Genomic DNA, 72,089 nt, shown 5'->3' with positions numbered 1-72,089 from the left:
GAGCTACGTGTGGGCGCACGGCACCCCAAGGGTGAGGAGGGTCTTCTTGGAGCGGAGTAGGGAGAGTGGAGGGCTGGCATTACCCAACCTTTCGGGGTATTACTGGGCGGCTAATGTGTCGATGGTGCGCAAGTGGATGATGGAAGGGGAGGGGGCAGCTTGGAAACGAATGGAGAGGGCGTCCTGTGGCAACATATGCCTGGGGGCCCTAGTAACGGCGCCATGGCCGCTCCCTCCCACGAGGTACACCACGAGCCCGGTGGTGGCGGCCACCCTCAAGATCTGGGGGCAGTGGAGGCGACACAGGGGGGAAGTGGGAGGTCTGATGGAGGCACCGTTAAGAGGGAACCATAGATTCATCCCGGGGAACATGGACGGGGGATTTCAGAGCTGGCACAGGGTGGGCATCAGGCAGCTGAAGGATCTGTTTGTAGATGGGAGGTTTGCGAGCCTGAGAGAGCTGGAGGAGAAATTCGGGCTCCCCCCGGGAAACGTGTTTCGACATTTGCAGGTGAAGGCATTTGCTAGCCGCCAGGTGAAAGGGTTCCCCTTGCTCCCCAGCAGGGGGGCGAGCGATAGGGTGCTCTCGGGGGTCTGGGTCGGAGGGGGGAGGATATCGGACATATACAAAGTAATGCAGGAGGCTGAGGAGGCATCAGTAGAGGAGTTGAAAGCCAAGTGGGAGGGTAGCTGGGAGAGCAGATAGAGGATGGGACATGGGCTGATGCCCTGGAGAGGGTTAATTCTTCCTCCTCGTGTGCGAGGCTTAGCCTCATTCAATTTAAGGTGCTACATAGAGCCCATATGACGGGGACAAGGATGAGTCGGTTCTTTGGGGGTGAGGACAGATGTGTCAGGTGTTCGGGAAGTCCAGCGAACCATGTCCATATGTTTTGGGCATGTCCGGCACTGGAGGAGTTCTGGAAGGGGGTGGCAAAGGACGGTGTCGAGGGTGGTGGGATCCAGGGTCAAACCAGGGTGGGGACTAGCGATCTTTGGGGTTGGGGTGGAGCCGGGGGTACAGGAGGCGAGAGAGGCCGGAATACTGGCCTTTGCGTCCCTAGTTGCACGAAGAAGGATACTGATACAGTGGAAGGACGCGAGGCCTCCAAGCGTGGAAACTTGGATTAATGACATGGCAAGCTTTATCCAGTTGGAAAGGGTCAAATTCGCCCTGAGAGGGTCGGTACAAGGGTTCTTCAGGCGGTGGCAGCCTTTCCTCGACTTTTTGGCTCAAAGATAGGGTGCAGAGGTCGCAGCAGCAGCAACCCGGGGGGGGGGGGGGGGGGGGGGAGGCAACAACGGGGGTGGTGGGTTATTTAAGGTTGTAATGTGGACAAATTTGTTCGCAGTTCATGTTTGATGTTAATTGTTGCTTTGTTTGTTTTTTGGGGGGGGGAGGGACAGCGCGCGCGGGGGGTCGGGCGGGGGGGGGGGGGTTATCTGTTAAGAGGGAATATTGTGTAATAGTCTATGGTTAGGGGGGGTAAGTATTTTCATGTAAAAAATCTCTTCAATAAAAATTATTTAAAAAAAAAAGAAAATGACTTTAAAGCTTTTCCATAGAATTTACAGTGCAGAAGGAGGTCATTTGAGCCTTCGAGTCTGCACTGGCCCTTGGAAAGAGCACCCTACTTAAGCCCATGCCTCCACCCTATCCCCGTAATCCCACCTAACCTTTTTGGACACTAAGGGCTATTTATCATGGCCAATCCACCTAACCTGCAAATCTTTGGACTGTGGGAGGAAACCGGAGCACCCGGAGGAAACCCATACAGACACGGGGAGAACATGCAGACAGTGGCCCAAGCCGGGAATTGAACCTGGGACCCTGGAGCTGTGAAGCAACTGTGCTAACCACTGTGCTACCGTGCTGCCCACGGTTGTGATGGCAGAGAGGGCATGGTGAGAAAGCATGATTTAAACATTTTAAAAAGCTTAAAAGTGACCAACTTTAGAGTGGACCTGATTGTTATCTTTGCTTAGTGCAAAGAAACTTTGGCAGCAAGCGCTGGTCATTTTTGTAGTTTAAGATTGCTGAGTAAAAATTGTTATACTTGTATATGTGTTCACTTTCCCAACTCTAAATTATTAAATCCTAAATGATTGTATGAATTCTAGCTTTTTATTCATTAGCATCCTTCTGTGACATGAACACCCAGGTTTCTTTGTACATCATCCTTTCTAATTTCTTACCATTTAAGAAATACTCGCACTTCTGTTCCTTCCACCTGTCACGAAGCACGTTGATGTTAACTTTGAGGGTATCCGAACTTGGAGCAGCAGTTTGTGGGGTGCATAATTTTGTTTTGCTTTGGTGTGAAGAGGCAAGTGAAACCACAGTGATATTAAATAGCCTAGTAATTTGTAACAATTATTAAAGATATTGAAGTAAGTAAAAGTCAAATACACACAAACTGGACGACTGTACTCTCAGACAATAAGAAGTCTTACAACACCAGGTTAAAGTTCAACAGGTTTGTTTCAAATCACTAGCTTTCGGAGCACTGGAAAGAGCAGTGCTCCGAAAGCTCGTGATTTGAAACAAACCTGTTGGACTTTAACCTGATGTTATAAGACTTCTTACTGTGCTCACCCCAGTCCAACGCCGGCACCTCCCCACATCATGGTTCTCAGACAATGACAGTATATGAATTACTAAACACATACACAGTTTGTGTAAAATGTACCCCTTATTCCAAAATATATTTACGATACCTGAACTCTGTAAAATTGCCACTGTTCCCCAAACAAAATCCAAATTAAATAATCAGCTTAAAGTTACCACTCAATATAAGGATGATACTCAAGTCTGGGTTACGTCTTTTCCTGGTCCAGTGAAGATGTTTAAAACTCCCATTACAAAGTTTTTCTGTACTGACTTGACTCTAAGACTTCAAGACTGTTAGCGGTAAAGCCTTCAGGCTTGATGGTTGGAAACTGGCCTTTCTGCTTTCTAAGGCTGCTAAGTGTTACCTGCCCGCCAGGCTAATGATTGTCTGGCCAATTATACCTTTGTTCCTCTTTGATTATGCCTTCTATGTATTCAGCTGTCTGCCCCCATTAACTTCCTTGAGTACATATTAACATATGTATACCTCACTGATTTTCGCAAATATCTATGAGCTGTTTCTCCTCATAAGCCATTCACATTTGATTCTTATCTAAACTGCTTTTTAAACTCATTACGGGAGAGCATAAATGCATATCACTGGAGACTTTTGAATCCTGTATACTGCTGTCTTTGGCAGACTATTGCCTGTTGCTGGACATCTCACATCCTATAATGTTTTGTTAAACTTTGTTTTATTGCTGTTACTAGGTAAATTCAAGACATACCAGAGTCGATTACCTCACATTTTTAGACATTATATTCCATCTGCCATTACCTTGCCCAGTCATTAAGTCTGTTCAAATTTGCCTGTAGTCACTTGACATCTTCCTTACAATGCACATTCCCGCCTACCTTTCTATCATCACAGGTTTGACAATATTACATTTGGTCCCCACCTCCAAATAATTGATAATAATTGTGAACAGCTGGGGCCCAAGTACTGATCCTTGCAGTTAGTCATGGCCAGCCAATGCGAGAATGATTTCTTTATTCCTACTCTCCATTTACTGCCAATCCTGAATCCATGCCAGTAGATTACCTCCCAGCTCATGTGCTTTTATTTTGCTTATCAACCTCCTTTCTAGGGATTTTATCAAAAGCCTCCTGAAAATCCAGATATACTGGGAGAGTCTCCATCCTGCCGCACCCGCTTTCAGGTGCAGCACCTCCCCACCGGCAGCGGTATCCTCCGTCCCGCCAGCCGGCCAGTGGGGTTTCTCATTGTGGGCAGCTCCACGCCGTCGGGAAATCCGCGGGCATGAGTGTGCTGCCGGTAATGCGGAGGATCCTGCCAATGGAGAATCCAGCGCACTATGTTCAATTTTTGTCAATTTTGTTTGCAAAGTCTCTAGAAACTCCAACAAGTTAATCAAACATGACTTCCCATTCATAAACCCATGCGGGCTATGCACAATTACATCATGATCATCCAAGTGCCAATTTATCACATCCTTTATAATAGATTATAAAATTTTCCCTGAAACTGGGGCGGCACGGTGGTTCGCACTGCTGCCTCACGGGGTCGATGACCCAGGTTCGATCCTGGCCTAGGGTCACTGCCAATGTGGAGTTTGCACATTCTCCCCTTGTCTGCAAGGGCGTCACCCCCACAACCCAAAGATGTGCAAGGTTTGTGGGTTGGCCACGCTAAATTGCCCCTCAATTTGAAAAAACATTGGGTACTCTAAATTAAAAAAAAAACATTTTCCCTGAAACTGATGTAAGGCAAACAGGTCTGCAGTTCCCTGTTTTCTCTCTCATTCCCTTCTTAGATAATGGGGTGACATTTGCTACCTTCCAGTCTTCAGGAATCATTTCAGAATCTATAGATTTTGGAAGATGATCACCAATACATCCACTGTCACTTGAACACTTTTTCAACACTCTGGGATGCACATTATCAGGCCCCAGGGTCCATTCAGCATCATTAATTTCTCCAATACGGTCTTCTTAATTATACTAATTTCATTCAACTCCTCATCCTGCCTAATCACTTGGATCTCCATATAGAACATAGAACAGTAGAACAGTACAGCACAGAACAGGCCCTTCGGCCCTCAATGTTGTGCCGAGCCATGATCACCCTACTCAAACCCACGTATCCACCCTATACCCGTAACCCAACAACCCCCCCCCCCTTAACCTTACTTTTATTAGGACACTACGGGCAATTTAGCATAGCCAATCCACCTAACCCGCACATCTTTGGACTGGGAAATTATCTGGGAAATTTCCTGTATCTTCCTTTGTGACAACAGACACAAAATAATAATTTTTTTGACAAAGAGTCATCGGACTCGAAACGTTGGCTCTTTTCTCTCCCTACAGATGCTGCCAGACTTGCTGAGATTTTCCAGCATTTTCCCTTTCGTTTCAGATTCCAGCATCCGCAGTAATTTGCTTTTATTACAAAATAATAATTTATCTTCTTTTCCATTTCTCTATTCCCCATTATGAATTCTCTTGACTCTGCATGCAATGGACCCATATTTCTCTTAGACAAACGCTTTCTTTTTACATTACTATAGAATACTTTCCAATCCATTTTCATGTTTTTTTGCTAGATTGCATTCAAAGTCTCTCACTCTGCTGTTTTCTGGCTCTCATATCGCACACTCTATCTGCTGATTTTTGGTCAAGATGTCTCGTGCTTCTTGCTGTTTGACGGTCCTGACGACCCGCATTTTCCATTGTTTCTTACTCCAAAATCTTGCACTCTCTGCTGTTCCCTGCCTGGAGGTCTCTCAGGCTCTGCTGTTTTCTGGTCCTGAGGTATTACATGTTCTGCTGTTCCTGTCCCAAAGTCTCGCATTTTCCACTATCTCCTGCACGGAAGTCTTGTTGTCTCTACACTTATCCACATTAAATTCCATCTGCCAAATTTTGGTCCAATCTCCTAGCCTATATATATCCACCTGTAAAATCTTTACGTCCTCTTCACTGCCTGCTTTCCCACCTATTTTAGTATCACCTGCAAAGTTTGCTATGTTCCATGCTGTCCCTGCTGGCAAATCATTTGCATAGATTTGTATCATTTGTTTAGATTGTAAACAGTTGAGGTCCAAGGACTGACCCCTTCAGCACTCCGCTAGTTACAGTTCACCAGCCAGAGAAACACCCATTTATCCCGATCCTCCGCTTTCTGTCAAGTCAGCCAATCCTCAATCCAATCTAGTAATCTCTTACTCTACCTCCAATCACCTGTGATCTCACCTTCTGGATCAGTCTTTTATGTGGCACTTTGTCAAACCCTTGTCTAACCCTGTAGTCTCACAATCTCTGCTGATTTCTGGCTCTAAAGGCTCTCACTTTCCGCTGTATTCTGGTCCTGAGGTACTGCACGTTCTGCTGTTCCTGGTCGCAAAGACTCCACACTCTGCAACCTCCTGTCCAAAACATCTCGCGCTCTCCATTGTATTCTGCGCCAAAGTCTCGCTCCACCTGCTGCTTTCCACTCCAAAGTCTTGCACTCTGTTGTTTATTGCGCAGAAGTATCTCAGTCTCTGATGTTTCCTGTCACAAAGTCTCACACTCTCCGCCATCTCCTGCTCCCAAGGTTCACCATTCTCTGCTGCTTCCAGGCCCTGAGGGCCCACACTCTCTACTGTTTTATAGTCCTCGGGTCTCCCCCCTCTCTGCTGTTTTCTGTTTTTAAAGTCACACATTCTGCTGTGTTCTGGTACTGAAGTCTTGCACTTTCTACTGTTTCTCGCCTTGGTGGCTTACACCCTCTGCTATTTTCTGGTCCTGCTGTCTCGCAGTTTCTGCTATTTCTGACCCCAAAGTCTCCCACTCTGCTGTGTTCAGGCCTTGAAGACTCCCACTCTCGGCTGTGTTCTGGTCTTGAAGTCTCTCACTCTCTCCTGTTTTCTGGTCTTAACATCTTTCTGTTTTCTGTTCCAAAGTCTTGCACTCAGTTGTTTTCTGCCCAAAGTATCTCACTCCCTGCTGTTTCCTGCACCCAAGGCTTACTCTTCGCTGTTTCCTGCACAGAAGACTTGCACTCTCTGCTGTTTCCTGGTCCTGAGGTCTCGCACACTCTGCTGTTTCCTGCCCCAAAGTCTCTCACTCTCCACTGTTTCCTGCTACAATGTCTCCCACTCCCCACTGTTTCTTTCTGCTGTTTTCGTGTCTGCACTCCCTGTTGTACCATTTCTGAAGCCTTGCACTCTGCCAAAATGTCTCACACACTTCACCATCTCTTTCTCCTCCAAAATCTCCCAGTCTCCATTGTCTCCTGTCCCAATGAATTTCACTTTCCACTGTTTCTGACCTTGAGGGCTTGTACTTTATGTTGTTTTCTGGTCCAGTACTCTTGCACTCCCCACCGTTTCTGGGCCTGAAGACTCAAAGTTTACTTTGTATCTGACATGAAAGTATCGTAATGTCTGCTGTTTCTGGTTCTGATGTCTCCTGCTCTCTGCAGTTATTTGGTCCAGATCTCTCTGTCTCTTTCATGTTTTCTGGTTCTGAAGTCCCTTACTCTGCTGATTTCTGGTCCTGACGTCTCATACTCTGCTGGTTTCTTGTCCTGAGATTTTGCACTTTCTGCTGTTTCTGGCCTTGGAATCTCACATTCACTTCTGCTTCCTGCTCCTAACAACCTGCTCTTGTTTTCTATGCATATATTCTCACACTTTTTACTGTCTTCTGGTCCTTCGTTCTTGCTCCCTACTGTTTTTGGGTTCCGAAATCTTGCACTCTGATGTTTTCTAGTCCTGAGGTTATTCACCCTCTGCTGTTTTCAGGTCCTAAAGTCTTGCAGTCTACAGTTTTTGCATCCTAATGTCTCACACTCTGCTGACGTCTGCTCCAGAGCTCTCACATTCTCTGTCTGGTGCTAAAGGGTCTCACTCTTTGTGGTTTTCTGCTGCTGACGTCTCTGACTCTCCACGATTTGTTGGTCTCACACCTTTTGCTGTTTTCTTGCTCTCAAGTCTCACAATCTCTGCTGTTTTCTGGGAATAAAATGTCACACTCTCTTGTTTTTATCTTTTCTGCAACTCCTGCACTCCTGTTGTATTCTGGTCCTAAATTCTCAAACTTTCCGCTGTTTCTGACCCCTAAGTCTCGCATTCTCTCCTGTTTACTGCACCCCAAGTTTCTCATTCTCTGCTGTTCCCTGCCCCAACATCTCACACTCTCCACCGTTTCTAGCACTAACGCCTCGACTTTCTGTACTGTTTTCTAATCCTGAATTGTCGCACTATCTGCTGTTTTCTGGTCATAAATTCCCACACACTGTTCTGTTTCTGGTCCTGATGTCTCCCGCTCAACACTGTTTCCCGCTCCTAAAGTCTCACTATTTGCTGTTCCGATCCTAAAGGCTCCGACTCTACTGTTTTCTGGTCCTGCAGTCTTGCACTCTGCTGTTGTCTCACCATTCAATGCAATCATGGTTGATTGGACATTTCAATGCCTTTGACTCACACTATCCCGATAACTCTATACATTTTTGTTCACCAGTGTTACTACATCCTGGGCTAGGGCACGACCAATTCCAGCCCCCCCTCGATCCGGATTCGCAACACAATTCAATTAACTAATAATTCTTGGAAAAATACCCAAAGTCTTTTGCACTTGGCTGCCCAGTGATTGCCGTCACCAAGTTTGTAAATTTAAACATAATTACTTTTGATTTATAAGAATGATCATGAAATATTCAGCAAATACAATTGGTTAGCTATCGTCTATTTCCTAACGCCCCACTTTACCATGCCCCTATCCTCTACACACACATACACACACAAGACAAAAACTGAGGGGAAGTGGGGGACGCAAATAATAAGTAAAAGTAGAAGATAAGTCTTTGTTTCAGTTGGTTGTTTCTCGCACGCTGTCCTTTAAACCAAGCTTTCAGATCGAGATTTCTGCTTTCCAGTCTGTAATGATTTTCACTGCAGATTCATTCAAGTCTTTGCAGTTTCAAAAACTCACAGCCTTTCTGGTGAGAGACAGAGAGAGAGAAAGAGAGCAAGCACTCACAGTTTATTCTTCTGTACCATCTTGGACTCAACACAGAGCTGCTTGGGTCTGTGAAAATCATTCCACTGCGGTATGATCCAATCACCACCTGTTACTGGGCAGATTACAGCCATTTGGCTGACCTCACTGGCCACCAGCCAACCAATCGAACCGTGTCCAACCCCATCTCTCGGGTCCCACAAAGTCTGGGTTCTCCTGTTCGAACCCTAGCAGCAAATACTATGTTGTAACTTCTTGAATTTCTTATTTTCCCTGCTGCTTGACTTAAAGATACACGTCCAACAAGCATCCATGGATCAAAAACGATAATGGCCAGGGCGGCATGTGGCGCAGTAGATAGCACTGGGACTACGGTGCTGAGGACCTGGATTTGAATCCCAACCCTGGGTCGCTGTCCGTGTGGAGTTTGCACATTCTCCCTGTGCCTGCGTGGGTTTCACCACCACAACCCAAAGATGTGCAGGTTAGGTGGATTGGCCACGCTAAAATTGCCCCTTAATTGAAAAACAAAAATAATAAATGGGTATTCTAAATTTTTAAAAAAACAATATTGGCAAAAATAAAGGAGAAATAAGGGAATCAAAAGGAAGGACCCTTACAATCAGAAGTCAATCAACTTCTGCCTTAATCATAGTCAATGACTGAACTTCCACTCCTCCCAAAGATTCGCAACCCTCTCCGCAAAGACATTTCTCCTCACCTCAGTCTTAAATCCACTGCCCTTATTTTGAAATTGTGCCTCCTGATTCCAGACTAATCAACTAAGGGAAACATCTCAGCTGCATCTACCTTGTCCATTCCCTAAAGTATTTTGCATGCCAATAGCAGGTTGGTTAGCTCAGTTGGCTGGACTGCTGCTTTGTAATGCAAAGAGATGCCAACAGCACAGGTTAAATTCTCGTATCAGTTGAGGTTACTGTGAAGGCCCTGCCTTCTGAACTTTGTCCCTTGCTTGAGGTGTGGTAACACTAAAGTTAAATCATCACCAATCAGCTCTCTCTCTCCGGTGCTGAGGTCTTGCCTCAGCAAGAAACAGCCTCTGCTGTTTCTTACCACAAATCTCTCACTCTCCATTGACTCCTGCAGCTAAGGCTCATGCATTCCGCTGTTCCCTGCACAGAAGACTTGCACTCTGCAGGTCCTGAGGTATCACACCCTTGGCTGTTTTCTGGTCCTGAAGTCTCGCACTCTGCTGTTTATTGGCCCTGAAATCTCACTCTCCAATTTTCTGGTCCTGACTTCTCACACTCTCTGCTGTTTTCTGGTCCTAAAGACTTGCACACCCTGTTTTCTGGTTGTAAGGTCTCTCCCTCTTCCCTGTTCTTTGGTCCTGACAATGTACACTCTCTACTGTCTCTGAAGTCTCCCTGCTGTCTCGTGTCGCAAGGTCACAACTTTCCATTATCTCCTGTATCCTAATCATACACTCTCCTATTTTTCCTGCACTGAAGACTAGCAGTCTCTTTTGTTTTCTAGTCTGAATCTTGCACACTTCCCACTGTTTTCTAGGCCTGAAGTCTCGCACATTCTGATGTTATCTCTTTCTGCAGTATCGCGCTCCCTGCTGTTCTCTGGCTCTGAAGTGTCCCCTTTTTGCTGTTATGACCCTGCAGACTTGCACTATCTGCTGTTCTCTGGTCCTGATGTTTTACATTCTCTGCTGTTCTCTGGTTCTGGAGTCTCACACTCCTGACTGCATTCTGGCCCTGAAATCACTCACTATCTGCTGTTTTCTGGTCCTGAAGAGATGTACTGTCCTGTTTTATGGTCCTAAAATATTTCACTCTGCTGTTTTCTCGTCCGAAACTCCTGCACATTCTTCTGTTTCATAATCCTAAAGTCTTGCACTCTGCAGTTTCCTGCCCTGAAGTTTCTCACCCTCCACTGTTTCCTGCTGCAAAGTCTCATACTCCCTGCTGTTTCTTGCACAAAAGATTTGTACTCTGCTGTTTTCTGGTCCTGAAATCTCTCACTCTCTGCTGATTTCTGGTCCTGAAATCTTTTCACTCTCTGCTGATTCCTGGTCCTGAACTCTTGCATTTTGGGCAGCACGGTAGCCTTGTGGATAGCACAATGGCTTCACAGCTCCAGGATCCCAGGTTCGATTCCGGCTTGGGTCACTGTCTGTGCGGAGTCTGCACATCCTCCCCGTGTGTGCGTGGGTTTCCTCCAGGTGCTCCGGTTTCCTCCCACAGTCCAAAGATGTGCGGGTCAGGTGGATTGGCCATGATAAATTGCCCTTAGTGTCCAAAATTGCCCTTAGTGTTGGGTGGGGTTACTGGGTAATGGGGATAGGGTGGAGGTGTTGACCTTGGATAGGGGGTAGGGTGCTCTTTCCAAGAGCCGGTGCAGACTCGATGGGCCGAATGGCCTCCTTCTGCACTGTAAATTCTATGTAATTTCCTGTTGTATTCATTCCTGAAGCCTCGCACTCTGCTGTTTTCAAGCCCTGTAGTCTCTCACTCTCTGCTGTTTCTTCCAAAAAGTCTCCCACTCTCCGTTATCTCCTGCCCCAAAATCTCCCGGTCTCCATTATCTCCTGCCCCAATGCCTCGCACTCTCCACTGTCTCCTGCCCCAAGCAAGCTCACTCTCTGCTGTCTACCCTCATACTTTTGCACACCTCAATCAGGTTCCCCATCAGCTTCCCTGCTCTGAGGAAAACAATCCCACTCTTACCAGCCTCTCTTCATAGCTGAAACGCTCCAGCCCAGGCAGCATCCTGTTTAATCTCCTTTGCACCCAATCTAGTGCAATCACATTTTTTATGTAGTGATGACGATCAGAACTGCACACCGTACACCAGCTGTGGCCTAACGAGCATTTTACACGGCTCCATCATAACTTCTCTGCTCTTGGGCAGAACGGTGGTGCAGTGGTTAGCACTGCTGCCTCACACCACCGAGGTCCCAGATGCGATCCCGGCTCTGGGTCACTGTCCGTGTGGAGTTTGCACATTCTCCCCGTGTTTGCGTGGGGCGGCCCAAAGATGTGCAAGGTAGGTGGATTGGCCACTCTAAATTGCCCGTTAATTGTGTACTCTAAATTTATTTTTAAAAAGAAAGAAAATAACTTCTCTGCTCTTATATTGTAAGCCTCGGCGAATAAAAGCAAGTATCTCATATGCTTTCTTAACCACCTTATCTACCCATCCTGTTGCCTTCGGTGATCTATGGATATGCCCTCTAACGGCCCTGTGGTCCTCTGTATTTCCTCGCATCCTACCGTTCATTGTGTATGCCTTTGCCTTGTTCATCCTCCCAAAATACATCACCTCACACTTTTCAGGGTTAAATTCCATTTGTCACAGTTCTGCCCATCTGACCTGCCTGTCTATATCATCCAGTAAACTAAGGCTTTCCTCCTTGCCATTTACCACATCAAAGATTTTCATGCCATCTACGGACTTACTTATCATACCTCCTACTTTCTAGGCCATTAATGCATAATACAAACAGCAAGGGACCCAGCACCAATCCCTCCGGTACACTACTGAACAGATTTCCAGTCACAAAAACAACCTTCAACCATCACACCCTGGCTCCTGCTGCAAAGTCAATTTCGGATCCAATTTGCCAAATTGCTCTGGATCCATGGGCCCTTACTTTCTTGATCAGTCTCCCTTGTGGACATTGGTAAAAGCCGTACTGAATTCCATGTAGACTACATCAGCTGCACTGCCCTCCTGTACACACTTAGTCACCTCCTCAAAAAATTCAATCAAATTTGTGAGACATGATGTCCCCCTAACAAAGCTATGCTGGCTATCCTTGATTAATCCTTGATTAATCCTTGATTAATTCTGCCCCTCAGAATTTCTTTCAATAATTTCCCTACCACCTAGGTTCGACTCACTGGTCTGTAAATAGTTGAATTATCCCTACTTTTCTTTTTGAATAATGGTATCACATTAGCTGTCCTCCAGTCCTCTGACACCTCTCCTGTGGCCAGAGAGGATTTGAAAATTATTATTATTTTTAGGGGGGAAAATATTTTACTGAGACATTTATAATTTAAACAATTTTAAACATCAGGTTTCAACAAGAACAAAACAACCCCCCCCCCCCCCCCTGTGACCAACCCCAGCCAACATGGCTCACACAAAGAGTACCATCTTCCACAAACAGTACCATTGGTTCTCCTGCCCTTTCCTGTCCCCCCCCCCCCCCCCCGTGCTGACAGCCTAATATTTCTCGAAGAAGGCGACGAAAGGCTGCCACCTCCGGGAAAATCCCTGCAGCGATCCACTCAAGGCAAATTTAATTTTCTTGAGTCTGAGAAACCCCGCCATGTCACTAACCCACACCCCCGACTTATCCTGTAGCCCTCGGTGTATCAGGTGCGGGAAGGTCGAAACCTGCCTCCGCCCAAAATCCCTCACTTGCAGATACCGGAACACTTTCCCATCTGGCAACTCAAACTCCTCCTTCAACACCTCTAAGCTCGGGAAGCCCCTATCAATAAAAAGATCTCCAAATCTCTTGATCTTGCTTCCACCTCCGGAAATCCTCATCCAGCGCCTCCCAGAGCGAACTAGTAATTACCACATATTGGTGCCCACACCGACTCACTCTCCAACCCCATATGCTGTCTCCACTGTCCCCATACCCTCAGGACTGCCACTACTACTGGGCTTGTGAAGTAGCTGGCCGGCCAGAATGGCAGAGGTGCTGTTAACAGTGTCCCCAAACTTGTGTTTTTACATGAGGCTGCCTCCACCCACTCCCATACCGACCCCTCCCCGTCACCCACTTCCTGATCATCGCAATATTCGCCGCCCAATAATACTTTATAAAATTTGGAAGATCCGGTCCCCACCGCCCCCCCAACACCCCCTTTCCAGCAGCACCTTCCTCACCCACGGGGTTTTACCTGCCCAAACAAATCCCGAGATCACCGCATTTACTTATTTAAAGAACGCCTCGAGGATAAAAATTGAAAGGCTCTGAAAGACAAACAAAAACCTCTGGAGGACCGTCATTTTCACGGTCTATACCCGCCCCGCCAGTGACAACGGGAGTGCATCCCACCTCCAATAGTCCCTCTCATCTGTTCTACCAACTGACCCAGATTCAGTTTATGAAGCTGCTCCCACACGCGTGCCACCTGGATACCCAAATACCGAAAGCTCCACGCCACCACCTTGAACGGCATCTCACCCAAACCCTTCTCCGGCCCCCTCGCCTGAATCACAAAGATTTCACTCTTACCCATTTTCAGTTTATATCCCGAAAACCGACCAAATTCCTCTAATATCCCCATAATCCCTCCAAATCCCCCCAGCCGGTCCGATACATACAAAAGCAAATTGTCCGCATAAAGCGAGACCCTGTGCTACAAAGGCCCCCCCCCCCCCCCCCCCCCCCCGGTACTTACCCTGCCAGACCCTCGACGTTCTCAGTGCCATTGCCGACGGCTCTATAGCCAGGCAAACAGCAGTGGGGAAAATGCGCACCCCTGTCTTGTCCCCCGGTGTAATCTAAAATAATCTGATCTCACCCGGTTCATCCGCACATTCACAATCGGTGCCTGATACAACAGCCGGATCCAGTCCACAAATCCCTGCCTAAACCGGCCCAGGTCCTCCCATAGGTATTCCCACTTCACTCGATCAAAGGTCTTCTCTGTGTTCATGAGAACCACCACCTCGCATCCCTCTGGAGGCATCATGATCACATTAAATAACCTCCTGATGTTCGCCGCCAGATGCCTCCCCTTCACAACCCCGTCTGGTCTTCCCCTATTATCCCTGGGACACAGTCTTTGATCCTCGTCAGTAGTTTGGCAATTTACATTTGGCAGGGAAATAGGCCTATATGACCCACATTGTTCCGGATCCTTATCTCGATTTTGAATGAGGGAGATCGACGTCTGTGACAGTCGGGGGAGTACTCGCAGCTCCTTTGCCTCATTGAAAGCCCTTTGCAACAACAGCCCCAATACCCCTGAGAACTTCTTGTCGAATGCCATCGGGTACCGGTCCGGACCTGGGCCCTACCTGACTGCATCACCTCCAGCCCCTCCACTACTTCTACCAGTCCAATCGGGGCCTCCAGGCCGTCCACCAACTGCTCATCCTTCGGGAACTCCAACCTTTCAAGAAACCACCTCATCCCCTCCACCCCGGCTGGGGGTTCCGATTTGTATAACTTACTGTAGAAGTCCCTAAACACCCCGTTCACCCCCGCTGGGTCCAAGACCGTCCTTCACTTTACGAATCTCCCTCGCCGTCTCCTGCTTCCGCAACTAGTGCGCTAGCATCCTGCTTGCCTTCTGTCCATACTCATATACCGTCCCTCTCACCCTTCTCAACTGCCCCATCGCCTTACCCATAGATAATAGCCCAAACTCCATCTGCAGCCTCTGTTGTTCCTTCAGCAGCCCTGCCTTCGTGGCCTCCGCATATCTCCTTGTCCACCTGCAGGATTTCCTCCACTAGCCTCTCTCCGCCAACTCCGCCTTCGCCTTATGTGCCCAAATCAAAATAAATTCCTCCCTGACCACTGCCTTCAGTGCCTCCCAAACTGTATCTGCTGAAACCTCCCCCATTTCATTAATCTCCACATATCCCTGGATGGCTTGCTCACCTCTTCCTCTGCCAACAGTCCCACATCTAGCCTCCATTGTGGGCGCTGGGCCCCTCCCTTTGCTCACTCGTAGGAGCACCCAGGGAGGGGCATGGTCCGACAACATTATTGCCAAATACTCAATATCAACCACCCCTGCCAATAACGTCTTGTCAAACACAAAAATGTCTATTTGGGAGTACACCTAGTGTACATGGGAGTACAATGAAAATTATTTTGCCGTCGGTCTCCCAAATCTCCACGGCTCCCCCCCCCTCCCATGTTTTCCATGAACCCCTGGAGCTCCTTAACTGTTGCCGTCACCCTCCCTGACCTCGAGCTTGACCGGTCCAGCCTCAGATCCAGGACCGTATTGAAGCGCCCCCCCCCCCCCCCCCCCCAATAATTACCGATGAGAGTCCAGGTCAGGGCTCCTCCCCAGCACCCGCTTCATAAATTCAACATCGTCCCAGTTCGGGCATAAATGTTCACTAACATCACCAGCATCCCTTCCAGTTTCCCGCTCACCGTAACATACCTTCCCCCACAGTCCGCCACTATACTTCCCACTTCATACGGCACCCGCTTATTGATCACAATCGCCACCCCCATCATGTTAGAGTCCAATCCTGAACAAAATACTTGCCCAAACCATACCTTCCTCAGTCTAGTCTGGGAAGTGCAGTGGAGGGGTTAGCAGAAGGTTATTGGGGGGATGGGGTAAGGTTTGTTGTTGGGGGACTGGGTGGGGGGAGGAGACGTACTACTGACAGGGATAGGGATTTTAAAATGTAGTGGGAGGAAGATCGATGACGATGGGTGCCCGAGGGCGGGCCCCCACCTTCTAGTCTGGCCCCCACCTTCAGGTGAGTCTCCTGTAGCATGGCCATATCCACCTTTAATCTTTTTAAATGTGCAAACACACATTGACCGGCCCATTCAACCCATCCCACGTGATCAGTCCCCTCCCCTCTTTCCCCCGCCGATCAACCATAGTCCCTTTTGGACCAGCCTCCAGTCTGCGTACCACACCTCCTCAGGCCCGCCCTCGGGGCACCCATCATCATCGATCTTCCTCCCACTACATTTTAAAATCCCTATCCCTGTCAGTAGTACGTCTCCTCCCCCCACCCAGTCCCCCAACAACAAACCTTACCCCCATCCCCCCAATAACCTTCTGCTAACCCCTCCACTGCACTTCCCTGAACTAGCCCGTCCAGCTAGCCTGATAGCTCCGGCCCATGGCGCCTAGCATCCTTCCCACCCACTGATTCCCCTCCCCCCCGCTCAATCATCCTGCCAGTGCATACAGAAACAACCCCTCCACAAGCCGAATCGAAGATATCAACCCCCCATCTTCCAACAAGGAACAAAACCAAACCTGAAGGTGAACAATGGCCCCAAACACAAACTAAACGCAGCGCCAAAGCATTGCCACCAAAGTTCAAAGTCCACCTTTTCCTCCCAGTCTCTGATAAATTCTATTGCCTCCTCCGCCGTCCCAAAGTACAGTTCCCGGCCTTCGTAGGTCAACCACAGACGTGCTGGCGGGTACAACATCCCAAACTTCACCGTCTCCTTGTAAAGGGCCATCTTGGCCTTATTAAAACTCGCTCTCCTCTTGGCCAGCTCAGCACCCAGGTCTTGATATATTTGAAGTTCACTGCCCTCCCAGGTGCAGCGCCTAGTCTGCCTGGCCCACCTCATGATCAGCTCCTTGTCCAGGAAATAGTGCAATCACACCACCATCGCCCTCAGTGGCTCGTTCCCCTGGGGCTTCCTCATTAACGCCCTATGCGCTCGATCCACCTCCAAAGGCCAAGCGAATGCTCCCTCTCCCAACAGCTTCTCCAACATCCTCCCCAGCGTCGGCTCATTCACTTCCCTCCACCAGGCCCACAATCCTAATTTTCTGCCTGCGTGATCGGTTCTCCAGGTCCTCAACTTTCTCTTGGAGCCGCCTCTGCTGATCCCGCATCAGCCCCATCTCTGCTGCCGTCGAGGTGAACTGCTGCTCATGTTCCCCTGCCACCTCCTCTATCTTCTGGATCGACTGTTCCTGGGCCTCCAGCTTCGTCTCCACGCAGTCGATTACCGCCTTAATTGAATCCACTGCCCGGGCCAGGTTTTCCAGATTCTCCTTGCGTTGCTGGGTGAAATTCTTGTTCAGGAAGCCCACCAGTTACTCTGTTGACCACTGAGTTGGCAGGGCCGCTCCCAGACCCTCCGCCATCTCCACGTGCGGCAGGCACCGCACCAACATTTGCAGTGTGCTGCCCCCTTTTGTGACCGCTTCTGGCCCTCAGCTCCATACACCAGTGGGTCAATCTCTTTTACTTACTCTCCTGCACCATTTTGCCTCCTCACATCCACTTGTTAACCGGGGAAGAGGTCTGAAAAAAACGCCACGAGCGGGAGCCACGAAATGTGCGACTACTCACACCATGGCCGCCACCGGAAGTCAGGATTTAAAAATTATTGTCAGAGCCCCTGCAATCTCTCTCCCTTGCCGTCTACAACAGCCTGTGATACATCACATATAGGCCTGGGGATTTATCCAGTTAAGCCCACTAAAATTGCAAATACTTTCTCCCTCCCAATACTAATTTGTTCCATTATATCACAGTCCCCCTCCCTGATTTTTATACCTACATCATCCTTCTTGGATACAGATGCAAAAAAACTCATTTAAAACCTCAGCTACGTCTTTCGGCTCCACACAAACATTCCCACTTTTGTCCCTAATGGGCCCTACTGTTGCCCTGATTACCTCCTTGCCCATAAAACATTTTGGGATTTTCCATTATTTTGTCTCCCAGTATTTTTTCATGCCCCTTCTTTGTTCTCCTAAATTCTTTTTTAAGTACGCTCTATACTTTCCATACACCTCTAGGGTTTCCATTGTTTTGAGCCCCTCCAATGTTGGTTTTTCTACAAGTAGCTGCTTCCAGGCCATTTTGGCTATTTGTCTTATCATATCAAAATCAGCCGTCCCCCAATTCAGAAACTTTACTTCAGATACATCTTTGTCCTTTTCCATAACTACCTTAAATCTTTTTTTAATTTAGAGTACCCAACTTTTTTTTCAATTAAGGGGCAATTTAGCATGGCCAATGCACCCATCCATCACGTCTTTGGGTTGTGGGTGCAGGACCCATGCAGACACAGGGAGAATGTGCAAACTCCACACGGACAGTGACCTGGGGCCGGGATCCAACATGGGTTCTCGGTGCCATAAGGCAGCAGTGCTAACCACTGCGCCGCCATGCCCCCCTCAAATAGCTTGAATCTTACTCAGTTCTGATCACTAGCACCAAAACGCTCCCCAACTGACACTTCTACCACCTGCCTGGCTTCATTCGCTAAAATTAGGCCCCGTTCCCACCCTCACTTGGAGGACTTTCTGCGTACTGGCTCAAAAAGCTCTCCTGGATGCACTTTAGGAATTCCGCCCCTTCTGAGCTTTTCACACTTTGACGATTCCAATTAATATTGGAGAACTTAGAGTCATAGGAATTAGGTGCAGAAGTAGTCAATTCAGCCGTTCGGGCCTGCTCCGCCTTTTAATCAGATCATGGCTGATCGCTTCCTGGTCTCAAATCCACTTCCCGACCTGTTCCCTTTAGCCCGAAAATAGTGGTAACATGTCTATCTTTGCTCTGCCTTCCAGACTGACTTGACTTTGATTATTTGGCGTTGCATCACTCCCTACTGTGCCTCTACTCTGTATTCCATTCTCCTGCCAAATTAGTTTAACCCCCCCCCCCCCCCCCCCAAAGCACTAACCCCAAGGAGGGAACACACCAATCTGGCATCATACCTCTCCTACCACTATTGGTCTTCCAGTCTTAATCCTCCCAGCGCGTGTAGCTGAACCACACACAGAGCTGTCAATTTGGCTCTGGCTGCACTCTCAGGGGAACCGGCACTCTCACCATTTTCCAACACAGAAAAATGAGTTCTTAAATGAGATGCACTCCGACTACCTGCCTGCCCCCCCCCCCCCCCCCCCACTTCTTCTGACTGGTGGTCACCCATTCCCTCTCTGGCTGCACTTCCTCAACTGCGGGATGACCACGTCTAGAAACGTGCCCTCTACTAACTTCTCAGTCTGCTGCTGCTCCGAAGCCCGGCGCTCAAGCTGGTCAAACCGCTGACACTTCCAGCACATGTGGTCATCCAGACTTCAAGGATTGTCGAGGAATGCTGCAAGTAACGGGACTGAGCTCCCCAGTCATATTTTCAACTTCAAACACTAGAACCTTCAATTTATGCCAGATAGAAAATTATTTAAATTATTTTTAAAATAATCTAGAACTCATCTTATCTTAATGTTGCTCTAAAATGGAGAAAGCAGCCTACCCACTGCATCCCAATCAGCCCTCGCCCTTGTGCTGACCTTACTTGTCAAAGCCAGTCTGTCGAATTCCGGCCCCGCTGACTGTCTGGAATCTGGAGCGCTCTGTTCCGCGCCGAGGCTCCCTCACGGGTCAGCTCCCCAGTGCAGCTCACTCCCAGCAGCTGAAATGCTCACCAAATAACTAGCCTCTACTGTGACAGAGCAAGACCACTTTTTTGAAGATGATGAAGTTAGAAAGCAAAAAGGCAAAGGAGCAGCTCCCCCCCCCCCCCCCCCCCCCACCCACCCAGAAAATTTCCACTTCGTTCAAAATTCCCAAATGCACTCATTTGGAGTGCGTCTCACTTGGGATGCGCTCCGGAAAAATTGCACGTGCCCCTGCTGATGCTCCTGAACGCGAGCTCTCTCTGCTGTCTCCTGGTCCTGAAGTCTCACACTGTTGTTTACTGGCCGGAAGGCTCGCACTGTATGCTGTTTGGTGGCCATAAGTTTAACACTCTCTACCCAGGCGCCTCTTGCCACGTTCTCCCTCACTCTCTTTTGCCAAAGGGTCACCTGGACTCGAAACGTTAGCTTTTTTCCCTCCCTACAGATGCGGGAGAGTGGGACTTCAGGACCAGAAAGGAAGGGGGAGACTTCGATGTCAGAAGCAGCCGAAAGTGCGGGACGTCAGGACCAGAAAGCAGCAGAGAGTGAGGGAGAACCAAAAAGAAAACGCTGGAAATTCTCAGCAGGTCGCGCTCCTGTTTTCCTGGTCCTGAAGTCCCTCCTTCTCCATTGCCCCCCCCCCCCCCCCGGTCCAAAGAGTCGCATTCTCCGCCTTTCCCTGCTCTCACTCTCTGCTGTCTCCTGCCGAAACGCCTCAGACGACACCGGCTCCTACCCCTAACTCTCACAAGCTCTACTGTTTTCGGGTCCCATTTTCGGCTGCTCTCTGGCCCTAATGTCGTGTACTCTCTTCTGTTTTCTGGCCCTGAAGCCTCCCACTCTCCGCCGCTGCCTTGTACTCCCAAAGCTCACAATCTCCGTTGTTTGGTTCAGGTTGTGACTTCTCGCACTTTCCACTCTTCCTGCCCCGAAGTCTTTCATTCTCCGCTGTTTGCTGCACCGATTTGCCCTCTCCGCTGCTTCCAACTCTCGCACACTTTGCTGTTTTCCGGTCAAATCTCTCCGCCGTATTCTAGCTCCAAGGTCTATCACATTTTTCCCTTTTATTCCAGCCCCTAAGTCCCTCACAACTTTAACCGTTCCTCATCCCAAAGTCTGTCACGTTTTTCGTCGATCCTGATCCCCAAGGTTCAAAGCGCCCACTGGTTTCTGATCCCAAAGATCCCAAAAAGCGCCTCCCGCTGTTTTCTGGCCCCAAATTTCCAGCACTTTCCGCTATTCCTCATACCAAAGGCTCTCACACCTTCCTGCTCTTTTACGGTCAGATCTCTTAGTTTCCATTGTTTCTGGTCCCAAAGTCTCCCACATTTCCCGCAGTTCCACATCGCAAATCCTCTCACAAATCCCGCTTTTTTTCTCGCCCCAAAGTTTCTGTTTTCCTGTCAAATCTCTCGCACCGTCTGCTTTTTTCAAGCCCCAGATTCTCACATTCCCCGTTGTTCCTCTTCCCACAGCCTCCCAAATATCCCGCTTTTTTTTCTAGCCCCGAAGTCTCTCATACTTTCCGCTGCTTTCTTATCCCAAAGTCTCTCAATTGTTTCGCTGTTCCTCATCCCAATGTCCCTCACATTCCCTGTTTTGTTTTTATCCCCCGGGTATGAGAGATACTTACTGCTCTTTTCTAGCTCCAAAACCTCAGGTGACCCCTTTTTTTCAAGCACCAATGTCTCTTAATATTTCCGCTGTCTCCCAGATCCTTCACTGTTCCTCATCCCAGTCTCACACTATCCGATGTCCCTCACCCAAAGGTCTCTCACAGTTTCCGCTATTTTCAGGTCCCACAGTGTCTCACACATTTCGGTGTTCCTCATCCCAAAGGCCCTCACACATTCCTGCTGTTTTCCGGTCAGACCTATCACACTTTCCTCTTTTCTGGTCCCAGTCCCTCACATTTCCCGCCGTTCCTCATCCCAAAGTCTCTCACACTTTCCGCTGTGTTCTCGCCCTAAAGTCTCTCAGTTTCCACTGTTCCTGGTCCCAAAACCTCTCACAATTTCCTGTTGCTTTCTCGATCCAAAGTCCCTCACACGACCCTCTGTTTTCCGGTCAGATCTCCCATGATTTCCGCTGTTTTCTTTTCCCAAAGCCTCTCACATTTCCCTCAGCTCTTCTTCCGAAAGCATCTCACATTTCCCGCTTTTGTCCACCCCCAAGGTCTTTCATACTTACCGTTGATTTCTGGACCTAAAGCCTCGCAACATTTCCGCTGTTCCTCATCCCAAAGTCTCTCACACTTTTCGCTATTTTCAGTCCCAAAGTTACTTACAATTTCCGCTGTTCGCTGGTCCCGAAATCTCACATTTCCCGCCGTTCCCCAACCAAAGCCTTTCTCGCTTTTTTTCTAACCCCAAAGTATTTCACACGCACCCCGGCTTTCTGGGCCGAAAGTGTCTCAACGTTTCCGCTGTTCAAAGCCCCACAAAATGTTCGCTGTGACTCTTCCCGAAGTCTCTCAGTTCCCGCTGTCCCTCTTCCCAATTTTTCACGCTTTCCGCTATTTCTGGTCTCAATGTCTCCCACATTTCCCGCTCTTTTCGAGCCCACAACGTCTCTTTCGTTTTCCGCTCCTCTCTGGTCCGAGATTCTCTGTCACTTTCCGCAATTCCTTATTCCTAAATCGCTTTTTTCTAGTGCCATAGACACTCACATTTTCCTACTGTTTCTCGATCAAATCTCTCAGAATTGTCTCTGCTTTCTGGTCCCAAAGCTTCTCACATTTTTAGCTGTTCCTGGTCCCCAGTTCTCCCACATTTCCCGCTCTCTTCCAGAACATAGTACAGGTACAGCGCAGAAGACCATTCGGCCCATCGAGTCTGCACCGACCCATTTAAGCCCTCACTTCCATCCTATCCCCGTGACCCAATAACCCCATCTAACCTTTTTTGTCACTAAGGCCAATTTTTCATGGGCAATCCACCTAACCTGCACACCTTTCTCGCCCCAACGTCTCTCGGTTTCCCGTGTTTTCTGGTCCCCAATTCCCTCACACTTTCCGCAATTTGTCATCCCAAAGTCTTTCACACTTTCTGTTCTTTTCTTGCTCCAACGTCTCTCGCATTTCCCGCTGCTGCCAATCCCAAAGCCCAACACATCTCCCGCCTTTTTCTAGCCCCAAATCGCCCACAGCCTCCGCTGTTCCTCATACATAGATAGATAATTAGGAACATCCCAAAGACGCTCACACTTTCCGCTATGTCCTAGCCACGAGGTCTCACATTGTCCGCCGCTTGCGGGTCCCAAAGTCAACATTTCCGCTGCTCTCTTGCCCCGATGTCTCCCAAATTCTTCACTGTTCCTCATTCCAACTCTCTCACACATTCCCCGCTGTTTCTCATCCCAAAGTCTCTCACATTTCCTGCAGTTCCACATCCCAAAACTCTCACATTTCCCGCTGTTTCTCATTCCAACTCTCTCTCATTCCCCGCTGTTCCTCATCCCACCATCTCTCGCACTTTCCACTATTTCCTCGCCCCAATGTCTCTCAGATTTCTCATAGATCATCATCCCGAAGTCTCTAACACTTTCCTCTGTTCCTCATCCCAAATTCTCACATTTACCGCAGTTCCACATCCCAAAATCGCTCACGTTTACTGCGAACCTCATCCCAAAGTCTCTCACATTCCCACAGTTCCTCATCCCAATGTCTCTCACAGTTTCCGCTATTTTCAGGTCCCAGAGACCCTCACACATTGCTGCTGTTTTCCGTTCAGATCTCTCACAATTTCTGCTGTTTTCTGGTCACAAAGTCGATCATATTTCACGTAATTCCTCATCCCAAAGATTCTCACACTTACCGCATTTTTTCTCGACCCAAAGCCTCTCACACTTTCCTCTGTTCGTCATCCCAAAGCCTCTCACATTTCCCGTTTATTTTGTCGCGATCCCTTACACTTTCTGCTCTTTTCGAGGCTCAAAGTTTTCTCTCACACTTTCCGCTGTCGCTTGACCCGGCTTACCGCTGTTTGTTTGGAAACTGGATTGTTGTTTGGACCTGGAGGGGACGACAGAGGTCGGCAGGGGCGAGTGATTTTAAAAGGATGAGGATCATTTGAAAATCGAGTCTTTACCTGATGGGGAGCCAATGTCACTAAATTGGCTGGCTGCGGGTGGTAGGTGAACGGGACTTGGTGTGAGGCTCTTAGCATCTCTGCCCAATGAAATGTTGCCTCAAAATAGGCAAGAACGTCCCGACAAATGCCTCAGCCTTAACATTAAATGCTACGGTTACGACATAGGTACTGAATTTAAGTTCCTATATGTGCTCCACAAGGCAAGAAATAATAATTGGAGCAAATGATAGGCAGGCGTTTTTTTTGGTTACAAAAGTATTGATTGCCTATATCACTAATTTGCTCAAAATCGTCTCAACAAATGTTTTGTGGCGGAAGAGGAGCTTTAGAGGCGACTGCTGCGGGCGCTGAGCAAGGTGGGGCGAACACTGAATAGAGCGGGGGCGTGGCCCGCGTCGCGCATGCGCTGAAGCGCCGGCGCCCAGCGGTGCGCAGGCGCGGCGTCGGCGGCGGGGGATGAGCCTTGCGCAAGCGCGGTGGTGGTGACGTACGCTTTCCGGTCGGCTCAGGCGCCCTCCATGCGTTGAAAAGAAAAGAAACGGAAGGAGACGCGCTGTTAACGGACGTGCTGTTGTCGTTAATGTTATAGATCGAAATTAATCTTTTTGCTGAGGTTTCCCGGAGCCTGTATTGTCTCCTCTCTGGTGAGTAGTTTCGCTCTGGGTTTGTTTTCGGGGTCTCCTTTCCGAAAGCGAGTGCGCGGTCTGTCAGCGCGTGCGCGCGGCCTGGGCCTCGCCGCCCAGGCCTCATTTTCCCGGGTGCGCCTCGGCCTTTTGTTTTCCTCCTTTTAATCGACGGCTTCCCTCCGCCGGCGCCTGTTTGCGGGTCGACATCGTGGGCTGTGCTGCCCCTGGAATATATTTTCGCCTACTTCTGGTAAACTGCGGATGCCGCTGGGTGCCGCGTTGAGGCCTAATTCGCCGCTCCTCTCCCCCCCCCCCCCCCCCCCCCCCCCTCCCCGCCGCCTGTTTCCTCCCGGGGTTTCCACAAAGCCGACATTTGCCCGGTTTTGTATTTCCCCTACGCGACCAGTTTAAAAGTGAAGTACAGTGGCCTGATCGTGAGGAGGTGTACGACAAGCGATTGAAGGCGACGGTATGTTTTCTGTTTTATATTCAATGACAATGTGCGGTTGTGTAGTGGTTGGATTTCCCTACTGCGAAAGTCGATGGGAAATAATTGGCTGAAGCCTGAACAACAACTGAGGTAGCAATAGACAAACCTAATCATTTTGGTGAGTAAATGGTGACTAAACAGAATGAATCCTGAATGGGTACTTCCACGTCTAAAAGCTACACTCAGGTGATGTTTACGTTGCAAGCCATTTTAGAAGTCACTTACCTGTTTCAACATATGCATTTACGAGATTTAAGAGATTTTAAGAGTTTGGGAGATTTTTTTAAAGCCAGAGGATTTTCTATGTACTTAAGATGTCTTTGGTAACTGGAAATCATATTTTAAAATTGTCCAAGGCAAACTTTTGAAAATGTAATGTTACAAACTCTTCGGAGATACGATTATGAAACTGCTCTTCGGAGGCCTGCGTCACATATAGGCAGTATTCAGTTATTGGAAATTTATTTTAAAGATAACATTTTTTTGAAATAAAATGTTTATTCATTGGACCAGCTGTGACCTGAAATGTGGTTTTATGCAGGATTGTACTGTTCAGAACCATCTAAGCAGGACAGTTGAGGTCTCTACAGCAGAGATTTGGCACTTGCTTGGTTAATGATCATATACCTTCACATCTCCCCTGAAAATACCTATTTTTGCAATAAAATCTTATCTTTTCCTCTGCTTTTCCTTCCCCAAGTCAATTTGAGGTTTGAGCTCGCCTTGTAATATCACTAACTGGTCAGCCAACTTGCAATCCTAGGTTTGCACTTGGAAAGTTTCATGGCCTATGTTGGTTAACGCAGGATACTTAGTCAAATTTGCCTTGTCCATTTGAGTTCAGAGAAGGAGAAAGCTTTCAACTGGCAAATTATTGTGATTGATGCATGTTGGGAGGTGGGGGGGTGAGAATTTTACAGTTGTAGTGTAGTTCTGTGTATTTTCAGGGGGTGGGAGAGTGTGAATGACATGGACCAATTCTGTCTTGTATTCTCGGGAGGTATATTCATTGAGCTCCTAACTGTCGTGGGTGCCCATGACTACATAATGCACCAAAAACATTTAAAACAATTCCATATAGAGATTCATCGAGCCATCCCTTATTAAGTAAATAACTTTTTATAGTCCAGTTGACTTTGTCAATGTCATTATCTGGTTACAGGAGGAGAGGAAGAAAGAATGTCAGCTGTAACTCAATGGGTAGCACTCTCCTTTTCAGTCAACGTAGTGATTTCAAGTCAAACTACAGAGAATGAACACAAAATCTAGACTGCCTCTGTCACTGAGCTAAATCGTTGGCTTTTAAAGCAGGCCAGCAGCACGGTTCGATTCCCGTACCAGCGTCCCCGGACAGGCGCCGGAATGTGGCGACTAGGGACTTTTCACAGTAACTTAATTGAAGCCTACTCGTGACAATAAGCGATTTTCATTTCATTTCATTTGAGGAGTGCTGCATGATCAGAGGTTCTGTCTTGAAATGTTAAACCAGCATAGTCAGTTGGAGTATGGCACATTTCTGAAGTGCCAGTTAGTTCTCCCTTGCATTGTTATCAATATTTATTTATCAACCAACATCGATTTATTAAAAGGTTAAATGGTCATTATTGCTGTTTTTAGGGCAACACGGTGGCGCAGTGGGTTAGCCCTGCAGCCACATGGCGCCGGGGTCCCAGGTTCGATCCCGGCTCTGGGTCACTCTCCGTGTGGAGTTTGCACATTCTCCCCGTGTTTGCGTGGGTTTCACCCCCACAACCCAAAGATGTGCAGGCTAGGTGGATTGGCGGCGCTAAATTGTCCCTTAATTGGAAAAAATTAATTGGGTACTCTAAATTTAAAAAAAAAATTATTGCTGGTTTTATATGGGCATTCTGTGTGCGTGTTACCTGTTGGCTGGGAAGTACTTTGGGCACATCCTGCAGTTGTGAAAGAAGCTATATAAATGTGACTTCTATATCTTCTCAAGCTAGAGATTCAGCACAATTAATCAGTCTTTGAAAGTCAAGTGCTTATATGTCTAATATATTTACAATTTAAATGCAAAAATTGTTGAAACTGTCTCTCTTCAGGATTTTTAAGAGGAAGAAATACTATCAACTGAAAGGAGTCATGTCTAATTCAGAAAGTGAAGGATATGTTGTCCGTGTCCGTGGATTACCCTGGTCTTCTGCTGCTGATGAAGTGTTGCGCTTTTTTTCTGGTATGTAAAATGAAAGGGATAACAGAAGGGATCAGAAAATTTAAGCTGAAGGTAGTCAAAGTATCAACTTCTTGTACATTACCATGTCAAGTATCTATTTCACATTGATTATGGTAAGATTCTAAATAACTGATCAATTCTGTTAGGTTTTAATAATTAACCTTGTGTACAGTGTACATCAACCTTAAGAATGAATGCTTGATACATCAATGATCTTGCAATGAATATTATCCTATCCAAATAATTCTGTGACATGTTGATAAATATTTTGCACATTTTTATATCTACATTTTTTTACATCGTCTCCAAAGCTAAGATTTCAAAGTAATTGACATACCCTGCAGTACTCGTGCACTACTGTGTGCGACCTGTTACTTTGGTGCAACTTGAAGTTTGCAGTGACCAATTTACATTGCTCATGACTCTATTTTTAAGTTACCTGCAGTTGAAATAATTAATTTTTAATATAATTTCTGAAAATGTCCCGAGAGAGACCTGAATGGCGCTATCTTTGAGGGTAAGTATTATTGCTGTTGATTTTTGCTAACTTCTATGTACTGAAGAGTGAAACTCCCTTTAATCAATTCCACTCAAACTTTAGGGATAGAATCCGCTTTAAGATCATTGAGGTTCAGTTTAAATACTGCTCGGTTTCCAAATAAATGATCGTAGTTGCTTTTCCCAACTTTATGTTTTGTCGCCACTTTTCATAACATTTTAAAGAATTTGAATTATGCTGTCCTGCAGGTTACAAAAATGCAGAACAACGACGATAAGTTTACATATACAGAATTCTGACTGACTCTCCCCCCCCCCCCCCCCCCCCCCCCCCCCCCCCCCCCCCCGGACATGCATTCACGCAATTATACTCTGAAAGCCCTATTTCTTAATTATTTATGGGTAGCTGAACAGCTACAATACATCCCAAGTAGGTAATGTGAAAGTCTGCCCTAAATGTTATCAAGTTTGTAGGCTTTGATCCTGTCCTCGCTGGGCAATTGTGCCTGATCTTGTGCAGTTGAATCTATTGAGATGTAAAAATGGGCACTTAAATCATGATTGGGCACGGTGAACATAGACTTATGAAAACAAATTGTTTGACAAATCTGATAACCATTTATTGTAACTAAGTTGGATACGGTGCACACCAGTGGATGTAGTGTATTTGCTTTTCCAAAACATGTTTGATAAGATGCCACATGAGGGCATTGAGCTATGCTCAGACTCATTGCAACTTGGTAATATGGTGCAGTGAGGTAATTAGGAAAGGTAAATGGTAAGTCTAATTCTGCTGTTTTTCAGTTAAAAGTGCAGTGTGTAGCTTCATGTCTGATTGGCTGAAGCTGCCCCCACCCTAATTGCTGAGAGGCAGTTATATCAGTCACCTGAGGCCTGTTTAGGGGCACATGGGTGCTCATTGTATTCTTCTCTTTGAAACTTTAGTGTGAGTCATCCTGGTTACCTGAGGTCTGTATAAAAGACAGACGGAAAGCGCACTCAATAAGCTTTGCGCAGGTCAAAGAGACACAGCCTGAGTGAGTGAGACACATCCAGAGTGGGAATTGTAATTTCGTGCAGTGAGGTAATTCGGTGCAGAGGGGGAGAAGGTGCTTTTTCCCCTACTGTTTTGTGTTCTCTCTTTCTTCTGGCCTGTAACTTTTTTAATCTGCAAGGAGAGAACCAGAGAGCATCTGATAACCTGGGAAGGTAAGTGATTTGTATTTATTTTTATGGGGGGCGGGGGGGAGATTGGCTGGTTGGGAATCTACACTAAATTTAAAAATTAAGCATTGTTAAAATAATTAAATATAATTACGTAATAATAATTTAGAGGGGTGTCTGAGCCAAAGATCGGAGAGTACTGTATTTAGCTTTCACATTTATAGTAGAAATCTAGTGCTGGGAAACATAGTTAACAGGAACTTTAAAAAAAAAAAAATTTTTAAATTTGAATTTAATTTACTAATTTATTGACGCAATGTCAACTGGAGGGGTGCAGTGCTCTGACTGAGATGTGGCGGGTCCGGGAGGCTTCCAGTGTCCTGGATGGCTTCATCTGCAGAAAGTGCACCCAACTAGAGCTCCTCACAGACTGCATAGTTCGGTTGGAGCAGCAATTGGATGCACATAAGAGCATTCAGGTGGCGGAAAGTGTCATAGATAACCGTTATATAAATGTGGTCACACCCAAGGTGCAGGCAGAGAAATGGGTGACCACCAGAAGGGGCAGGCAGTCAGTGCAGGAATCCCCTGTGGTTGTCCCCCTCTCAAACAGGTATACCCCTTTTGGATACTGTCCGGGGAGGGGGGGGAAGGAATAGCCTATCAGGGGAAAATAACAGCAGCTAGAGCAGTGGCACCACGGCTGGCTCTGATGTTCAGCAGGGTGGGTCAAAGCGCAGAAGAGCAATAGTCATAGGGGACTCAATAGTCAGGGGCACAGATAGGTGCTTCTGTGGACGTGAAAGAGACTCCAGGATGGTATGTTGCCTCCCTGGTGCCAGGGTCCAGGATGTCTCAGAACGGGTAGTGGGCATCCTGAAGGGAGAGGGCAAACGGGCAGAGATCGTTGTACATATTGGCACTAACGACATAGGCAGGAAGGGGGCATGAGGTCCTGCAGCAGGAGTTCAGGGAGCTAGGCAGAAAGTTAAAAGACAGGACCTCTTGGGTTGTAATCTTGGGATTACTCCCTGTGCCACGTGCCAGTGAGGCTAGAAATAGGAAGATAGAGCAGCTAAACACATGGCTAAACAGCTGGTGTAGGAGGGAGGGTTTCTGTTATCTGGACCACTGGGGGCTCTTCCGGGGCAGGTGTGACCTGTATAAGAAGGATTGGGTTGGATTGGATTTGTTTATTGTCACGTGTACCGAGGTACAGCGAAAAGTATTTTTCTGCGAGCAGCTCAACAGATCATTAAGTACATGGGAAGAAAAGGGAATGAAAGAAAATACATAATAGGGCAACACAAGATATACAATGTAACTACATAAGCACTGGCATCCGATGAAGCATACAGGTTGTAGTGCTAATGAGGTCAGTCAATAAGAGGATCATTTAGGAGTCTGGTGACAGTGGGGACTCTTCAAAGGACGGGTTGCATCTAAACTGGAGAGGCATAAATATCCTGGCCGTGCGGTTTGCTAGTGTCACACGGGAGGGTTTAAACTAGTATGGCAGTGGGGTGGGTACCGGAGCAATAGGTCAGAAAGTGAAAGCATTGAGGGAGAACTAGGGAATAGGGCCAGTATGGCTCTGAGGAAGAGCAGGCAGGGAGATGTTGCTAAAAACTGGTGGCCTGAAGTGCATATGTTTTAATGCAAGAAGTATTATGGGTCAGGCAGATGAACTTCGAGCTTGGATTAGTACTTGGAACTACGATGTTGTTACCGTTACAGAGACCTGGTTGAGGGAAGGACAGGATTGGCAGTTAAACGTTCCAGGATTTGGATGTTTCTGGTGGGATAGAGGGGGATGTAAAAAGGATGGAGGAGTTACAGGTTAGGCAGAGTATCACCGCTGTACTACGGGAGGACACCTCAGAGGGCAGCAAGGCTCTATGGGTAGAGATCAGGAATAAGAAGCGTGCAGTCACAATGATGGGGGTTTACTACAAGCCTCCCAACAGCCAGCAGGAGATAGAGGAGCAGATAGGTAGACAGATTTTGGAAACGAGTAAAAACAGCAGGGAGACTTCAACTTCCCCAATATTGACTGGGATTCGCTTAGACGGGGCAGAGCATGTAAGGAGCATCCAGGAGGGCTTCTTAAAACAATATGTAGACAGTCCAACTAGGGAAGGGGCTGTACTGGACCTGGTATTGGGGAATGAGCCCGGCCAGGTGGTAGAAGTTTCAGTAGGGGCGCATTTTGCAAACAGTGACCACAATTCAGTAAGTTTTACAGTGCTGCTGGACAAGGATAAGAGTGGTCATAGGGTGAATGTGCTAAACTGGGGGAAGGCTAATTATAACAATATTAGGTGGGAACTGAAGAACCTAGATTGGGGGTGGATATTTGCGGGTAAATCATCATCTGACATGTGGGAGGCTTTCAAATGTCAGTTGAAAGGAATTCAGGACCGGCATGTTCCTGTGCGGAAGAAGGATAAATACGGCAAATTTCGGGAACCTTGGATAACTAGAGATATTGTAGGCCTCGTCAAAAAGAAAAATGGAGGCATTTGTCAGGGCTAGAAGGCTGGGAACAGACTAAGCCTATGTGGAATATACGGAAAGTGGGAAGGAACTTCAGCAAGGAGTCAGGAGAGCTAGAAGGGGTAACAAAGTCATTAGCAAATAGGGTTAAGGAAAATCCCAAGGCTTTTTACATATAGATAAAAAGCAAGAGAGTAGCCAGGGAAAGGGTTGGCCCACTGAAGGACAGGCAAGGGAATCTGTGTGGAGCTAGAGGAAATGGGCGGGGTACTAAAAGAATACTTTGCATCAGTATTCACCAAAGAGAAGGAATTAGTGGATGTTGAGTCTGGAGAACGGTGTGCAGATAGCCTGGTCACATTGAGATCCAAAAAGACGAGGTGTTGGGCGTCTTGAAAAATATTACGGTAGATAAGTCCCCAGGACCTGATGGGATCTACCCCAGAAACTGAAGGAGGCTAAAGAGGAAATTGCTGAGGCCTTGATAGAAATCTTTAGATCCTCACTGTCTTTAGGTGATATCCTGGAGGACTGGAGAATAGCCAATGTTTTTCCTTTTTGTTTAAGAAGGGTAGCAAGGATAATGCAGGGAACTACAGGCCGGTGAGCCTTGCATCAGTGGTGGGGAAATTACTGGAGAGAATTCTTCGAGACAGGATCAACTCCCATTTGGAAGCAAATGGACGTATTAGTGAGAGGCAGCATAGTTTTGTGAAGGGGAGGTCGTGTCTCACTAACTTGATAAGAGTTTTTCGAAGAGGTCACAAAGATGATTGATGCAGGTAGGGCAGTGGATGTTGTCTATATGGATTTCAGTAAGGCTTTTGACGAGGTCCCTCATGGTAGACTGGTACAAAAGGTGAAGTCACACGGGATCAGGGGTGAGCTGGCAAGGCGGGTACAGAACTGGCTAGATCATAGAAGGCAAAGAGTAGCAATGGAAGGGTGCTTTTCTAATTGGAGGGCTGTGACTAGTGGTGTTCCACAGGGATCAGTGCTGGGGCCTTTGCTGTTCGTAGTATATATAAATGATTTGAAGGGAAATGTAACTGGTCTGATTAGTAAGTTTGCAGACGACACAAAAAGGTTGGTGGAATTGTGGATAGCGAGGACTGTCAGAGGATACAGCAGGAGTTAGATCGTTTGGAGACTTGGGCGGAGAGATGGCAGATGGAGTTTAATCTGGACAAATGTGAGGTAATGCATTTTGGAAGGTCTAATACGGGTAGGGAATATAAAGTGAATGGTAGAACCCTCAAGAGTATTGACAGTCAGAGAGATCTAGGTGTACAGGTCCACAGGTCACTGAAAGGGGCAACACAGGTGTAGAAGATAGTCAAGAAGGCATACGGTACGCTTGCCTTCATTGGCTGGGGCACTGAGTATAAGAATTGGCAAGTCATGTTGCAGCTGTATAGAACCTTACACTTGGAGTACAGTGTTCAATTCTGATCACCACACTACCAGAAGGATGTGGATGCTTGAGAGAGAGTGCAGAAGAGATTTACCAGGATGTTGCCTGGTATGGAGGGCATTAGCTATGAGGAGCAGTTGAATAAACTCGGTTTGTTCTCACTGGAACGACGGAGGTTGAGGGGCGACCTGATAGAGGTCTACAAATTATGAGGGGCATAGACAGAGTGGATAGTCAGAGGCTTTTCCCCAGGGTAGAGGGGTCAGTTACTGGGGGGGGGGGGGGGGGGGGGGGGCATAGATTTAAGGTGTGAGGGGCAAGGTTTAGAGGAGATGTACGAGGCAAGTTTTTCTTTTTTTTTTTTTTTACAGAGGGTAGTGGGTGCCTGGAACTCGCTGCCAGAGGCGGTGGTGGAAGCAGGGGCGATAGTGACATTTAAGGGGCATCTGGACAAATACATGAATACATGGATCCTTTTGGCTTTACGGCATAATACCCCAGTGTGGTAATTATGCAGACTTAGTCTAAGCTCCTGGATGGCTTCCTTTTTAAATCTGAGGAATGTTCACTTTCATTTGAATGTTTGTTACAAAATCATATTTGGATCCAAATGACGTCTGTATGAATTTTGCTTTCATATTTGGCTATTTTTCTTCTTGATTTGGTTCGAATTCTTAGCTTCACGCTAAAATATCTTTCTGTAGTAAATCTCAAGGCTCCAGACAATTGCATACATTGCATTTATTTTCCATGGGTTTCAAATGCCAACTTCATTCTTTTGTTTCTTTTGGATGTGCTTATGCAGCTAGATAAACATAGGCATGGCTCCCTAGATGCTTACACATGCCCTGTTTACCTTATGTAGGATATGGATTTTTGTCTGGGACTTGCTTTTTGTTTTTTCTTCCCATGATGACTTGATGAGAATTCATTTTCTTTTGTATTCAAAGTAGAATGGGACTGGAGCTCCGTTAATATTTGTCAACTGCATTTGCTAAGTTATATGTTCCGTTACTTAGACTTGCTTATCAAATTGATAGTTGACCAGAAAGGAAGATATTGAGGTTTTCCACTCTGTTACAGTCCCACCTGATAGTACTGGACAGACCGGTCCCAGAATGGAACCCTAGCTCAATAGAATATATTTTTGTTTAACAACATGGACGAACAGTCACAGGGCTGTCAATTAACTTTTAACAAAATAATAAAGCATTTATTAAATATGAACAGATTACTGTAGTACAATATGCCATCACCAACTAGTATCTTCACGGATGTACACCGACTTCAAAGGATGACCCAAATTACAAAATATACTATAAAAATCTCGGTAAGTAAACAGCCCACATAAACCAACAGGCCAACTGTGGTCAGGCGCACCACACTGAATCCAAGTGACAGATGCCATCCAATGCCTCCACCAAGGATCCATTTCTAGGATTTCAATCTCTCCTTTCAGTATTCTTCTGCCCTGGATTGCCATGTGCATCGAAGCTTCCACACACACACTCAGGTTCCCAGCATTGCCAATAGAACACCACTGCTTCACAGGTTGTGTATTAGGATGGTACCAGATGTCTGGCTTCTTGCTAGCTGACTTCACGAGGTCGTGTTCTTTCAGCTAACTGGTATCCTCTCTGCCCCTTTAGGTGACTTCAGTAAAACAGTACCTTGTTCTGATTCCAGTTCTTAGTCAATTTGACGTCAGTCTTCTAGGTGGGCAGCATTGTGGATAGCACAATTGCTTCACAGCTCCAGGGTCCCAGGTTCGATTCCGGCTTGGGTCACTGTCGTGTGTGCGTGGGTTTCCTCCGGGTGCTCCGGTTTCCTCCCGCAGTCCAAAGATGTGCAGGTTAGGTGGATTGGCCATGATGAATTGCCCTTGGTGTCCAAAACTTGCCCTTAGTGTTCGGTGGTGTTACTAGGTTATGGGGATAGGGTGGAGGTGTTGACCTTGGGTAGGGTGCTCTTTCCAAGAGCCGGTGCAGACTCGATGGGCCGAATGGCGGCCTCCTGCACTGTAAAATTCTATGACTTGCTTTCTACCACTTACTCCATTATCTTGCCCCTCCGCCGGCAGCTTCTATTTGAGCTGCATTCTTCTCGGATACATGATTACAACGGAACCACAAGTGCTTATGCTTTTTAGTATGGTCCCTGGTTGCTAAGCAATAGTATAGTCGTTGTTTAAACCCCATTTTCACATTGTAAACCCTTTTTATTTACAACGTAAGCACAGTTCAAAGTGACAAACTCCTGCAGGCACCTAAAGTTTTAACCCTTTCAAATACAGAAGTGCAAAATTAAACTTAGTTGAAGCTACACCTTTGTTTCTAATATCCAGAAATACAAATATAGTTAAAGCTACCTTTTTCCAGACCTCTGATAATAGTTTGCCATTGGGACAAGAGGCCATTCAACCCTTGAATCTATTCTGCCGAGATCAAGTTGATTTTTCTTCAACTCCAATTGTCCACAGTTCCAGTTTCCTTGATTCCTTACCTAATGCAAAGTTGCCGATCTCGGTTTAAAACGTTTATTCACACATCCAGAATCTTTTCCGAAGTTCTGAAGAGTCATATTGGACTCTTCTCTCCACAAATGCTGCCAAACCTGCTGAGTTCCAGTATTTGTTTTTTTTCTGATCCCCAGCATCCGCAATATTATGCTTTTAAATACAAATACATAATTAGGTTGGGTCTGTTTGACCTAATGATGCACAATAGCAGATTTACTTGCCAAACTTTTGTTGAAATTTGTGGATTAAGTTTACAATAGAGTAGCTGTAAAACTGTTACCTAGTGTTTGGGAGCACAAGTGGCTAGCACTGTGGCTTCACAGCGCCAGGGTCTCCGGTTCGATTTCCCCGCTGGGTCACTCTGTGGAGTCTGCACGTTCTCCCTGTGTCTGCGTGGGTTTCCTCTGGGTGCTCCGGCAGCCCAAAGACGTGCAGGTCGGGTGGATTGGCCATGCTAAATTGCCCTTATTGTCCAAAAACTTTAGGAAGGTTATTTGGTTACGGGGATAGGGTGGAAGTGAGGGCTTAAGTAGGTCGGTGCAGACCCGACGGGCCGAACGGCCTCCTTCTACACTGTATGTTCTATATATGTTCTATGTTTGCTATTTTTTTGAGTGCTTATAGAAATACTTGTCTGCTTAATTTCTCTATATTCACATTTCAGACTGCAAAATCTTAAATGGGGCTTCTGGAATTCATTTTACGTATACCAGAGAAGGTCGTCCTAGTGGGGAAGCATTCATTCAACTGGAAGCTGACGATGATTTTAAAGTTGCAATGAAAAAGGACAAAGAAAGTATGGGGCATAGATATGTAGAAGGTGAGTTTGTAGGTTGAGGCAGGTGCTGAAATGTTCACTTTTATGTGCGGCATATATGATATGAATCCGGTTTATCTCACTTGGCTAGACAGCTGGTTTGTGATCTAGAGCACGGCTAGCATTGCAGGTTCAATTCCTGTACCGGCCGAGGTTATTCATGAAGGCTCTGCCTTCTCAACCTTGTCCCTCACCTGAGGTGTGGTGATCCTCAGGTTAAATCACCACTAGTCAGCTCTCCCCCCTCAAAAGGAAAAGCAGCCTATGGCCATCTGGGACTATGGTGACTTTAATTATAGGAGCTGTTAAAATGTAAAGCAAATAGATTCAGCAGCTACATATTTTATTCCATATTCCAGTTTGCAACTTTTCTGAAACGTTTTTCAGATTTAATTGTGTTTACTTTTCTGAAGTGATTTCTTAAACTTTTTTTTGAAAATCTAGTATTTAAATCTAACAACATTGAAATGGACTGGGTTTTGAAGCACACTGGCCCCAACAGCCCTGATTCGTCAAATGATGGCTGTGTTCGCCTTAGGGGATTGCCATTTGGCTGCAGCAAGGAAGAAATAGTACAGTTTTTTACAGGTATAAAAAACATTTTTTTCTGTAAATACAATTTAGTCAATTGGGTGTTTAAATGCCCCATGTCTAATGAGTATTAATTTTAAGGCTGAATGAACTAATGAAATTCATTTCCCGTTGATGAGGTAATGTTTTCTGTTTACATTTTAATTTGACTTGAAAATTTTACAACTTGGTAGTTTAAATGAGATACAATACATTAACTATGCAGTCAAGTTATTAACACCCGCTGATGCTTAATGAAACAAAGTTCCTCCACATGATACAAATTTTAATTTTGCTCTGTCTCAGAACTTCTGTTACTTTAAGTTGCTGCCATTTCATGTATTTTCCCAAAGCGTAAAACAAGAGTACAACAATCTTTTCTCTGCTATTGGGCATCACGTGCTGGTTCAGAGCAAAATTAAGAGATTATAGTAGTTGATAAAACCCATTTTAAAAAACCTCTGTTATAATCCGAAAGAATTTACTTCTCCACCAACTATGGCAGTTTTGGAGCAGCAGTAAATATTCCTATTAAAATAAGACCGTAATCCTAGAGTATTTGTGATTGAAATGTTGGAGCTATGTACACCTGAATTTTAGCCTTGATCGTTGCCATCTTGAGAATGTTTAAAACTGCTTTGTGTCAAAATATTCAAGTGAACAAACTCCAGATGTGTGCTTGCAGTAAAACATTTAAAGTATTGCTTCTGCACAACGTTCTTCCATTTGCCTTCTCCATGATCAATTTGTCTGTCCACCTTCATAATTATACTTATGGTGCAGTGCCTTTGTTCTGCTCCTCCACTTGCAATGCAGGGAAGCTCCAATATACCAACCAACTCTATTCTGGATTACTGCAGGTTTTAATATGGTTTTTTAAAAAAATCATAGTTATTGAATGCGTCTATATTCACTCCTCCCTTTATTCCAACCTTCCTCAGCTCAAACCATGCTTGATCATCACCCCCCCCTGGGAGATCAGGTTTTTAATGTCATATAGAACCTATGATTAGTTACTTCATCCTGTGTGTTCTTAGGCTCATCTAATGTTTGCGGATGGATTTTTGAAATGAGTTTAAATAGTCAACTGAAATATTTGATATCTATAGAATTTTGGTACACTATTTGGTTGATGACTTTGCATGGTTATAAATTAATCAACGTTCAAATGCAGCATGGAGCACATGGGTGATGCAAGATTAAAGTTGAAATGTCAAATACTGACCTGAGCTTCAAAGAGCAACAAGTGGAGGCTGATTGCTTCCCAACAAATGGGGAAAGAAATTATAGGAGAGCACTGGCTCAGCTTCTGGCGTCTGAGAGCAGTGACTTCATGGATCTCCTCCCTAGGAGTGAATGGTGTGCTTGCCTGCAAGGCATTCGGCTTGTAGGGAAAACCTACCTAGCCTACTTTTAACTAACTGGCATCATTTTTGGGGCTAGGTGAAGGGTAGGAAGTGAATATTGACAGTTCTGCGTGACATCCCTACTTGTACAAGACTAAACTTAAGGGCAGCACGGTAGCATGGTGGTTAGCATAAATGCTTCACAGCTCCAGGGTCCCAGGTTCGATTCCCGGCTGGGTCACTCTCTGTGCGGAGTCTGCACGTCCTCCCCGTGTGTGCGTGGGTTTCCTCCGGGTGCTCCGGTTTCCTCCCACAGTCCAAATAAGTGCGGGTTAGGTGGATTGGCCATGCTAAATTGCCCGTAGTGTCCTAATAAAAGTAAGGTTAAGGGGGGTTTGTTGGGTTACGGGTATAGGGTGGATACGTGGGTTTGAGTAGGGTGATCATTGCTCGGCACAACATTGAGGGCCGAAGGGCCTGTTCTGTGCTGTACTGTTCTATGTTCTAAATCTGACACCATATTATGCAGCCCTGAGCAGTACAGACCAGAAAAGCTCTGTTCAGTCTATCGTTTTATTCAACAAAAGCTGCTGGGACAGCTGAGTCTAGCTTCTGTGCCTGTAGGGTGAATTTGTTAAAGTTGAAGATTTCCACTCCTGTTCGCCTTTCATATGTGGACGTCAGGTGAGAACAGGTTTGTGCTTGACTGTGATGGCCCCAAAATCCAAATGCACACTTGGATTCCCACATGGAGAAATTGCTACTTTAGTGGGGCACCAAAGCATGGGAGCTGATGAGCTGCTGAAATTGAGGGCGGGAGGTGGATTTTGGTTTCTTAAGTTAACCAAATTTTTACAGCTGCCTTCTGAATGAATTTACCGGGGGGGGGGGGGGGGGGGGGGGGAGAGAACTTGACTGCCTAGTTGCATTGTATTCTTGTGGATTCTCCGAACACTAAAAATATATGGGAAGTATAACTGTTATTTTAAATAGTAATTATTCTTGCTTTGTTCTAGGGTGTTATGTGACGCAAGTAGCTGTGCTTCAACCCAAGAAGATTCCTGTTGTTGGTTCTTGAATATTTGTACACGGCATGGTTGTCACAGAACACTTTAGTGCTCTTTTTTTCTGTAATTTAACTTGCAGTAGTTTACGTTTTATAAATGCAACGTCATAAGTAATAATTAGGCATGTGCACCCTTTAATTCTGTCCCCTACTGGGGTTATTTGTCCTTGGGTTGAAGGGTTGGAAATCGTGCCAAATGGGATAACATTGCCGATGGACTACCAGGGGAGGAGCACGGGGGAGGCCTTCGTGCAGTTTGCCACACAGGAAATAGCTGAAAAGGCTCTAAAGAAACACAAGGAAAGAATAGGGCACAGGTGGGGATGGATGGATGAGTCACTTTTCTTATGGTATATGATTGATTGTTATCTAGTACAAGTGCTGTAGTGTGGCGAATGTTTCACCTGAATGTGTTGTTTGGGTTTTAAATAAGATTTATCACAATTCACAGCTTTTGATACCATAAGAAAATGTGATTAAACACAATTTAAAACCTCTAAGCACATTGTTACACTTTTTTAAAATTGTTAACATTTTTGAGTATTTGTAGATGAAATTCAAATACTGGTAATCTGAAGAGCTACTTGCCATCATAATCATTGTTCTGCGTTTATACCACTAACGTTCGAAACCTATTTGATTTATTGGATGTATCTTCATAAAGTCGCCTACTTCACACTGAAATTGTACACGTAGATTGCTTGTTGTGGCTTAATGCATCATTCAAATTACAAGGCTGTTTTTTTTTTTTAAAACTACTTTTGGCAAATAGCTTTTCAACATGGTTGAGCTATTAAGTTAACTATTCAAAAAAAACATATGCAACTTGCTTCTCTCGTAAGTGCAGACAAGTACACAAGTGTTTTTTGCACAGTATATTGCAGCAATTGCCTTTCATGTCTGAGACCCGTATTAGTTAATTTAGTGTTGATAGTTGGGATAAAGGTCTGTATTTCTGGCTATGAAAGGAGAATTGCTTTTGTTCTGGTTGCCTAAAAATTCCCTAAAATAAGCAACTGGTTTGAGGATACAACACTTAATATTTGCATATATATATTAGCTAAAAAAACTTATAATGCTAGTAGAAAAGACTTGCAAAGTGCAGACCCGTGCAGTTGGCAGTATTGTTGGTTTTCAGGCAGATTGACAAAGTAATGTGTAATGATAGCATTATGTTGCCCCTGGCCTGAAACAGACCTAACATGAGAAATAATGTGAAGTTGTCACTATTACCTCATTAGAAAATATCCTGTGCACATAGAAACTTGATGTCCCCAAATTGTTTGGTCTCCAGAATACAAATAGGATCATGGGAGGTTTTTTTTTGTATTCACCGTTGCTGTCTCTGCCTTTCCTAATTTGTATGAGGCTTCATTCTGCACTCATCTTTTTATCATGCTGCAATCCTGATTGCAAAATTGATAGGGGGGACTATTAATTTGAAGTCATGCAATTTCTCAATTTTCAAACTAATGATCTTGAGCATATGTATTTTGTTTCAACTGATTTATCCTGCTCTAAAGGCAGACGTTATGGACCATTTCTGATGGCCAAGAGGCGAAAGGAGTTGTGTCTGAGTAAATTAGAATCTTTTATCAATTTTAAATAAGCCGGCAGCACGGTGGCACATCATTACTGCCGACGGCGCTGAGGACCCGGGTTCGAATCCCGGAGCTGGGTCACTGTCCGTGTGCACATTCTCGCCGTGTCTGCGTGGGTTTCACCCCCACAACCCAAAGATGTACAGAATAGATGAATTGACCAGGTTAAATTGCCCCTAAATTGGAAAAAATAATTGGGTATTCTAGATTTATAAACAAAAAATAAGCCACGCAACAAAGAGCTGATTTTAAAAACAAAGTGCTGGAATTGGATTTCCGACTTCCAGCATTTGCAGTATTTTTTCATTAAAGAGCTGATTTTGACTTTTGGTAACTTCATAGATTTTACAGTGCAGAAGGAGGCCATTCGGCCCATCGAGTCTGCACCGGCTCTTGGAAAGAGCACCCTACCCAAGGTCAACACCTTCGCCCCATCCCCATAACCCAGTAACCCCACCCAACACTAAGGGCAGTTTATCATGGCCAATCCACCTAACCTGCACATCTTTGGACTGTGGGAGGAAACCGGAGCACCCAGAGGAAACCCACGCACACACGGGGAGGATGTGCAGACTCTGCACAGACAGTGACCCAAGCCGGAATCGAACCTGGGACCCTGGAGCTGTGAAGTGATTGTGCTATCCACAATGCTACCGTGCTGCCCTCTGTATAAGACGTAGAAAAACTTGTGGACCTAATTTTCAAAACAGTATTGTCACTAAGCTTATTTAATCAATTTATTTGACACATTAATTGGAAAATGGGAATGGAAAGTAAAATCACGATTCAGCAATATTACTAAAGTATCACTTTGAGTTGATTGTATAGATGCAATCCATATTTCACTCCACCAAAACAAATTGAAGCCTCTTTGAATTCTTGCAGGATCAGTTTATTTTGCAACAAATCTTTCCATGGTGTTGGACTCTCCCAGTCCATTAGTGACTCTGCTCAGGATTTACTGCAGATATCCATAAACCATTTGAGATTAAATCGGAGCAGTCATTCCTTTTACAATCCATAAACTACACTGTTTTTAGGCTAGGTTGAACTGAGGTGATGGGCAATGTTAGTTGGATACATGAATGCTTACTGTTGGCAAGAGGGTTCTGCTATGTCACTTGACAGCAATTTAATAATTTCCCCCCATGGAACTTTTAGTCACCCCACCAATTAGTAAGTTTGGCTGTAGATGTATATGCTTTTTCTTGGGTCCCTGTTGTCTCAAGAAAAGTTGTAACTCGTTCTGCTCGTGCTATGACTTCCAGTGGAGATAATTCTTTTTGGCAGCCTTTGTGATCCAAAACCCAGGCATTATTTTTATTTAATAACTGGTGTTTATGTTCCAGGATTGTTGCTAAGTAATTCCCCACTGCCAGTTTCAACACACCATATCCTATTTGTATGTGGAGTTTGAACAAACATTCACTAATGTAAGGTCACCTGCTGTAGATATGATCTTATTCTTTGAATGAAATTGCACTTCCAAATAGAAAGCTTCTGTCTTTTGCCCTTCTGTATTTGACTTATTTGCTAGCCGAAGAACAGAAGTTCTGAGTGAGGCATTATATAAAAACAAATGAGGAAATGATCTCAAAAGAACAGTGTCTTGAGTGATTATTTTCATACCTACATCTCCCCATATCCAATAGTTGTCTATTTTTGTGGAGGTTGACCATCATTCATAAAATTAAGAAAATTATCTAATATGGTGAGAATGTAATTAGTTTGAAACCTAGTTAGCTGCAGCTAAGGACAGAATTGCTGCTTAATTGGTTTTTTTTAATGTTTAAAAGCCATGTAAGTTGCATTTTAAGAATGCTTCATGATTTAGTTGCCAAAATACTGACTCAAGGTGTCATGGAAAGTTATAATAACTAAAATTTTGTATAATATTTCATAATCTGGTTTTCTTAAACTTCCGCAATGAACTTTCTAAATATCTGATTTTAAGTGTTTTACATTGAGGACTGTTGATTTTACTGTAATAGGGCTATTCTTAAAATGTGAATTTCAAAAATGAATGAGAATTTTGGCCCTTGCCTCTGAAATATTCATTCATTTGTATGGGAGATGCATGGTTAGGATACTTCAAATTAGTGTGCCATTGTTATTCTTTTAACTAATTTACAAATTAACAACATTAAATGTTTAAATACAATGCATAATCTTTTAGGTACATTGAAATTTTCAAGAGCAGCCGATCTGAGGTGCGCACCCACTATGATCCTCCCCGAAAATTAATGTCTGGTTTAAGACCAGGTCCTTATGACAGACCAATGACTGGGAGATCAGCTTATGGTCTGCCTAGTCGATCATATGAGAAGATGAGACGAGCATATGGTGGTGGTAAGTAAACTGGATAGGATGTTGATCCTGATGTTTGAGTATTTAAATGGTTCAAGCAACTTTATATAGATCAGTAACAACTTCTAGAATAATGCTGAGAACTGAATTTTTTTGACCTAATAGGATTCTAAGCTTAACTCGTGGTCATAATATTCCCATTTTACGTTATTGCTAGAACATTTCAATTCCTTTTGGTTTTAACTCGCCAAAGTAATTGTCTTGTATTCAGTAATGGTGCCTGAATTAGGTTATTATGTGCAGTCCAGTATTGTTGGTTTTAAGTTAAGCATGACCTGTCAATCCATACAAAATACATTTACAATTGAGTTTTATCTGCATGTTGCTGTAGATGTGTTCAGGATTCATAATTGGGCTAATACCATTGAATTACTTAATTTCTCCAGGTTATGGAAGTTATGATGATTACAATGGATACAATGATGGATATGGCTATGGGTCGGATCATGGATATGGACGAGATGGAGGTGAGTTTTTGAAAAACTGGACATTATGATAAAACGTGCAAGTATTTCAGGAACAAAAAATCTAATTGGCTGATATATTAACAGGATTGTCTGCGCAAGGATATGGAAACAGTGATTCTAGCTTTCAGAGTACAACAGGTCATTGTGTACATATGAGAGGACTGCCATTTCGGGCTACAGAAAATGATATATATAATGTAAGTATCTTAATGTTTTCTGTCGTTACTGTTTCATGGAATTTACAGTGCGGAAGGAGGCCATTCAGTCCATTGAGTCTGCACCAGCCCTTGGAAGAGCACCCTACCGAAGCCCATGCCTCCACCCTATCCCAGTAACCCCACCAACCTTTTGGACACTTAAGGGGAAATTTAGCATTGCCAATCCACCTAACCTGCTCATCTTTGGACTGTGGAAGGTAGCTGGAGCACCCGGAGGAAACCCGTGAACATAGAACATACAGTGCAGAAGAAGGCTGTTCGGCCCATCGAGTGCAGCGACCCATTTAAGCCCTCACTTCCACCCTATTCCATGTGGAGAAAGTGCAAACTCCACACAGTCACCCAAGGCTGGAATTGATCCCAGGTCCCTTGAGCTATGAGGCAGCAGTGCTAGCCACTGTGCCACCCATTTGTGTGTGCATGCTGCTAAAATAATAATCCTAGATATGTTTGAGTCCTTGTGGAATTCTTCATTTTACTGAAGAATTATGATCTAATCTCATTATTTTGGGGGTTGCTATCCTTATGAAGGAGCATGTAACTGATACTATCCTAAAGTGCTGTATCTGAGATTCTGGGAAGGAGAGGAAAGAGCATTTCTATGCCTACTACATTGCAACATTTATGATTGTCTTTAAAAGCATACACATTGCTTCCTTCGTTGGACCTTTTAGGTGAACTGATGTTGGTTATTCATCCACTGTGTATGTGTATTTATTAACTATTGATTCAGAGAACCTGTTTCTTTTACTGAGTGAAATCACTCAATCTATGGGCCCTGAGATCTTCAAACTTGGGTAACTATCTTGTTTCTCCTTGCTCTTTTATATCATGTTTGAATTTCGTAGACTTGGAAGAGCTGTTTACCATTGCCACAGTGGATGCATTCTATAACAAATTTCAATAATTTGCAGTAGGCACAGATTTGATTTTGTCTTGGCCTGGGGCTCATTGCTTTTGTAATTTGTAATTCTGTAACTCAGAATGGCACCAATTTGGGACTTGCCTCTCCTTTCCTTTCTTCACCAGTGTAGCAACTGGTTCTCCAAATAACCATTTGCATAAAATGATTTGGAACTGCTTTTATTGTTTTCTTTCAGTTTTTCTCACCTCTGAACCCAGTCCGTGTCCACATAGAGATTGGATCTGATCGTAGAGTGACAGGAGAAGCTGATGTGGAGTTTGCGACCCATGAGGATGCTGTGGCTGCTATGTCAAAGGACAAAGCCCATATGCGTAAGTTGATGTGAAACTTTGCAGTAAATTGCAATGCAACTGTAATATTTTCTAAAATTGTACTTTTTATTTTTTTAGAGCACAGGTATGTGGAACTTTTCCTGAACTCTACCTCTGGAGGCAGTGGTAGTGCCTATGCAGCTCAAATTGCAGGACTGGGTAAGCGAACTGGATGTAAAATCCTGTCATAGTTTGACATTTTTACGTGTTTCATGTCTTGCATGCTTAGTGCAGCTTGTGCTAATGTTAGTTTCCAAATAATGCTGTGTTTTTATGGTGCTAATTGAATTTACTGTGTCCATCAATGTGCAGCTAATATTTTTGTGGAAGCTAGTGATTCGTAAATGTAACTGAAGTTTCTTTAGAAGCCAGAGTGCACATATTGCAGGTAATTTTGAATAATGGGCAAGGAGCAGAATGTTTCAAGTAGAATTTTAATCTTATTTTTTGGATAAGCAGGACTTTAAAAAATAAAATAAAATAAATTTGAGTATAGTATATTATTGCCGTGGTATCTTGATGCAGCGGCCCTTTAAAATTTGGTATTTCTCTGTCCAGAGCCAAACAGCTTTTGAGATTGGCTTGCTTTTTCTAAATGGAAGTTGATGATCAGTAATTTTGTGTACTGGGCAAGGAGGAAATCTTGTGTTTTAAATCTGTTTTCTCCATGGCGTTCTGTTGATGTCAGGCTAGTTTCAGTATCCAATTATAAGCACTGCATACATGAAAAGAACATCTATCCTGAACCAAGAAATAGAACTAAACTGTAGAAGCTTTCAGTCATCCTGTGTAACCATGCTTCACTGTGGCTTCAGTAAGTGGAACAGGAATCAAATCACAGATTACATTGGAGATGGTACTTGTATAAAAGACGTGTTACAAGGGATGTCTGTTTTTAGGAAGCCAGTCAAGCTATGCAAGTCCAAGCTACGATAGTCCTAGCAGTCAGCAACTAAGCGCTGGATATGGAGTTTATGGAAGTCAAGCAAGCTTGAGTGCATATGGTAAGTGACTTGCGGAATAACCAAGCTTTGTATAAAATACTCTAGTCTTGGCAGCATTTTCCCCAAATTGCAAAAAAAAAACACAAATTTTCATTATCAAATTATTTTGCAGGCAGCCAAGCTGGAATTAATGGAAGTTACTATGGCACTGGAAGCCGAGGATCCTTGGGAATAAATGGCATGGGTGGAATGTCCAGCATGAGTGGAGCATGGGGGATTTAACTTTTTCACTATTTAACAGATACCAGTTACCAGCTTAAACTTGGTTATGCTTATGAAACGTGAATTCAGTATACGCATTCCTTTCATTATGACTAGAATTCAGCATAAGCCTTTTCCTAGGTTGAGGAAAGTTCTAGGATGGCACCAGTGTGTTCATCACATGATTTTAGTTTTCAGAGACCGAAGTTTCATTATGTAAAGTATTTTGGCACTAGTTATTGAAATTTTCATGCCCTGTGACCTGTTGCATATGTGCAGTGTACTGCTCTGCGGGCTTGATTTAATACAATTCAGGCACACAAAGTAGACTAGTGCAAGCAACATTGAAAAGATACAATCTAGATGTCTTAACTGATTGTAATAAATATTGTACCCACTTAAATTCCCAGTACATTTTTATGGGATTGGAACCCTTAATTAACTAATTGGCAGTATATTCTGTTTCCTGTTTAAAAAGAAAATGTAAAGTGTAGTTGTGCATAAATATACAACAATTTTTGAAACTTAAACATGACAATTACAAACACTGGTGGGTGTAAACTGAACAATTATGTGCTTATATTTGTTGCTTGACTTCATTTTTTATATTTGTCTAAAACAAGTCTCTGGTTTAATTTTTTTTTTTAGAAAGTCAATGATGAGAAGCATCTTTGGATGCTCTATGGCAAAATAAAAAATTTTAATGTAGAATTTTCTTTTTAGACCGTTATTGTAGGGTTTAATCTTGGTCTTCAACATCTGAGGCCTGAAGAGTCACTTGTTCATATTTGTAAGGTGCAAAGTGAAAATAAACTCACTCAATAAAGCTTTGCCGTTTTTAATTGTGGCGACTTTTTGAAGTTGTGAATTTGTACTGAATTATCCTGGGTTTTTTTTTGGAGCTTTCACATGCAGTAAAATGCAAAGCTAGGCTAGGTCCTATGACAAAGTTGTCATTTCCAGCTCCCTATTTCTAAATAGTTCAAAGATTGAGGGCTCATTGCTCCTCTTCTAATTGATGTGTCCAAATGTATTTTTTATAGCATTTAAGGCAGTGATGCATCCCTCTGCTCCAGCTCCTAGGACATAAATATATTCTTGATCATTTGCAATGTTGACTGTACATTGCTGCCACTTCGGTCCGAAGCTTCTGGCAGTATTAATTTGCCTTTCTTCCTGGTTTGTCATTAATGTGAAACTCTGCATACCTGTGGCTATTTCTTTGCCAGATTCTCTCTTTTTGTTCTTTTAAATCTTTCTGTCCTGGATGTGCACAATGTTTATGCTTTATCTGCATGCTCTGGGCCTTGCCCAATTTCCATTCTGTTGCGTTTACTGATTCCTGTCATTTTGGTGGTTTTGAGTTGCTCTGAAAACCTGAAGGTCAGTTGTAAAGTTGATGGGATTAGTTATTATTCCTCAAGTTATGAAGATGGCCATCTGCTTTTCTGCCAACCGTCGTTTTGCAGATGAAGTGAATCCCATGCACGTGCTGACATCCTCATTCTTCAAATGCACATTTGCAATGATGAGCGGGCTTTCGTTGCCATATCTGGATACAATCTCGTGAGCACCAAAAAATATCCGAGACACATCCGCACACAAAATGAATTGCTACCCTCTGTCAGGATAAGGAAGTGAAAAGCCTCCAATGTCAGTTGGCTGAACCAGTTACGTCAAATGCCAATACCACCACAGAGGTTGGTGCCTTCAAAAGTATTGCACTATGTAGGGCAATAAATCTACAGCAAAGGCTTCATGAATTGACTATTTGCTCGTAAGCAGCACAGTTGCTTTCCCTGATTTATTGCAATGTCACAACAAAACACTTTCAAAAGACCAAAGCAGGAACAATTGTCCAACATAATGCTCTCCATGCTTCCTCAACTGCAGCAAAATTCTAGTACCCACTTTGCTGTTGAAATGTCCATGATTCTGTTAATGAATGCTGAAAGAAACCTGGCCAAATCTGAATGGGACTGCTCCAGGGAAGTCATCAAAAGTCATGGAAAAGAATGTAGTCATGGTCTAATTGCTGCAGCCAAGAACATCAATTAAGGTTTCTGAATAAAGCACTATTACTGCTAGCCAAAAAGACTCAGGATTTGCTCCTACAGGTACAACTACTTGAACAGTTGACCAATTCTGCTGTACTCGCTAGATTCATACTTAATGCTTTTGGTTGGAATGCTGAACCGCAGTGTGATCCATTGGGATATTGGGTCAGAAATTTAGTTTGACTCTGTCTCCAAGCTGGTGGAGTGTACAAAAGAATTTCTCAGCAAACATTCCAAGCAAGATATTGTCAGCTACAGCATGCAATAATCTCTATCCCCCCCCCCCCCCAAGACCTCTGGTCACTTTTGTTTCTGCATTTTCCACTTCACTGTGCTTACCAATGGAGATGGTATCCCTCTGTGATTTCTTCCTAATAAATAGGAGCAGTGTACCATGCTGTTCCTTGCGCTTGCTCTGCTGTTCAACTTGATCATGGACTGATTTGCCTTTACTGTCTGCTCTCCCTTTCCTTCAGACCAAAGATCACTCAGTCTTCAATACCCTCAACTTTCTGAAGTAGAGAATTCCAAACATGCACAAGCCTCTGAACACAGCAATGTCTCTTCATCACAGCCCTAACAATTGGTCTGTGTTCGAGTTATCCCAGCTGGTGTAAACAACTGTTCCATACCCTGCCAAGCAGTTTAAAAATCGTGTATGTTTCAATGAGATCGTCTCATTGTAAACTTGGAGACTATAGGTAGGGCAAATTCACTCATACTTTCACCATAGGCTCTATGGGACTCCAATAGTTGTTCATCAGCACTGTGGAATCCGGATGTATGCCAAAAGCATTGTTGGAGGTGATCACTATTGCCATACTCTTAACTAGGCGAAACGCAAATTTACTATGGATGATAGCATCTGAAACAAAATGCTGGACAATCTCAGCAGGATTAGCTGAGAGGATGGAGTTAATGTTTTGAGTCAGGATGATTATTGTCAAAGCTAGAGAGAACTGGAAATAGCATGGCCAGCACGGTAGCACAGTGGATAACACTGGCTTCAAAGCGCCAGGGTCTCTGGTTTGATTCGCCGCTGGGTCACTGTCTGCGGAGTCTGCACATTCTCCCCATGTCTGCGTGGGTTTCCTCCGGGTGCTCTGGTTTCCTCCCACAGTTCAAAGACATGCAGGTTAGGTGGATTGGCCAGGCTGGAGGGATTATTGGGTTACGTGGATAGGGTGGAAATGAGGGCTTAAGTGTGCCGGTGCAGACTTGATGGGCCGAATGGCCTCCTGCCTATGTTCTATGGATGAGATTTATACTGTGGGGCGCATGGCACATTGAAGCTGGATAGTGGGCCAGCGATAGGTGAAGATTGACAAAGATGTAGACAAATGGAATGTAAATAGTGGCGATCATGACTAAAAAGGTGCTGATAGTGACACTTTAAGAGATAGAACATACAGTGCAGAAGGAGGCCATTCGGCCCATCGAGTCTGCACCGACCCACTTAAGCCCTCACTTCCACCCTATCCCTGTAACCCCATCTAACCTTTTTGGTCACTAAGGGCAATTTATCATGGCCAAACCACGTAACCTGCACGTCTTTGGACTGTGGGAGGAAACCGGAGCACCCAGAGGAAACCCACGCACACGGGGAGAACGTGCAGACTCCGCACAGACAGTGACCCTGCGGGGAATCGAACCTGGGACTCTGGCGCTGTGAAGCCACAGTGCTATCCACTTGTGCTGCCCTAAAGCATGTGTTAATGACATTGCTTACCTGTTCTGCCAAAGAACAGATGGCCCTCATGGGATGAGGGAAAAACAGATTGATGGAAATAAAAATGGGAGACGGTGGATGAGAGAGATCACAGACGGAAGTTGTTGAATTCCAGTGTTAAATCTGGAAGGCTGTAATGCGCCTAATCGGAAGATGAGGTGCTGTTTCTCCAGTTTTCTTGGGCTTCACTAGAGCATTGCAGCAGGCCAAGGATGGACATGTGGACATAGAACAGGATGGTGAGTTGAAATAGTATTGACGGAAAAGTCTGGTTCCTACTTTCAGACGGACCAAAGATGTTCTGTAAAGTGGTCACTCAGTCTGCATTTTGTCTCCTATGTCGAGTAGACCACATTGGGAGCAGGGAATTCAATAGACCAGATTGAAGGAGGTGCAGGTTGGAAAGAGTGTTTAAGCCTTTTGATGGTGAGCAGGCAAGAGGTAATGGGACAGGTGTTGCACCATCTGCGATTGCTTGGGAAGGTGCCACGGGAAGAAGGTGAGGTGATGGAGGAGTGGGATCCTAAAGGGAACGGTCCCTGCAGAATGCTGACGGGAAGGTATGTTTGGTGCTGGTATGCTGGAGTTGGCAGAAGTGGTGGAGGATCATCCTTTGAATGCATTTATCAATTTCAATTCGAATTTTTGCCCTTCTATCACCTTCACATGGTCCATCTCTGACACTTCCCTTCCTTGACCTCTCCCATTTCTGGGAATAGACTGTCAAGAGTATCCATTATGAGCCCATCGACTCCTGCAGCTCTTCACACCACATCCTGTAAGGACTCCATCCCATTCTCCCAGTTCCTTTTCCTCCATCACATCTGTTCCGATGATGCCACTTTCCAAAACAGTGCCGCTGACATGTCTTCCTTAATTGTGGTTTCTCACGCTCTGGTTGACAGGGCTCTCTACTATATCAGACCCATCTCCTGCACCTCTGCTCTCACTCTTCCCCTTCCCGTCCCTCCCAGAAACAGTCCTCCATTTTCATTCCACCAGCCTCTGCCAGTTCTCCCAACTCCAGCATGATCACTACCGTTTATATTCCTTTTGTCCCTGACATCTTCGTTTGTTTCCACCTGTTACTGGCCCTCTATCTAGCCCCACTGTTCCATGTGCCACACCCACACCAGGATAAATCTCATCCTATTTCCAGTTCTCTCTAGCTTTGACAAAGAGTGATCTTTACTTAAAATGTTAGCTCTGGTCTCTCTGCACAGCTGCTGTCAGACCTGCTGAGATTGTCCAGCATTTTCTGTTTTTGTTCGAGTCAGCTATTACTCCTGTGTACAATCTATAAACCCTCTGACTGCCTCAAGTTTTTGACCCTCGCTCCACCGAGCAAGGTCTGATTCCAAGATTAGCATAGTGTTTGTCGACCATTCAGGATTAAAGGACTGGGGATGCCTACAAAGATAAATTCTTGCCTCAAAATATGCCTGCAATGCACATTCTGAGCAATAATTGGCTGTGTCTTTTAGGCCAATGGTCAATTCCACCCAGTTCCTCGTAGTGAATTGCCACACTGTATGCATGCCAATGCTCTTCAACTTTCATGAGCAACTTGCGGCTAACGAAAGTCATACAAATCTGCATACACCGTTGACCTTGTCCTTTACAATCAGCGACAAGTCCACCTTGAATAGGGACCTAAAGTTAACATTTAGCTGCCTATTTCTGGAATTGGAAGCTCAAGCCAAACTCTCTCAAAAAGTCACTGCACTGCACCTTAACAGGAATGCTGAGCGCACCCTGCAAATGATCTTGTGCAACCACATTGTCACATGGCCCCACAGCCTTTGTGTAACTGGGCCACTCGCTAAGCATTTGAAGAAAGTAATTGCCAAGATAAAGATCAGGTTCAGAAACTTGACAAACATAGATTGGAGCACAGCGCCAATCTGTTTTGGGGATCAGTGGACATCGCTTGTGTATTTCAGCACTGGGTGCAGTGGACCAATACGGGCCAGAAGTAGCCAAACTGAACTTGTCACGCTGAACACTACAATGCGGTGTATCACTGAACCCTCAACAACCTGAAATACCCTGGCTGCCCATGCAATTGAACAAAGCTATATCATTCATTTTGCTACATTGCCAGAGCACTCCAGAAATTCCCACAAATCAATAGAAAACTATTATCTCCCATCCACCAGAATTTCAACAATGTCACTCAACATCAACTAGTTAGGCGAGTCTTTTTAAACCCCTGCCCTTATTGTTTGTTGATGAAACTTTACTCTGAACTTGTGTTCTTAAGTCACAATTGTCTCATGAAAGATCTGACAGAAGATTCCTGGTGTCAATCTTCCAGAGGCTCCGAAAACCCAGACCATATCTGCATGAACCATGACATACAGATAATTGAGGCACAAATTAAAATGATCTGTCCACTGTGTGTAACTGTAGTCACCCAGAACAGATGGGAGCATATAATGATTCAAAGCCGATTCACATATGAAAGGCATCATAGAGTTACTCCTGATGAAATTACCCTGAATGCAAAGCTGAATGTAAAATTGTAGCTATGACCCACATCTACAACTGGGAAACCGGTCCTTCAATCCCTTAACTGGCCTGCTATCCATCTATTCTGTATTGCCCTGGAATGTATTGGGCTGAATTAGGTCTCTGCCCATTGCTGAATATTGAAAAAACATAGCTGGTCCATCTACCCTGACTCAATCATTTTAACAATTCTCCTTTATAAAGTACCTTTAACAGGGCCCTTAGTAGGAGCATAGTCAAATCAATATTGACACCAGGCTAAAGAAAGTACTGCGAATGAAAGCTTGGCAAAAGAGGATGATTAAAGGAGCAATTTAAATTAGCGGTGAAATTCTGAGCTTGGGGCTTGGGCATCAGCCACCAATGGCTGGGTGATTGATGTGGGGGTAGCATAAGTGCTAGAATTGAAGGAATGCAGAGCTCTTGGACGGTTATAGGGCTGGAAGAGGTTAAAGAAATGGAGGGTGAGGCCATGGAGAAACAAACAAAGATTAGAATTTAAAAACGATAATGTTGATGGATGGGGAATCAGTTTAGCTCAATAAGCATAGATGAGGGCGAGTGGGACTTTGTTTTCGCATACAGGCAGTAGAGTTTTGGACAGCTTGTTCATGGACTGTGGATGAGTTTGGATGTAAGAAATACATGGACTAAGGTGGGGGTGAAGTTTGGGCTCCTCCCCAGGTACAAGTAGGCAGTGTTTGTGATGGAGAGGATATAGGATCAGAAGCTCGACTCGGAGAGTGGTGAAAAGAAGTCCCAGAGGCAGACAGCAGCACCAAGATGAGCAAGGGGAAAGAGGATCCAGAGATCGTAAACAATCTGGCGCCAGAGTGGAGCAGTCATGTAAGAGAAATCAAAGTGACGTAGGAAAGCAGATAAATGTTTGGTGAATATTTTGCTCATTTATCTTCAAAACATGTCATTTACTCGTATTGTAAGGTTTTATTAATTTTAGGCAGGTTTACTAGCAGTAGTAAAAGTTGTTCACGTATATTAATATTTGGACGAAGGAAGTAAATGCATTATCTCCAAATTTGCAGATGATACAAATTTGGGTGGGCGGGTGAGCTATGAGGCGGACGCACAGATGCTTCAGCTGGATTTGGACAGGTGGGTGAGTGGGCACATGCATGACAGATGCAGTATAATGTGGATAAACGTGAGGTTATCCACTTCAGTCGCAAAAACAGGAAGGCAGATTATTATTTGAATGGGTGTAAATTGAGAGAGATGGACACTCGGCGAGACCTTGGTGCACCAGTCGCTGAAAGCAAGTGCGCAGGTATAACAGGCAATAAAGAAGGAAAATGGTACGTTGCCCTCGTAGCGAGAGGATTTGAGTATAGGAATGGAGATGTGTTACTGCAATTATATAGGGCATTGATGAGGCCACACCTGGAATATTGTGTGTAGTTTTGGTGTCTTTATCCAAGGAAGGATGTTCTTGCTATGGAGGGAGTACACAGGTTTACCAGGCTGATTATTGGGATGGTGGGACTGTCATATGAGGAGAGACTAAGTCGGTTAAGATTATATTCATTGGAGTTTAGAAGAGTGAGAGGGGATCTCATAGAGACTTAGAATTTTGTAACAGGATTAGACATTGTAGATTCAGAAAGGATGTTCCCGATGGTGGGGGAGTCCAGAACTAGGGGTCGTAGTTTGAGGATAAGGAAAAATTTCTTCACCCAGAGAGTGGTGAATCTGTAGAATTCGGTACCACAGAAAGTAGTTGAGGCCAAAACATGTAATTTTAAGAAGAAATTAGATATAGCTCTTGGGGCTAAAAGGTTCAAGGGATATGGGGGGGGAAGGTGGATTAGGGTATTGAACTTGATGATCAGCCATGATCGTAATAAATGGTGGAGTAGGCTCAAAGGACCGAATGGCCTCCTCCTGCTTCTATTTTCAAAGTTTCTATGTTATTAGAAGTAGCAGTGCTTATTCATTGCATAAATTGATTAAGAATAAATTAATTAACACATAACAGTGGCAGGACGGGTGATGTGTTGTGAATGTGGAAGTTCCTGGGATCCAGTAGTTATTGTCCACGTAGGTACCAACAGCATAGGTAGAAGGAGGACAGAGGGAGTATGAGACGATAGGAGCTAAATTTGAACGCTGAACCTCAAAGATAATAATCTGGAATGTTACATGAGCCACGAGCAAATTGGCGGAGAGTAAATAAGATTAGAAAGTTAAATACATAGCTCAAAGGTTGGTGTAGAAGAAATGGGTTTTGATTCATAAAGCACTGGCACCAATCCGAGCGAAAGTGGCACTTGTAACTTTGAGATGGTCTTCATGTGAACTATGCTGGGACGCGTGTTCTGACGAGTTGTATAACTAGATCAGTTGAGAGGAATTTAAACTAAATACTGGGGCAAGGGATCAAGTCGGACGGTGTGATAAAGACAAGGCAAAAAAGCAAGGTAGGAATAAGGGAAAGAATGATCAGAGTGTGGCAGGCAGGGACAGAGTACACAAACCTAACAGTGCACCAGCAGATGAGGCTAGAGGTTACAAAAAAAAGGTAAAAAGACAGAACTATGGGTGGCATGGAGCACAGTGGTCAGCAATGGAGCTACGGCACTGAGGTCCCGGGTTCAAATCCCGGCCCTGGGTATCTCTGTGTGGAGTTTGCACACACTTCCCGTGTCTGTGTGGGTTTCACCACAACAACTCAGATGTGCAGGTTAGATGGAATGGCCACGCTAAATTGCCCCTTGGAAAAAAAATATTGCGTACTCTAAATTGATAAATAACAATTTTTTTAAAAGACAGAACTAAAGGCTCTGTGCAGGTAGTCCTCAACCTTACGATGTTTAAGTTATGACAAACCAAATTTACGAAGTGTATAAATTGACAGCCTGTTTTGAGTATACAATGCCGTTTTTGATTTTGCGACGCCACACCAACGAACAGTTGGCCTTTCTTTACCAACTGTTATGTTCGGCCTTTCAAAACCTGACAGGCAAATTGCTTCTCAGATACAGTATAGACATGTCTTCAAAAGTGTAGGCACTATTCTATTGTTGGAAATATACTACTATAAGGCAATTGTACTGAAGAAAGACCTCAAACCTTTCATCATTCAGTGAAAATAGTGTACTGTGCCTTGGTTCAAGAACCAGTCTCCCATTTACCACATTGTTCCTTCCGACTTATGCCATTTTGGCTTACGACATGGTTTTCAGTAACCAATTGTGTCATACAAGAACTGCTCATTTTTCTTTTTTTAATAATAAATGTAGTATTGAATCCACCTAAACTGGACACCTTTGGGTATGGGGGTGAAACCCATGCAGACACGAGGAGAATGTGCAAACTCCACACAAACCCGGGTCCACAGCGCCGTGGGCAGCAGTGCTAACCACTGCACCATGTGTCTCTTCCCCCCCAGGACTGCACATTTCTGAATGCATTCATAATTTAAAAAAATAATACATTTTAAAATAAATTTAGAGTACCCAATTCATTTTTTCCAAGAAGGGAAATTTGATTTGATTATTATTGTCACATGTATTAGTATACAGTGAAAAGTTTTGTTTCTTGCATGCTGTACAAACCATGCACACCGTACATAGGGAAGGAAGAAGAGACTGCAGAATATAATGTTACAGTTATAGCAAGGTGTAAGTAATTGAATTAGAACATTGTTGGAGAGTTTAAAAGATTTAGAATGAAGTTTTAGAAGCATAGAACGAGAGTAAAAGAGAATTAGAGGGTATGCTGGGCGCAACTTTGGGTTGTGTGGGCGAAACACACGCAAACAGGAGGAGAATGTGCAATCTCTACACACAGTGACCCAGAGGTGGGATCAAACCTGGGACCTCAGCGTGTGAGGCAGCAGTGCTAAACACTGCACACAGTGCTGCCTGGCATGTAGCATTCATAACAAAACAAATGAATTGACAACACAAATCGGAATAGATAAGAGGACGCCATGGTGGCATAGTGGTTAGCACTGTTGCCTCGTGACGCTGAGGACCCGGGTCACTGTCTGTGTGGAGTTTGCAAATTCTCCCCGTGTTTGCGTGGGTCCCACCCCACAACCCAAAAAGATGTGCAGATGGGTGGATTCGGCATTCTAAATTTCCAATTAATTGGGGGAAAAAATAAATTTTAAAAAGAGAAATAGATAAATGTGATCTGATAGCCATTACAGAGACATGGCTGCAGGATGACAAAGAATGAATATTCAAAGGTACACGTCATTTAGGAAGGACAGGAAATGGTGGAGGGCTAGCTCTGTTATTAAGGATTACCTTAATTCTGGAGATGAAGAGGTAGAATCAGTTTGGGTAGAGGTGAGAAATAGTAAAGGTAAGAATCACTTGTGGGAGTGGTTTATAGACCCCATAACAGTAACAGCACTGTAGGATGGGGTATGTCAGAAGCTTACGAGAATGGAGGCTTGTGAGAAAGGTACAGTGCTAATGGGTGATGTTAATCTACATATCAATTGGACAAACCAGTTTGGCACAAGTAACCTGCATGATGAGTTCATAGTGTTTCTGGGATAGTTGGCGGAGAAGTAAAAGTCTCGTTGGAGGAAACAATTTTACCAGAGCCAACGGGGTCAGATATAGGAATCGCTGGAATTCTGGATCACCATTAATGTGGTGACTTTGGGGAAAGGGGGATTTATTCAGGTGTGCCTTGCTGGTGATAAATATATCTGTGAAAACCCAGGTGGATTGCAATGATCGCTGAAGGACGCTGGTAGTTCCGCCCTGATATGGCAGAGAGATGAACCTCACTGGAGAGCTGAGTTTTGTTGGAACTGTTTCTTTACTGCTACATATCTGCCAGAAGTATGATTGGAGAAAAAGCATTTGTAAGACATATTTTGATTGTGTTAGTTAGTTAATGCAAAACTTGCCTTTATCTTTGGTCTGATGTATCAGTTTCCTGTTAATTAATGTGGATCTTTGTTGATTATAGTTTGTTATAGTAAAATTCTTTAAAAATGAAATTTTGTCCGTTGATTTATTCCCATTTGGTATTTGGCAAATTCATCTCTTAAAAGTTCTTAGTCTCAATAGGGATCATAACGAATTGGGGGATCATACGGGATAGAACCTAGAGGCTGTAAAAAGGGGTAGACTGGAATTTTCCAGAATGTAAACAACTTGGATTTCACATTTATTATATGCAGTGGGAAGTCAACATGGCAACTTTCAATTCTCAAGTGCTTTTGGAGAGAAAGTACACACACGACCGTATCTTGGAACACTTAACAAAAGATAGTTTTACGACTTTAGCAGATATGTTAGGAGTTAGCTTTAAATTAGGAGCTACAAAGGCAGAGATTATTGAAAAATTGGCTCAGTATTTGAACCTTGAAGAGGAAAAGGATAATCCCAATAGTACTCGAGCTGAGTTAGCTAGACTTCAATTATAAATGGAATAACTTGAATTGGAGTCAGAAGGTGAACAACTTGAATTAATGACAGAAATGTAGAAATTTAAGGAAGAAACACTCACACCTTTGTGGAAATTGTGTTGATAGGTGGTATAGATTGATGAAGGTTGAACAAAGTTTTGAGAACCTTGGAGAGAAAATTCTAATGGAACAATTGAGAATAAGGTATTGCCTAAGACCATGAAGTTTCTAAGATAGGGTGCTTGCAGTAATGGTAGATGACTACAAATTGTCCCAATCAGCCTTTTGGAACTCACACAGAAATTGGGGAGATGAAAAATCTGATCGTGGTGAGGCAAATGGCCATGAAGAAGAAACAGGCATTCTTCAGTGTGGTGTAGTATAAAGGGTCAACAGATGAGAGGTGCTAATGTATGGTGTAGATGATGATGTACCACTGACATCCATCATTCATGTGCTAGACTCTCAAGAGAGAGAGAGACGGGGAGGTTGGAATCATGCCGAGGATCAATGTGCCTACTCTGTAACCTGTTTAGATGTAGTATTCATAAATTAGTGTTAAGCAGATGAAAGAGTATGTCTACAGTTCAATGTAAAAAGCACATTGGTGTTATTGAAGGAATCATAGAGTGAAAAAATCTCTGAAAGCAGCTCATTTAAAAAGTCAACGGACAAAGGAGGCAGACGGAGAGAGGTAATGATGACTGTTGAGCAGTCCCTACCCTAGGCCCGCCCTTTTGACTGCCTCCAGGACCCACAGAGAGGACCACAATGCGAGTTATGGAAATGCCATTTTCTCTGGTACTGAACAGCATCAGGTCTTCTCAAAAAAGATCCAACCCTTCAAATTATCTTTATGCAAATAGGTCAGGGTAAGGCTTCGCAAGACTCCAAAGACTGGGTAGGCCCATGGGCAATGGCTTCACCATAAAAAAGCTTGTCAAACAAAGTGAAAGGACAGGAAACCCCACGCTGGCCACCATCTTGAGATGCTTGAATTGTGTGAAAAGCCAGCACAGATGCCAAGACTGACAGTAAGGGGTACAGAATGCTTCCATTGTGAAAAACTGGACATTTCAAGAGTTTCTGCTAATCCAGTAATTTAAAAGAAAAATTAAAAGTACCAAATTAATATTTTTTCCCAATTAAGAGGCAATTTAGCATAGCCAATCCACTTACCCTGCACATATTTGGGTTGTGGGGGGTGAGACACGGAGGGAATGTACAAACTCCACATGGATAGTGACCCAGGGCTGAGATTGAACCCAGATCCTCAGCAGCGTGAGGCAGCAGTGCTAACCACTGCGCCACCGTGCCTCCCCCAATCCAGTAATTTTAATTAAAATTGTAGTCCAGTGAAGTATTTAAGAAACACATTCCATCCAATAAATGGAAATTCAAATAAAAGGGGAAATGCAGAGTTCCAAAGAGAAATGCATTGCCTTAATCCAGACTACTGGCCAGTTACAAGGCTTCAATACATTTATTATTGCTTTGGTCCAGAATCACCATAACCTGAAGACCTTGGTGATTGTTCAAAGATTAAAATTTCACAGCTGTTTTTGAAAAAGAGGTCAATCGGTAGCTACACCTGTGGCAGAACTATGCCAATATTCAGAACACTATGATTTTGGAGAGGCTTTAGAAGATATGCTCAGAGATAGGCTGATTTGCAGCATCAACGAGGACAGCATTCAGCATCAGTTGTTGGGAGAAGCCACACTTTTTAAAGAAAATTCTGGAAATTTCACCAGCATGGAAATGGCTGCCAGTAATGCCCAGGCCGGGGCGCGTTATCAAATTAAGAAAGAGATTGCAAGCAAAAAGGTGAAAGCAGTGGAGTGTTTTAGGTGTGGTGGGCCACACCATGCGAATCATGGGGATGGGACGTTTCGGCGTGGCCAGTTCGGCATGGCCGATTCGGCGTAGCTGATTGGAATGGGACGTTTCGGCGTGGCCGATTCGGCGGAGGAGTTTTTCGGCCGAGGGACGGAAATTTATTTAAAAATCTATGCTAGCGCTTCCCATTGAGAGTCTACTGGGGGCGGGGGGAGAGGTCAGACCCCCGTAGACACTCAATGGGAAGCGCTAGCATAGATTTTAAAATAAATTTAAAACCCCCATCGTGGATCTAATTAAAACAGTGTCAATTTCAGCGGCCGGAGAGGGAAGCTGCTCTCTCACTGAAGCAATCAGCGGCCGCTGAAATTGACACTGCCTGCTGCTCTCTCTCTCCAATCCAACTTTTAAGTTTTAATGTTTCTGATTGGAGGGAGAGAGCAGCGGGCAGTGTCAATTTCAGCGGCCGCTGATTGCTTCAGTGAGAGAGCAGCTTCCCTCTCCGGATCAAAGTGAGCCGGCCGCTGAAATTGACACAACTGACAGTTGGGGTCCATAAGCTCCCCCGCGGAGCACCAAACCGGGTCTGACTTTATACAGCCGGTGTTACTGAAGATATTGTGACTTTACACAATGTGTTAAGTCAGACAGCAGCGTAGATCACTGGGCAGCTGCTTCAATACTTTCAGTAACACCGGCTTTCTTTAAGAGTTTAATGTTGGTGCCTTTCTTTAAGAGACCCGGTTTGGTGCACAAACACGATATCTGAGGCGGCTGGAAGGAAAAGATACAAGAAATGGGCTGCACAAACATTTTGCGACTATAACTAATTTGACGCCGAAACGTCCCTCCGCCGAAAAATTCCTCCGTTGAATCGGCTACGCCGAACTGGCCACGCCGAAACGTACCAAACCCGCGAATCATTGCAAATTTAGGGATGCTGTTTGTCACTGATGACAAGAAGGGTGAGTAAGAAAATTTAAATTCAATGAAGCCTCAGTCAGCTATGCATCATTTAGTCAGCTCAGATCAGACAGTGGATCAAGCTTGCCTCCTTCTGTGCAGACTCCTATTTTCATTTGGTTTCTTTGTCTCCACATGGATACAGGTGAGCCAACATTTTAGACAGATCTGACAAAATCTTTCATAATAGTTTACCACACCAAAATTGACCTGACCTCTGACATAGTCCTGTGCTCTGGGACATACTTAATGGCTTGAACTTTCCACTCCACAGGAAATAGGCCTTGTGAATTTACACATTCTCCTTATGTCTGCGTGGGTCTCACCCCTACAACCCAAAGATGTGCAGGATAGGTGGATTGGCCAAGCTAAATTGCCCCTTAATTGGGAAAAATAAATTGGGCACTCTAAATTTAGAAAACAAAAATTAAAACTAGATCCACATTGCTAAGGTGCTCTTCCTCAGTCTTCCCTGTAATTAGATATCACCCAAGTAGATTGGAACCTGAAGAATGCCCTGTAACAGGTTGTTCATTATCCTTTGAAAGATTGCCAGACTGGAGAATATGCCAAAAAACAAAGCACTGTACTTGAACAGTCCTTTATGAGTATTGATGTTCACATACTGCTTTGAATCTTCTTCCAGCAAGAATTGTTGATATGCCGGGCTCATGCCCAGTTTTTGAAAACATCTTGCACCTTGCAAAAATTACAAACAAATCTTCCACCCTAGGTAATAGATAATAATCTAACCCTGAAAGCTAGTTAATGGCGAGTTTAGAATAGATTAATCTGCTAGTCCGTTTTGATCCAGATAGGGAACTTATCCTGTTCTGCGATTCCTTGTCCCTTTTAGGCCGGTATGACAAATGCAGGATTGTAGATATATTGGATTATAAACATTTGGCAATTTATGGGTTAAAAGCCTGGTTTTGAGTGTGTTCGACTGCATTAGTCATGGTTTAAAAATGATCTTGTTTTGCAAGACCAGAAAGCTTTTAGGACCCAGAGGAGAAATTGACCATCGTAAAAGCCTGGGCTAACGCACTGTTGTTTGACATGGGGAGCTAATGTGTTTCCGCCTGGGGAGTTAATTTGTTTTCAACTTGGCGGGATGATGTCATTGCTGGATGGAACTAGGGCATTCAGACATTTTGAGTTGTGTGCTGATCTGGTTACCCTTTAGGCCACAAGTAAAGCATTTTGCTCTCACAGTAGGATAGCTAAAAAATTATGAATAGACTTCCGGTGGCGGCGATGTCCGAGTGAGCCGCACATTCGGTGGGCTCTCACTCCGGCGGGACTGAACAGCTGTTTCCCCGCGATAGCGGGACCACGGAGGCGGCAGAAAGGCTGCCGGGAACAGAAGAGGAGAGCGGGCTGCAGAAAATGAAAGTGTGGGAGGCCAGCAGGTGAGGAAGAAAGAGAGAGAGACGGAGGCAAGGAGGAAGCTGACCTGCAGGGTAAGATGGCGGACCCACGGACCTTCCTTCCTCCAGGACAAAGGGAAAAAAAAGTTTGGAGTTGCTGAGGAGGGACAGCTTGGACCCACTTCAGATGCCCAGGAGGGGGTAAAAATTTAAGGTGCTGGGCAAAGGAAAGCGGCAGCGAAGGCGCTGAGGAGCGGGCTGCGGCATATGGAACAGCGGGATTCCAGAAGGCAGAAGAAGAAGGAGAAAAAGGGACAGAGACAAGGACCTGAAGAAAATTACCTGGGACCTAAGATGGCGGACACACGGACCCCGGACTCAGCAATCCAGTTGGCGCTGGATAACATGCTCCAGGTAATGAAGTCCAGTTTTGAAGCGCTGAAGCGGGACAGCTTGGACCCAATCCAGAAAGCGGTGGATCAGCTGAACCAGAGGATGGACGCCCAGGATGTGAAAGTTAAGGAGCTGGGAGAGGCGGTGGAGGAGCAGGCGGATGCGCAAACGGTTGCAGCGGTAGAAGTGGACGGCCTGAAAGAGCGGCAGAGAAGACTGCTGGACAGAGTGGAGGAGCTGGAGAATAGAATCCGCAGGAACAATCTGAGGATGGTCGGCCTCCCGGAGGGGGCGGAGGGAGCTGATGCTGCAGCGTTTGTAGCAGACCTGCTGAAGCAGCTGATGGGAGCCGAAGCCTTTCCACGACCGTTGGAGCTGGAGGGGGCACACAGAGTGCAGGCAAGGCAGGGGCGGCCGGGCGGACCCCCCCGCCCGATGGTGATTAGGTTCCACAGGTTCGTGGACAAGGAGCGGGTGCTGCAGTGGGCAAAGAGCGTCAGGAGCAGCACGTGGAACAACAGTGTTCTCCGCATTTATCAGGATCTAAGCCAGGAGGTGGCTCGGCGGCGAGCAGCCTTCAAGAATGTCAAGGAGGTGCTGTTCAAGAAGCACGTGAAGTTTGGTCTGCTGTTCCCAGCCCGGTTATGGGTCACGCACCAGGGTCAACACCACTACTTCTCCGAGCCCGAAGAAGCGATGGATTTTGTGAGGGACCTGGGGCTGGTCCCGAAAGGAGGCCCCAAGGACGCGAGTTAGGGCCCGAGGATTTCTGTGGGAAGGAACGCCGAATGTGCCTGGACCGCTGCTCAACGGTTTGCTGGGCCAAAGGGGCCAAGTGGAACATTTGAGACTCTTTCCTTTGTTCATGGACATTTATGTGCTTTTTCTCGTTTTTCTGTGGTTTTTTTCCCTTTTTATGGGTTTTTTTTATTTTTTTTTATTTTTATTTTTTCCTGTTTGGGCTTTTTGTGCAGCTCGTGGAAGACACTGGAACCGGCTTGCCCCAGTGGGTGGGGAGGAGGGCGGGGAAACAAGGGGAATGGGACAGGAAGGCGCCGGAGTGTTGAGTCACCGGGCTAGCAGATTGGCTAGTCAAGGAAGTCAGATGGGGGGGGAAGTAACAGCCAGTAGATGGCGGGGGTGGGGGTATCGGGGGATGGGGTTAGGGGAGGGGGGGGTTGTTCTGCTGACGGGAGAGGGACTTGAAATAGGCACTGGAAAGGAGGTCGAGGGTGGAGGCAGCCGAAGGGCGGGCCAGGAATGGCGCGACGCACGGGCCAGGGGCCGGCCCGAGAAAGGCTATGGCTGACCGGCGGGGTGGGGGGGGTGGGATGTGCCCCCCGACCAGGCTGATCACCTGGAACGTCAAGGGACTGAATGGGCCGGTTAAGAGGGCGCGGGTGTTCGCGCACTTGCGGGCCCTGAGGGCGGACGTAATTATGTTGCAGGAGACACATCTGAAAGTGTCAGACCAGACCAGGCTAAGGAAGGGCTGGATTAGCCAGGTCTTCCACTCGGACTTGGACTCGAAGTCCAGAGGGGTGGCAATCATGATCAACAAGCGCGTGCAATTTGAGGCAGAGGGCATATCTGCAGACAGGGGGGGCAGATACCTGATGGTACGGGGCAGACTGGAGGGGAGAAGGGTGGTGCTGGTGAATATATATGCCCCGAACTGGGATGACGTGGACTTTATTAAAAGAGTGCTGGGGAAGATCCCGGACTTGGATTCTCGCAAGCTAATAATGGGAGGGGACTTTAACATGGTCCTTGACCCGACTTTGGATCGGTCGGGTCCCAGAACGGGTAGACTCTCAGCAATGGCAAGGGAGCTGAAAGGGTTTATGGGGCAAATGGGGGCAGTGGACCCCTGGAGAGAGGGACAGCCAACAGGAAGGGGCTACTCGTTTTACTCGCACGTCCATAAAGTATATTCCAGGATAGATTTCTTTGTAATAAGCAGGGACTGTATGGGGGAGGTAAAGAACACGGAATACTCAGCAATGACCATTTCAGACCATGCCCCGCATTGGGTGGACCTGCAGTTCGGGGGAGCGAGTTATCAACGCCCGCAATGGAGGCTAGATGTGGGACTGCTGTCGGAGGAGGGGATCTGCGAGAGGCTTCGGAAATGTATAAAAAATTACCTGCAGGTGAATGACACTGGGGAGGTCTCAGCGGCGACCGTGTGGGAGGCGCTAAAGGCAGTAGTTCGGGGGGAGCTGATTTCAATTGGGGCCCACAAAGCCAAGGCAGACCGGGCAGAGATGGATAGATTGGTCAGGGAAATGGGCCGGATAGATGAAGAGCACGCGGAGTCCCCGGGGGAGGTTTTACTCAGGGAAAGGCGGAGGCTACAGGCGGAACTGGGGGCACTATCCACGAGCAGGGCCGTGGAACAGCTTAGGAAGGCGAGGGGAGTGGTGTACGAGTATGGGGAAAAGGCTAGCAGGCTGTTAGCGCAGCAACTCAGGAGGAGGGAGGCGGCCAGGGAAATAGGTAGAGTGAGGGACGAGGGGGGGCGCAAAGTGGAGGATCCGGCAGAATTGAATAGGGTATTCCGGGACTTCTATCGTAAGCTGTATACTTCGGAGCCGCCGGAAGAACCGGAGGGGATGAAAAGGTTTCTGGACGGGTTAACATTCCCAACAGTTGGGGGGGGGCAAGTGGAAGAGCTGGGCGCCCCGATTAGAGTAGAGGAGGTATTGGGGGGCCTAAAGGCCATGCAATCGGGGAAGTCCCCGGGGCCGGATGGATACCCAGTAGAGTTTTATAGGAAGTTCTCTGAGCTGGTGGGCCCGGTCTTGGCGAGGGTTTTCAATGAGGCAAGGGACAGAGGGACCCTGCCGCCGACAATGTCACAAGCCACCATATCTCTGATATTGAAGCGGGGTAAAGACCCGGAGGTGTGCGGGTCCTACAGGCCAATCTCCCTGATTAATGTAGACGCCAAGCTCCTGGCAAAGGTACTGGCGGGGAGAATGGAGGACTGTGTACCGGAGGTGATTGGGGAGGATCAAACTGGGTTCGTTAAAGGTCGGCAGCTGGCGGCCAATCTGAGGAGATTGCTCAACGTGATAATGATGCCCCCGGCGGGTAGAGATGTGGAGGTAGTGGTGGCAATGGACGCCGAGAAGGCCTTTGATCGGGTAGAGTGGGACTATCTATGGGAGGTGCTCGGACGGTTTGGGTTCGGGGAGGGATTGGTGGATTGGATCAAATTATTATATCAGGCCCCGAGGGCCAGCGTCAGGACTAACAGAGAAGTGTCGGAGTACTTTAGGTTGTACCGAGGGACCAGGCAGGGCTGCCCGCTCTCCCCGCTGCTGTTTGCGCTGGCCATAGAGCCGCTGGCGATGGCGCTGAGAGCCGCAGAGGGTTGGAAGGGGATGGTGAGGGGCGGGGTTGAACACAGGGTTTCTCTTTATGCAGACGACCTGCTCCTGTACGTGTCGGACCCAGTGGCCGGGATGGGAACTATACTGGGAATGCTGAGGGAGTTCGGCCAGTTCTCAGGATACAAATTAAATACGGTCAAGAGTGAAATGTTTGTGGTCCAGGCAAGGGGCCAGGAGAATAGATTGAGAGGGCTACCGTTTAGGCTGGTTGAGGAAAATTTCCGGTATTTGGGAATCCAGGTGGCACGAGACTGGGGCAGGCTGCATAAGTTAAATTTGGCCAGGGTGGTGGAGCAAATGAAGGGAGAGTTTCGGAGATGGGATGCACTCCCGCTGTCGCTGGCAGGGAGGGTGCAGACTGTAAAGATGACAATCCTCCCTCGATTTTTGTTTATTTTTCAGTGCCTCCCGATCTTTATCCCACAGTCCTTCTTCAAAAGAGTTAACGGGCTGATCATGAGCTTTGTCTGGGCGGGAAAGTCTCCGCGGGTAAAGAAGGCGATGTTGGAGAGGAACCGCAGCGAGGGAGGGCTGGCTTTGCCGAGTCTGGTCAATTATTACTGGGCGGCCAACATCGCTATGATAAGGAAGTGGATGGTGGGTACGGGGTCTATTTGGGAGCGGGTGGAGGCGGCTTCGTGCAGGGGCTCCAGTTTGGAAGCCCTGGTCACGGCTCCTCTACCGCTGCCGCCGGCCAAGTACACCACCAGCCCGGTAGTGGTGGCGACCCTGCGGATATGGGGCCAGTGGAGGAGGCATGTGGGGGAGATGGGGGCGTCTGTCTGGGCGCCAATCTGCGACAACCATCGGTTTGCCCCCGGCAGTATGGATGGGGGGTTCCGAGTATGGCGGCGAGCAGGGGCGGGAAGGGTGGGTGATATGTTCCTGGAAGGGAGCTTCGCGAGTTTGAGGAGCTTGGAGGAGAAATTTGGGGTGGTAAGGGGAAATGATTTTAGATACCTACAGTTGCGGGACTTTGTTCGTAGACAGGTCCCATCTTTCCCGCGCCTCCCGCCAATGGGGATCCTAGACAGAATAGTCTCTGGGAGGGATGAAGGGGAGGGTAGAGTCTCGGGTATTTATAAGGTGCTCATGAGGGAGGAAGGGTCCCAGACAGAGGAACTGAAACTTAAATGGGAGGAGGAGCTAGGCGGGGAAATGGAGGATGGGCTGTGGGCAGAGGCCCTGAGTAGGGTAAACTCGACCGCGACATGTGCTAGGCTCGGGCTGATCCAATTTAAGGTCGTTCACCGGGCCCATATGACGGTGGCTCGGATGAGCAAATTTTTCGGGATAGAGGACAAATGCGCTAGGTGTGCGGGAGGACCAGCGAACCATGTTCACATGTTTTGGGCATGCCCTGAGCTGAGGGGGTACTGGGAGGGATTTGCGGGGGTCATGTCCCAGGTGCTAAAAACAAGGGTGGTGATGAGCCCAGGGGTGGCAATTTTTGGGGTTTCGGAAGACCCGGGCGTCCAGGGGGAGAAAGAGGCCGATGTGCTGGCCTTTGCTTCCCTGATAGCCCGGCGACGAATACTATTGGCGTGGAGGGACTCAAAGCCCCCGAAGACGGAGTGGTGGCTAGCGGACATGTCGAGTTTCCTGGGGATGGAAAAAATCAAGTTCGCCTTGAGGGGTTCTGTGCAGGGGTTCACCCGGAGGTGGCAACCATTTATTGACTTCTTTGCGGGAGAGTGAGCGTCAGCAGGGGGGGGGGGGGGTTAGAGTAGAGTAGGAGGGAAAATATGGCGGGTAGTACCGATGGGAGGGGAGCGGGCTTGTGCAATATGTTACGGTGGAAGTATTGAAAGAACGTGGATGTTTGCACATTTTTGCCTTTTTTGCTTCCTTTCTGATGATGTCTGTAACTGTTTATAAAGCCAAAAACTACCTCAATAAAATTGTTTATTAAAAAAAAAAATAAAAAATTATGAATAGTATTTAAGGCAGTGCAGACATGTCAGAGGACACGGAAGTTGAAACAAGCCAGTTGAAACAGCCTTTTGAAGATAACCTGCCAAAATCTGCAGGGGTTCTAACAGGAGCCAAATCTGTTCTGGAAAGCAAGTATTACTCGGTGCCATTGGAATTGGTGGTTTGAGAGTTGTCTGTTTTTTTCTTGTTGTTTAATTGGAAATATAGATAGCAATTAAGGGTATTGTATTTACTGCATTGAGTAGTTTTGTTTAAGGGATAATTGTAAGCTATTTTTGGGTGTGATGTTAAAGAATTTAATATTGTGTTAGTAATAAAGTTTTGTTTTAAAAATACTAAACCGTATTTCTTCATGCAATTACTCCTGGAACAAAGTAGTTTTTCCGCACAATCTTACAAAGTAAACTAAAATATTGGGGTTTTGGTCCAGTATCCCAGCCACTGTTGGGTCCTAGTCTTGAATTATCATAAAATTGGGGCTCGTCCGAGAGCTTAAGCATAAATCCTTTTTTGGCTTGGGGCTATTGAACTTAAAGACAGTGAGTATGTGTGGAACAATTACATTCTTTCAGGTTTTTAAATTCAAATATGGAGTGACTGGAGTTATCTCTTTCAGTTGAAAAAGATTTCCTGGGTGTTGAAGAGATCACTCGGGATGGTTTACAAAGGAGGGCTAAAACAAAACTTTTGGGTTTGGTGGAGCAGCTGCAGTTAACCATATCTAAAGGGGTGAGGAAGGTAGAGATAATACAAGCCATATCTCAACATTTAAATTTGCCAGAGAAACAGCCTGAATCATTAGAACTAGCTGGCATTCAATTACAAGTAAAAGTGAAGAAATTGGCAATGAAGGAAAGGAAAAAGAGAGGGCTTTTCAAAAGGAAATGGAAATGAGGAACCTTAAGGTAGAAATGTTAAGATTAGCAAAGGAAGAAAAGGATAAGGAAAAAGGGAGAATTTGAACTTCGGAAACTGGAATTGCAAGGAGAACATCAACGTAAATATTGGAGTTAAAGGCAGAAGCTGAGGAAGATCTAGAAGAAGAAGAAATACTTCCCAGTCAAAGGTTTTGTAGGATATGTTTAAATATATTTGTTGGGACTCTTATTTTACCTTCTAATAAGAATCGATAGTCCGGTTGGTGGGAGGTGTCAAAAATAAGACTTTATTATTGTTAATTACTCACTGGTATACACTTGAATAAGAACTGAATAAAAACTTAGAAACAAAATATCAAACAATACATAAAAATGTCAAGCACATGGCAAAAAGCATAAACACACAAAATAAATTAAACAGATAAACAGATAGATGATTCAAGAATTCAGGAACAAAGACCTCGACCACAAGTTCCTACTTTTAAGGGAATTCTTATCCTTGGTGTAACCCCTCATTTACTTTCATTGGCTTCTAATTCTCAGCTGAGACTTCCTGGTTTGTTCAAATGTCTGTCACTTAGAAGAGGATTTGTTAATCAAACATTGTGCATTACTTAAGATTTACTGGTGCCTGGCACAACTAGCTCAGTATCTGCGTGCGCAGTCTTAGGAAAAATACTGCATATGTTTCCACATTCCGCTACGTCTCATAGCTTGGCGGAGACCTTAAGAATTAATTAGTTAATTAGACAGAGAACAAAACGTTCTCAGTGCTGAATACACTGGAATATAATGGTTAATTCATTATATAAGACACTGACTGAGCCACTCCAGTCAAGACGCTTTTAATATTTTTGCCTATTAGCTACATGCGTTCAACTAGTGCCTATATGAATAAAACTATGAATAAAATGAGACTTTATCAAGCATTGCCAAGATTTGATGAGAAAGATGTGGATGCCTTATTCATCTCATTTGAGAAAGTGGCTAAACAACTGAATTGGCTGAAAACCATGTTGGTAGTGTTGGTTCAAACAAAGTTGGTAGGTAGAGCTTGTGAAGTGTTTGAGGAGGTATCAAGGGATTATGATGGGGTGAGGAAAACCATATTAAGTGCATATAAACTAGTGCCAGAAGCTGACTGACAAAAGTTTAGAAATCTAAGTCAGACATATCTAGAATTCAAAAGAATTAAAATAATTTTGAAACGTGGATAAGAGCATTAAAAATAGACCAAACATATGACGCTCTTAGGGTAACAATTATTTTGGAGGAATTTAAAGATTCACTTCCCACAGCACTGAGAACTCATGTGGAAGAGCAAAGAGTTTAAAATGCTAGACTGGAGGCAGAAATGGCAGATGATTTTGAATCGGTTCGCAAAGCAGAATCTGGCTTTCAACATCAATTTCAATCTGTGAAGGATAGAAGCTGGGGTAATAAGAAATTCACAGGTCGTCAGTGAAAATGAGGTTTAGTTGGTGATGTCCAGGAGAATTTTTCTCAGGGGTAAAAGGAAACTTAGGATGGTGAAAGAGAGATAAGAAAAGTGATTTCACTGTAATAAAGTTGGACATGTGAAGTCGCAGTGTTCGTGGCTTAAGAAAAGTACTGGAAAGACAGACTCAGTAAAACAGGATAAGCCAGTGGGGTTCATTGAAGTGGGAAGAAAAGCCATTGTCCCAGTGGAAGAGGTGCAACAGAATATATAGCCTGTTCAGAGGTTGGTGGATAAGCAGGTACCAGAAACTTTTAAGGACTTTATTTGTGAGGGTAAGGTTTACACGTGTGTACAAGATGGAGTAGGTAAGGAGATTAAGATCTTAAGGGATACAGGGGCAAGTCAATCTTTAATGGTGAGAGGTAAGGAGATATGTAGTTCGGAAGGATTATTGCCAGGAAAGGTAATATGTGGGATTAGTGGTGAAAGGACTAGCATGCTGCTATGTAAGGTAAGCTTAGAGAGTCTGGTGAAAAGTGGTATTAGGAGTAATAGAAAAATTACCTTTTACAGGGGTACAATTTATCCTAGGTAATGATATAGCTTGATCACAGGTGGGAGTGAAACCTACTGTAGTTGAAAAGCCAGTAGAACCCGTGTTTGCATGGGTTTCGCCCCCACAACTCAAAGATAGAACAGTACAGCACAGAACAGGCCCTTCGGCCCTCGATGTTGTGCCGAGCAATGATCACCCTACTTGAACCCACATAACCCGTATACCCGTAACCCAACAATCCCCCCATTAACCTTACACTACGGGCAATTTAGCATGGCCAATCCACCTAACCCGCACATCTTTGGACTGTGGGAGGAAACCGGAGCACCCGGAGGAAACCCACGCACACACAGGGAGGACGTGCAGACTCCACACAGACAGTGACCCAGCCGGGAATCGAACCTGGGACCCTGGAGCTGTGAAGCATTGATGCTAACCACCATGCTACCGTGCAGGGTAGATGGATTGGCCACGCTAAATTATCCCTTAATTGGAAAAAGTGAATTGGGTACTCTAAATTAATTTAAAAAAAAGAAAAGCCAGTAGAAAATTAATTAATTGAGATATTGCAAGAAGCAAACCCTGGAGTATTTCCTGCTTGTGCGGTGACAAGATCACAAAGCCATCGATTGAGATAGGAGGAAGGGAACTTGAGGAGCACCAATAGGGAGGCTAAGGTTTAGTTGTCAGAAGCCATGTTTGATCAGATGGTTGGTAAAGAACAAGAACAGATGGTGGATGAAGCAAACATCTTTAGTTCAAGAAGGTTTTGAATTACAGCACAGAAATTCAGATAGGGCAGTTGTATCTGAAAGCATATACCAAGATAGAATCCGAGTGTATACCACAGTGTAATTGCATGAGAAATAACGGGCTGGATTCTCCGACGTGAAGACTAAGTGCTGACACCAGCGTGGGAACAGTGGCGCTTTCCTCCAGAAAAAATAGCGCAAAGGCTGCACCGATCCTCCGTCTGGTGAGGGGCTAACAGGCACGCAGCATAAAGCCCCCCCGGCTTTACCTGCGGATACGGCCGGAGAATTGCCGGGTCCGTGGCCATGCATGCATATGGCGGCGGCCTGCAGTGGCCGCGCCGTGCAACATGGTGCCTGCAGCGTGCAGACCCTGCCTGCCAAAAACTGTCCCCCTTTTACCAAGCTTGCCACCCCTGGACCACCCCTGCCTCACCCCCCACCCCATCCCAACTGTGGCGGCACTGGACTCGGTCTGCAGCCGCCACACCGGGTTCACAAAAAAAAGGACAAGTGTTCCATGCCGTCGGGAACTCGGCCCATCAGGGGAGGGCCTCAGGTGACGTCCTGAGGTCATCCCAATGGCGTGCGGTGTATTTTACACCATTTTCAAGGGGGCGGACAAACGCAAAAGCGGAGCCGCCCCCGATTTCGGCGCAAACTGGGATTCTCCGGCTGATCGCCAAAGGCGATTTTGACGTTGGTGACTGGAGTATCCTACCCAATGTATTAATGAGAAAATGGAGACCTTTACATATTCAAGCAGATGAGAAATGGACAGAAGTTCATCAAGTGGTATTATCGGTAGGTTATAGAA

The 72,089-nt window shown here is 45.4% G+C and overlaps 1 protein-coding gene across 1 annotated transcript; it reads left to right on the top strand.

Annotated features, from left to right (window-relative positions):
- The first annotated feature begins 24,213 nt into the window (after positions 1-24,213).
- hnrnph1l (heterogeneous nuclear ribonucleoprotein H1, like) lies at positions 24,214-46,905 on the top strand. The gene is made up of 12 exons (XM_038795710.1): positions 24,214-24,406; positions 26,945-27,075; positions 35,830-35,985; positions 36,427-36,570; positions 39,143-39,281; positions 42,742-42,914; positions 43,319-43,399; positions 43,484-43,596; positions 44,718-44,853; positions 44,932-45,012; positions 45,753-45,857; positions 45,970-46,905. Exons 2-12 carry the CDS (start codon positions 26,985-26,987, stop codon positions 46,077-46,079), a joined length of 1,329 nt encoding a protein of 442 aa, XP_038651638.1. The 5' UTR covers positions 24,214-24,406; positions 26,945-26,984; the 3' UTR covers positions 46,080-46,905.
- Positions 46,906-72,089: the final 25,184 nt, after the last annotated feature.

Source organism: Scyliorhinus canicula, chromosome 4 (genome assembly GCF_902713615.1).
Source record: "Scyliorhinus canicula chromosome 4, sScyCan1.1, whole genome shotgun sequence".
Lineage (NCBI taxonomy): Eukaryota > Metazoa > Chordata > Chondrichthyes > Carcharhiniformes > Scyliorhinidae > Scyliorhinus > Scyliorhinus canicula.
This window is presented reverse-complemented; position numbering and strand designations above follow the sequence as displayed.

Excerpts from the sequence above, each read along its gene's own strand:
- hnrnph1l (XM_038795710.1), top strand. The coding sequence starts at position 26,985 with ATGTCTAATTCAGAAAGTGAAGGATATGTTGTCCGTGTCCGTGGATTA. Across the intron at positions 27,076-35,829 it reads AGTGTTGCGCTTTTTTTCTG|ACTGCAAAATCTTAAATGGG; the intron begins GTATGTAAAATG and ends TTCACATTTCAG. Across the intron at positions 42,915-43,318 it reads GAGACGAGCATATGGTGGTG|GTTATGGAAGTTATGATGAT; the intron begins GTAAGTAAACTG and ends TAATTTCTCCAG.